General features: G+C 41.7%; 1 protein-coding gene across 2 annotated transcripts; it reads right to left on the bottom strand.

Moving 5' to 3' along the window:
* Positions 1–12,343: 12,343 nt before the first annotated feature.
* meox1 (mesenchyme homeobox 1) lies at positions 12,344–50,165 on the bottom strand. Of its 2 annotated transcripts, XM_061756674.1 has the most exons (4): positions 49,993–50,165; positions 20,207–20,927; positions 17,300–17,472; positions 12,344–12,967 (listed from the first exon to the last, which is right to left on the bottom strand). In XM_061756674.1, exons 2-4 carry the CDS (start codon positions 20,700–20,702, stop codon positions 12,845–12,847), a joined length of 792 nt encoding a protein of 263 aa, XP_061612658.1. In that variant the 5' UTR covers positions 20,703–20,927; positions 49,993–50,165; the 3' UTR covers positions 12,344–12,844. The 2 variants fall into 2 exon arrangements, with proteins under 2 accessions (XP_061612658.1, XP_061612657.1); XM_061756673.1 differs by lacking the exon at positions 49,993–50,165 and having other exon boundaries at positions 20,207–21,359.
* Positions 50,166–67,481: the final 17,316 nt, after the last annotated feature.

Genomic DNA, 67,481 nt, shown 5'->3' with positions numbered 1-67,481 from the left:
CCGAGTACCACCTCAAAAACAAAAAAAATAACTTAGTGCTCCAAGTACCCCCAGAATGGTCAACCTTCAAATACTGTAATGTTGTAGGTCAAAGCGTACAGAAACAATGAGGCCGAGATCTTTATTAATAGAAGCCGCTGTAATATTTTGTAGGGAAGAACGGGGGAATGTGATGCCCTCGATATCTCGCCAACAGAACAAATTTGTGGTCATGTGACCACATTCTTTTAGCCCGTCCCCTTTCAGCTTAGCCACGAAGAAAATGACCTCAGGCTGTGGTAAACATGTTCACAAAAATCTTTTTTTTAATTTGTTTTTGGCACCTAAAAGTAAGTTTTCTTGCTTTCAACTTAACTGTTGTATCAAAGCTAATTAATTCTGATAGAAAAACTTCCATCATACAATGTATAAAACCATGTGATTGATATAGCTGAAAATAAGACTGAATTGCTAAGCGAAGTCGTTTTTTTTTCTTCTTATAAAATGGTGGCTGTGAGGTAAAGTGAGACGTTCTAACGGAAACTCCTGAGAAGCAGGAAATAATTTAAAAAAAAAAAAGTCATAGGGAGAAAAGAACACAAAACAGCTAAAAAAAAGTGAAAACATAAAAAGAAAGCAACCGAAAAGAAAATAATAGCAGCTCCGAGAGTAATGTCCCTGTTGCACTTGATGATGTACCAAAGAGAGCTCCGAGGATAGGAAAAGTCAACCAGGAGACACAGATCTGTCCGCGGGTGACTTTTCCACGGTCAATTTTCCAACTAAACACAGGATTGGCCGTGATGTGGCAGATGCTCCTATAAGGTGCGGTCAAGAAGTTGCCTCAACCCAAAAGGCCACAGGAGAGATCAACTCTTCAATCTTTTCCTGTAAACTTTCGTGGTGGAATGATGAGTGGGCCTAGTTCGAATCTTGGTGGTTCTGATCTTGTTCTGAGTCTCAGGCTGTTCTAGTTGGTTCTCCCGGTCCTACGGTCTGTGTACTGACTGGCTCTAATGCTCCGGTGTTCTGACCTCCAGAATGTGGTCGAATTGAACTGGTTCTATCGCTCATTTGAATGGGAAGTAAAACATTTGGAATTTGGGTGCATAGATAGTGTTCAGAGTTACTTTCAAGTGTTTGAAAAAAAACAGCTGATTAGTTTTAAAGTGGAAAAAGTAAGTGGGTCGGTTTACCCCCTTGATTTCCTTGGTGTGTCCCGATATAGCCCAAACCTTTGTAAAGTGAGACACGACGGTCATTTTTTTTGTCCTGAATACATTGTGATCATTTCAATTGCGAGGAAACATTTGGAATTAATGGGAAATGTGTACATTTCACTGCTTCATCAACTTGCCTAGAAGTATGTAAAAAAAATGTATCACTTTACCCCAGTGCCCCTTACAGTTGAAAAATGTACTTTAACATAAGAAAAGAAAACAACTACAGATAAATAATGACAATGCATTCACCACAAATAATTTTTGGAGCCAACAACATCAAATCATTCTCTTTAATATGGCCATGGACAGGAAATATCCTGCTTTTTCCATTCTGTTCTCGTCAGAGGTCCAATTCAGTAACCAGCGTATTTTGACAATGTAAGGAGTAGAAAGTATAGATATCTATTTTCAAATGACGGGAGTACAAGTAAAAAGTATTCTGAAAAACAAACAAAGACAGATAGCGGGGGAAATGGACTTAACTTCCCACCGCTGCCAATTATTTAGAAACGTGGTCAGCATCCTAATGGAAGCTGGACAGAGTCCACGTGCCTCAAGTGCAGACATTAAAATATGGTTTAGTACATTATAAAAGCTTTGCCTCGCGGTTCCCATGACTAAAGTGTGTTTACTGTGCTCCAAAGCCCGGCAGCACATTTTCACCTCAAACAAACCTACTTGCAGCTTTTTGACAGCATGACCTCATGCGGCCTTGTCTAGGATCCTCCTCCTCTTTTTTGGGGTTTTTTTAACGACAACACCTGTACTCGGATAGCTGCCATCCCGGGGCCCTAACGTTTGTGTGGAAACCCAAATCCCTGGAATTTATTACGGGGGGGGGGGGGCCGTTAAACATGCGGCTGATGCTCGGCAACCGTGATTGGCCCCGAAGCGCGTTAAACTGCGTTTCATGCTAATGTAAAAGGTTAATTGGTAATTAACTCTGACTGGTGACATAATACGGGAACAATACGTCAGGGAAAATGACGTGTTGGTTCTTTACTGCGCTGTTGTTGACCAGCACTTGAGAACAGATGCATGAAACAGTCGAGCCGCATGCAGAGACCATGAAGCAGAAAGGAACACTAAGGATTCTCACAGTTAATATATCCAATTTTAATGAATGCAACTTATGACAATTTGCTCCTTGTGAATGCTGATAAAGCCCTTAAAAAAAAAAATGAAAATAAACCGAAACAAGTTAAAGCTGCGAGCAGTGACTATAAGGTCATCACACCAGTTCAATCATGTCATCAAATTTGGACTCAATGCTCTGCCCACATTTTATGGTGTAAGCCAAATCATTTCTCTATTTTACATCAGTCATCTGTCTGGGATCCCCAAATCAAATTTGGGGCTCATTTGGCGAGTTCCCTCAATGGAGTTCGGCAAAGAACGAGGCCTGGAAATTCCAGCACAGACTCCCTAGGACCACCATATATTATATATATATATATATATATTTATATGTATACGCAAGGCGGAAAACATGATTTTAGGGTGGTGTTGTGTTGCATTGATATTGATGTGCAATAATATATGATAGAAGGTATAATCCAAATTTCACAATGTGGTTTTGGTAACTCAAGCATGATGGCGTTTTTTGTTTTTGGATTTTTTTTTTTTTCGTGGGGGTGATGGCATGGAGTAACAGAGGACTCATCCATCACCCGCCAGCTCCCAGAGTGCACTGGGACCGCTGGGGGTTGCCATCATAAAGGTGTCACGGCTGGCGGAGAGAGGCTCGGACAGCCCAAAGAGCAACACGGCCTCTTGACTGGAAGCTGACTGTGTAAAAGAAAACATTCCTTCGGGCTCCTCCGGTGCTCCTGCGGCGTGGAAGATGTGCTGGGATGTGTGTCATAACAGGAGGCGCAAAAAAGTCTCTCGAAATTGAACAGGAAGTCAGCCATGTTGGTTTGAAGCAGCCATTTCGGGCGAATTCCAGGGATCGTACTTTGACAAACTCCTACTCGATATTTTTTGGCCAAATTTGAAGCACGTATACTAGACACATGATCAATGTTAAATTGGAAACATTTCGTCATTGCATGTGGGCAGAGCATGGCGAAGTTTGATGATTCGCTGTAAAATGTGCAAATAGCCCCTCTGCCTTGAAAAATTTGCCCCTGACGCCAATTTTACATTTCAACACGAAATTGGGTGGAGTTGTCTGTCAAAACAGGACGTATGAAAAAGTCTCCAAAACTCATCACCGAAAATGTTTAAAATGCATTTTTGTGTAGTTTGTTGCTTGTGTGTGTTTATTAAAACGTAAACTTTGGTTTAAACCTGTAGATTGCAGGTAGAGGGAGATGATTCGACTCAAAGTCGTCCCACATTTGGCACATTAACATTTTAAACAAACAAGACGGACAAGCCAAGTGATAAACTCAAAGTTGTGTCATAAATGAAGTGCTGTTTGCCACCCAGATGCTTCCGGAAACAGTTGATCTTCTGAGCTTGTGTGCTTGAGCTCCTCAAGGCATAAATGTTGAGTCCAAACAAAAAAGGTGGTTACCAGGAATATTCAGCCATTCAGGGGTCTGCTGCTTGGCTTCAATCATCGAGGGCGGCCCGAGCTCATTTGACCGACTTTCAGGGTCGGGTCGCGTGTGCTCAGATCAGTTGTCTAACGGCGGCAGGGTCTTGGGGATCGGTCTGTTTCCAAGACTTTCGGGGCTTGAGGACCAGTGAAGACACATGATCTAGAACAGTGATTCTCAACCCCTGTGCCGCTGCACATTAGTGTGCCATGAGGGATCACCTGGTGGGAAATGATCCAATTTCACTTAACTGGTCTGAGAATTATTGAAACATTATTCTAACAGGCAACATTTGTGTCAAAGTGTCAAAAAACAACTTTGCAACGACAACATTTCGCAGTTGGACACTGAGCAGCAGCGCGGTTCCTGCCGAACAAGGCCTTGGGTGTTTTCACAAGGTGATGGAGTGGTCCGCCACGTGATGCTTTGCAGAGTAGCACGGCCGGGCGCACTTCCGGGGGCTGCGGGTCAGGATCAGTAAAAGCCGGAGTGGGCGGGACGTGACATCCAAAAAGCAGGTTTTGCAGGAAGTCTCAGATAATTTAAGATTTCAGCTCCTCAGCTTTGACAGATTGCGCTGCGGAAAGCGTAGTATTTATTCCTCCTGCGGGACTCGCCAATCACCAGAGACGAGAGAGTGGGGTGGGGGACGTAGGGGGGCGGTGGGGACCTTCTGCATCATGTGCGAGAGGGTCCACTCGCCAGGCCTGATTCCTTTGCCCGCAGGTACTCAGAAACACGAGCCACAAAAGACGCTCGCTCGCATGCAGACACACGCAAACACATGCTCCTGATATGCTTCTTTCGTCTCAACGGCCATCTTGGGAGGATGTGCGGAGGACGCGCCATATACTTACTGCCCCCCAGGAACCCCCCCCCCCCCCCCTCCATGTCTGCAATTTGCTGGGTTCAGTCTAACATGTGTGAGCGGATGAAAGCGCACATATAAAAGACAGACAAATGGAAAGTAAAAACAGTTTTTGCCAACCACTTATCAAGTTATCTGATACACATTTCATTGCAGGGGTCTCACCCTGGGACCCAAATGGTCAGCAACCGTGCTAACCACTTTTATAGAAGTCAAATTTCTCAAAAATAGCCTTTGAAAGCACAAGGCATATTTTTAAATATAAATACACCAGAAATACACATGCAAAATGTATTTTGGAACATTATTGATGATACTGAGTAGTACTCATGCACTGATTCATGACCTTTAAGTGTTTTTGGGATATTTAAAACACATTTTTTTGCATTATTAATTACCGTATTTTCACGACCATAAGGCGCACTTCAAAGTTTTTAATTTTCTCCAAAATGGACGGGGCGCCTTATAATGCGGCGCGCCTTATGTGCGCACCGAGTTCCAAAATCTGTAAATGTTGTTGTGTGACTTCAATGAGCGCTCCGCTTGACTGACTGGGAGCATTTCCTGCTTACACGCAGCTTATATAGAGGAAGGCGGACGTGACTGAGGACGGCATGCGGACGTATTAGTTACGCGGAGGAACATGGGAATCGAGCAGCCGCGAGAGAATTGAAGATCAACGAATCCATGGTAGCGGAGGAAGCAGGAAAATGAGCTTCGCCAAGTCAAGTAGAACAAACTGCGGTCGAGCCAGCCTCCACTCGTAAAGTAGCAGTCAAGCCAGCCGCCCCTAATTTTGTTCGTACTAGGCATTACGGTAATATGTCGCCAACTCACGGCGAAAGCCACCTTCAAAATAAAAGCCTCCCAATAATTCGGACGTCAATGCTCTTCGGTTAAGGAACGCAACCAGCAAGCTTAATTTGAATCTTGAGATGGATTAAAAAATGTAGTTTATTTGATATCTAATGAAAAATAAATTGTAACTGGACTGCACTTATATAGCGCTTTATCTACACCATCAAAGCCTTACATTCACACACACACACATTTATAAACCAATGGGTGACTGCTGCTATGCGAGGTGCTGCCAAGCCCACTGGGAGCAAATAAGTCCAGTCCATTTACCATTTATTTTTCCCAAGATATCAAATAAACTAGATTTTTTTTTATGTATCTCAAGATTCAAATTAACTTTGCTGGTTGCATTCCTTAACCGAAGAGCACTGACGTCCGTATTATTGGGAAGCTTTTATTTTGAAGGTGGCTTTCGCCGCGAGTTGGCGACCTATTACCGTAAATGCATATTATGAACAAAATTAGGGGCGGCTGGCTTGACTGCTAATTTACGAGTGGAGGCTGGCTCGACCGCAGCGGAAACAAGGCGAAGTGGCCCGAGTTGGAAGACCAACTCGAGCAATGGATTAATGAGCAAAGAGCAGCCGGGAGAAGCGTCTCTACAGTCACCATTCGACTGAGTGCAATAACGCGGAGCTTGCCATTATTGCTGGAGGCTTGATGAACCGCTGGACATCGGTGTAAACAGGGCGTTCAAAGTGAAGTTGCGAGCGGCGTGGGAGCCATGGATGACAGATGGCGAACACAACTTTACTAAGACTAGGAGGCAGCGCCGGGCGAGTTACGCCACAATTTGTGAATGGATTGTGGATGCTTGGGTTAACGTGTCTGCTTGCACTGTTGTTTGAGCTTTCGTAAAAGCCGGCATCATTTCTGAGGAGCCGCTCGACAACGTGAATGACTCCGACAATGACGAGAGGGAACCTGGCGTGTTTGGCCCAGCTGTTCATTTCGGATACAGAACATGAGGACTTTGATGGATTTGTGAATGAGGATTGATCAAAAAATAACGTGAGTACATTGTTAAATACTTTAATAAAGTACAACCGAACTCAGTTTTGCTCCCGCTGCCTTTTTAAAAACATACGCTAGCATGCATGCTAGCGTATGTTTTAGCGTGCATGCATGCTACTGTATGTTTTAAGCTAGCGTATGTTTTACCATGCCTGTGCCCAATAATACGGTCCGCCTTATGTATGTGTTGAATACAGAAATAGACCCCGTAACTGAGACTGCGCCTTTTAATACGGTGCGCCTTATGGTCGTGAAAATACGGTAGCTAAGATCCAGCACAAATTTAGGGCACATTTTCTTTTAAATACATAAATATAAAATACTTTACCATCGGGCGAAAAAAAAAAAAAACAACAACAGAATGCTCCCTCATACATTGTCAAGCCTAGATATTTAGATATGAGCCCTGAATAATGGAAAATAATAAATATTATTAAATAACAAAGAAAGTGGATTATTGGTGATAAAAGTCCCTTTATGCAAAGGAAGGAAGGATGCAATATAAAACGCAGGCCTGACAGAAGGAAGGAAGGAAGGAAGGAAGGATGGTAGGAGGGAAGGTCAGGCAGAAAAGAAGAAAAAGCAGGTCTGAGGTGCAACGAAGGCAGAAAAGTAACATTAAGTGAAGCTAGGTATTATCTAAGGATGCTTCGAAACAGGTCTGAGGAAAGAGGGAAGGAGGAAGAAGGAATAGTCAGGAAGGAAAAGGCGGACGAAAAAAGTGGGCCTGAAGGAAAGGGAGGAGGGACGGTAGGAACAAAGGAAGGAAGGCAGAAAAGTAGGTTTTCTGTGAAGGAAGGATATTTTAAGGACGCAAGTGGAAGAGGCTCAGGATGGAAAATATGCCAGGAAAAAAACTTTAAATGTAATAAAATGATTTGTTTTTAAGTCTATACCCACTTTTGGCCCACTGGATTTATTTGGATATTTGGATCGGAATGTCCGTGTCTACTGCACAGGAACTTGGGACTGGTTTGAAACGGGAACGTCTTCGAGGCTTGACCACAAATAAAAGTTGAAGTCGCCTCCGTAGCCGCCAACAAAGCAAAACTGATGAAGGATTACATGTGAAATAATTCATCATTTGTTCCAGTATTTTTTAATCCTTTCAGCTTTCCAGCAGCCTTTGACAGATTGTCATGAAAGCGACTCGCTCGGCATGAATCATTCATCGCTGGAAACATTTTCAAATGGAAAGTGTGCAGCAGCGGCAGCTGCTCGGCTGACCACAACATGCGTTTGCCGCTACAAATGCAACATTTTCAGCGGTCTACTCACAAGCAATAAAGGCGATGTGAGAGGATGATTACACCGTTTAAACCGAGTCATTCTCAACTGGTGGGTTGCAGAACCATCAATGGGTGTGTAGCCAGCAGGTAGTAAAAACACCCGGGGGGTATTAGGTTTATGATGGTACAAGGGACCCCTGCTATTCGCGGGAAATAGGGACTGGGCGAAAATCCACAATGGGGAAGAGGGGGGAAAAAAAAAAAAAAAAAAAAAAAAAGGGGTTCATTCCTCTAAAAAAAAAAATGGGGAAAAAAAACAACAACAAATAACTGCAAATTGGTGAATTTGCGCGTGCCAAACTGCAAATATGCGGTGGTCCACTGTACCACTGTACCAGTTTCCGCAGTGATGCAAGAACATGTCACACAGCACAAGAAGTCATAATCACTGACTGTACTGACGTGTTTATTGTTATTCATTCAATTGTTTAATAATTAAAACCTTGATGTGTTTTTCATATGCATATTTAACTTAATCATGACTTTACGATTGCGCTAGCATAGGTTAGGGATAGTCTAACCATTCAAAAGTGTCAGAAACAAACAAACAAAAAAGTCCCAATAAACAGTGTTTAGTCCTTATTATTGACTCAAAGGACTTTACCATGGGTCAATTTGACTATGCAACGTCACCTTGCTAAAGGGTTACACAATTGAAGCCTCCTATAAACATTTATACCTCATTATTAACGCCATTACTCGCCATTTTATAGTTGATAATACTGATAAAGACACGGCACAAATGACTATACAATGGGTCAATTTGACCCATAACACGAATAGAGTTACACCGTTTAAAAACCCGTTGCGTTGTTGTTGTTTTTCCAGAAACAACAAATTTGTTATTTTACCCAGGACAGTTTTAACTATTCAAAAGTGCCAGATTAAAAAAAATGTCCCACTCAACATTTATACCTCATTATTGACTCCATTACTCACCATTTCAATCAATATCTACACTTGACTTAAAAAGAGGGTTAAACAAAGATGGATACAGCGAAGTGATCACACTGCCTAATTTTCTTCGAAATGAAGTCATTAGAAATCAGTAAAAAACGAAGCTACGAGATAATATTTGGTCTTTACCGCAGCTACATGGAAAGGGGAAACCAATGTTATGCCTACATCAATATGCAGCAATCACACAAACCACCAAACTCAAACTAATCCATTAATTTGACCGCGCTGCACCTTTAAGAGGAGCCTCCACAGCGCAAGAAAAACATTCCAGCCTCATTAGTTTACACTGCTGATATTAATACTGTGATTACAATTGGACATGGTTTATTTGGTCTACTATTAGCCTTAATACAATAATAGAGCCTGAAAGAGGTTCAGATGTGGGGGTGGGGGGCGGGCACAGGATCCACTTGGAGTCATTCCACCCCCAGCAGCTGCAGTGTGTATTGGGGGGGGCTCGCACAGGTCAGGCCTACAGTAACACTTGACCTCCACTGTGTGTGTGCGTGCATGCACGCCCCCCCCCCCACCCCCCAAACCCCCCACCAACCGCGGTCCCTGCAGACCGAGCCGAAGGCCAGTAACCTCCAAAGGCTTTGTTTGGTGGTTCGCGACGCGAGCATAGGCCCACCATTGTACGAGTGCGGCGCTCGAACGCTTGTTTTCTTTGGGAAGCAGGAAATTGGATGACTGGCTACCTGCTACAACAACATCCTGTACTTGAGAAGCCGTCTTCTCGCCCATACCCACCTATTATTTCCCTTTTCCATCATATGCAAGTGGTCAGCCAGAAAGATTCTTTTTCAAATGTCCCTCTGGTGCCGAGGCTCCCGCCACCCGCTCCCCCTCCCCTTCTTGTGCGTGGGCTTGTCTCGTTTCACTCAGGTTGAGATCAAATTGGCCTCATCCAGATGCTTCCGTACAAAAGAAGTTGCGGCGGCCAAATGCTTCAACTTTGGGAGCCGGACGACGCCCTCGCAGGTTAATGGCCCTTTGTGAGCCGCGTGGAATGACATTGATGCTATCGCACGCACACACGCACGCATGCATAAACGCACGTTTTTATGTGATTTCTCCATCCAAGTATTCTTTCTAAACATTTATGTCATAAGTACCTTTCGGGAAAGGAACTAGCAACACCGTCTAGGAGAGGTCAAGAGTCCCCAGCACACGATCTAGGCCTATATTTGACACATACACACACACACACATAATGTATATATACACAGTATACGTACTGTATACTAGGAGTGTGCAAAAGTAGGTATACAGTTGTAAGAGTGAAACAGATTTCTTGATCATTTGTGTTCTTCATTAATTCATTTTTTACACACCATTTCTTTTCAGATAACCATCACAGGTAATTGAACCGGTATATGGATTTTACATATTAAAAATGATCAAGTATACTTCAGAAAACCATGCACTGTTGATGACTATGAATTCAAAAGCCTAATTGGTAATCAAAAACGATTCCGAGGTTTTATTCCTGAAAAGCATTTTTGTAAGCCACTGTAACCTCATGAACACGAACACTGCGCTTAAATATAAGAAGTGTACTTCAATAATGATTCAGTTAAAATGTATTGCACATTATTTAAATATTAATTGTACTTAAATGTTCAAAAACAAATATTTCTTTCGAGGTTGTTAGAAGGTTAAATGCAAATGTATTGCACTGTACTTCAAAGTTAAATACAACTACTTGCGAAACATACAGTACTGGATTAAAAATGCTTTTAACAGGCTGTATACATAACTACAAGCGTCACTCTAATATATTTGATTGTATTGCGAATTTTAATTGTTGTACAATTTATTTGTAGTTGATTCCGTGAGTCTTTCGAGACCCACCAGAGAGCCCGTGTGCCGCTAGTGGAACTCATACCACACTTTGAGAATCACTCAACAACAGTACATGAATGTGTAAATGCCAGAAATTGTTGTAAATAGCAGATGGCACATCATGGTCATTTGTTATAACAACTGTGACTTAATAAAGCTATTTTTTTTCATAATTAAAATTGTATATCTACTTTTGGTCCCATCCTGCTTGTATGTGCGTGTGTATATATTATATATACACAAAACACACACAACATTGTGATGAGACTGGAAGTGTTGGTTAAAGTTGCGTTGCCCTAGGAATGGCTGCCCTGTGAAGATGCCTGCCAGACCTCAGCGCGCAATCAGTGAGGTGAAGAAAAATCGTAGGGTGTCGGCTAAAGACTTATGGAAATCTCTGACGCAACATGTTGACAAATCTGTGATAAATAAACAAGTATGTATTGGTGATTAGAGGACAGCACGGGGAAGACACTGCTGTCAAGGAGGGGTTGGGGGGGGAGGGAAACATTGCTACAGGTTTCCAATAGAGCACCAGGATGTTCCACATCGCTACTGACAAACTAATGTGTGGACAGATGAAGCCAAAGTTGAGTTGTTTGATAGGAACACCACCATCAAAACCTGAACGCATCGCTATCATTGACAGAAAAACAAATTCCCAAGTTCATCGAGACATTTTGCAGGGGATCGGAAGACCATCTGTCTGCCAATTAAAGCTCAACAGAAGATGAGTGATGCAGCAGGACAACAAGCCAAAGTCTTCAACAGAAGGAAATACTTCTTTAGTCATAGGTACCCACGCAGTCTAGAAGAGACGACCATTTACCTGACACACACACACACACACACACACACACACAATGCTGCCTACGGGGTGCACTGTCAAGCGTGAGTGTGTTGCAGTGTGAAAACATTTTCTGGGCTTAGGACACATTACATTCAGGATGTGAGCGCCTTGATGAGGAGTCATTCCGAGAGGATTGCGTGACATCAACTAATGATAATAACGCCATCACGGGAAGGGATTTCTGCAGCGGTCCATGTTAGATGTGCGCCCATGGTCCCTATTAGGCAGGATAAGATCCCGTGACCCCCCCCCCCACAGTTGCGCCACACCTGGGATAACACATGATAACACGATAACACATGACCGCAATATGTCCATGCGGTACAAATAGACTATTTAACCCAGATATAGGACTATCTTGGAGCTTTATGTGGGTTTTTTTTTCATAACTGATAATTCATTCTTACAACACCAGACTTTGGCAGAACAAATTTATTATGGAGTCTAAGACAATTTCATTTGGGCCAGACCTCCATGAAGATGTCCCCCTCCTCCATTTCCCTGAGGTCTGTCATAAATTATTTTTAGTTTTGTGGATATTGGAGTTCCAAAACAGAATATAGCCGAAGCAGTGATGTATCCAATTGCACCTAATTGGTATGAAAATTATTGATTTACTACAAATAATGTATCTCTGTTTATCTATCTATGCTGGCGCCAAATAGTGACAAGCAGAACAATTAAATGCCCTTCCACTATCATAATACACATGATTATTATTCCAGTATATATACATTTTGTGACATTTTTGTTTGGTGGGATGATTTTTCTAAAATTGCCTTTGGCTTCAATAAAGATTGGGATTAAGTATAATATAGTACAGTATAGTATACAATAGTAGCGTAAAGTGATGGATGTCAGCAGGGGTGCAGTTTTCTTTTGCATATGCAGCATTTGAAATAAATACTTTGGATATTTTGCCAGTTTTATAGCCGATGATTTATTCTATTTGCACAGAAAAAAAACAACATCTGTTTTTATCGCTAACATTCAAACAGTAATAAAAAAAAAAAGAGCTGGAGAGGGGAAAAATATGCACTATATATATATATATATATATATATATATATATAGTGAGTCTCTGCAGCTGGTTGTTGTCACATGACAAAAATGGTGATGACATGGTTTGGACATCCAGTCTTCCACATCCAGGAGGCCTCTCTCACAATACTCAAGATGGATGGATCACAAACAAAACAGAGATCATAATGGACATAAATCAACTATGTACATTGGAAAAGCACACACTCTGCTGTCTCCTTTTCCCTGGGAACACAATTTTTATTTATTTTATTTTGTTATTTTTTTAAAAAGTCTTTGGAATTGTTGGATTCCTTTGCAGAGAGGCGAGACTTGACCAGCGTTCCGGCTCCCGTTCCTGCTCTCCTCCCACCTTCCCTTTCTCCCGCCTCTCAGTCGGAGCTGGGCGAGGCGGCCGAGTCCATGTCGTCGTTCTCCAGGTCGTTAGGCGACGACGACTGTCCGCCTTTCACGCGCTTCCACTTCATCCGCCGGTTCTGGAACCAGACTTTCACCTGGAAGGAAGAAAGCCAAAAAGTTACGAGTGAGCTTCAGATACGCCGCCGCTCCAGTGAAGTGGAAAAAGAAAAAGGAGTAATTAAGGCATCATATATGCCCTCGCATGTGGGCAAGGAGAGCAACAGTCGCTGATGCACTTTCAGCCTTTATTGGATGAAAAAAAAACATTCAAACACACAAATACAAAATGAGAACACTTGCTAGGAGCTGCTGTAAACCACAACCCACGCCCAGAGGCTCACACGTCGACTTAACAGTCAACCCGTCTTCAGCTCCTGATGCCACTTCCGAGGCCACGCCCCTCAAAGTCACACATCCAACACAAAAACTTGTATCTTTTAATTTTATCTTGTTTTCTTATTCTATTTCGATTGTACAAGTCTTGAGACTTTAAAAAAAATATATATATATATTTTTTTTAGCTAATCTGGGACCAAGAGTCACGAATTTCAGGCCAGATCATGTAAATGTGTGTTGGGATGACAAACTCCTTCAATGCTTGAAATACTACAGTACATATAATTAATCTTTATAAAACCAGTTTAGATATTAACATTCTCTTTGATTGTTTTTATACAATATAGTGCTATTTTTCTGTGCATTTCAATTAATTCCAGTAAAGTGAGTTACGAGCTCACACGGAACAAATAAAAGTAATTCAAGGAACTGCTGTGCATCTTTAGTCAATACAGCTTAGTTAAATAATATTAATTCCTCCTAGAGTCTCCCAAAATGCAAGTTATGTTAAGTGTAAACAACATTGCCCATAGTGTGAATAGCTGTTTGCCTTTATGTGCGCTGCGATTGGCTGGCGACCGGTCAAGGGTGTAACTTCAGTGTTCCCTCGCTATATCGCGGTTCACCTCTTGCAGATTTGTTTTTTTATTTCCATATTCATATGCCGCATAATTCGGCATATCGTGGGAGGGAAAATAAAACTAACTTTTCTTTCATTTTTTTATTTTACGGTCTTTTCCCGACTGCTGTTCTGCAAAACAATCAAAGGCTAATTTAATAATTTATGATAAACGGTGGTCTAGTTCAAATATTTAAATAATAATTTTTCATTTTCATTCATTTTTAGTTGTAGTGCTAGTATACAACTATTTAAAAAGAGCAAAAAAAAATGTAAAAGTAGCTTTTGACCAAATTCGTTTACTTCACAGTGTCTTATGACAAAAAAAGTTTTGAAATATATAACAAAGCAGAAGAATACACAACCATCGCCTGCACCCAATCCGTATATCCACGTATCATCATCCCGTCAAGCGGCACAGGATGTCAGTTCACTTGTCTTCCTTACTCGTCGATCGGAAATATTTTGACTGTGACACCGAGAATAGCAGCAGGAAGTTCTGCATAATGGACAGCAAAAGAAATATGGAACGAGTGGATGATGACACTGGAGCGCTTCCTGCTTGGACTCGCACAGAAGTTAGCCAGTCAGTGTTGATGTTTAAATCCCTTTTAATTATGGCAGAAAGGGGTACACTAAAAAGATGAGTTTCTTATAATATTCTGCTCAGCTTATTGAAATCACAATTCTCGCTTTTGTCCAGGCACGTCCAGGTTCTGGAAAGCTAAAAATAGTCCCTGGAAAATGTGAAAATCATTCAGGATCAATCTGCACTTTTTTTCCTCTTTTTTTTTTTTTTTTTTTTTTTAAATGAAGTGGATTGAAAAAAAAAAAAAAAAGTCTAAGGGATGAATAAACATAAGCAAAACTTTACACAAATCCTGTTTTCATACCTGCTTAAAGAGTCATTGGACAGTCTGACATGTCAATCATTGGAGCAGCACAACTGATATCGGAAAGGTACATTTTTGACTCCGGACAAAAGTGCCAAAATCGAAACCTGACAACTCAAATGTTATCATTAAAAGTAGCAATTATCTCTCTCTTTTATACTTGACCCTTCCCTGATAAAGAAATACTGTTTTTATGGCCAACAGATTTCTCTTCTTCTTTTGATTATTATTTGGATAACTTTCTTTGAATTTAAACTAGGAATGGGAAAACCTTTGTGCTCAAGGGCCACATTTGATTTTAGAAATTGACCTGATGGGCCAGGTCATCTGCAGATGAGGTAAAAAAGAAATATTAAAAAAAAGTAAGTGCATGTAAAATATGTAAAATAGTTTATTTTAACTATAGAAAAGTTCCTTCTAATTTTTAAAATTGCATTATTTGATTAATTTATTATAATTAACCATTTTATAAACTTTATTTTTCTAAAAATATTTACAATAAAGCAATTAACCAATTATTTAATGAGAAAAGTTAATACAAAATTAATTAAATATGAATTAATCAATTTTCTGAAAAAAACTGCTAAATTAACGCAACAAATTTTACAAGACTTGATAATCCTAATGCTAAGTGAGTCACCTGAACTGAATTTAAAGTAAAAACAGATTGATTATTGTGAGCCCTGCAGCGAATAACGAAACTCCTGAAGTAAGTTGTGTCCCCTCAAAAGGTGTATCCTGTGCTTTAATTGCCAATAGCTCCCACAAGATGGCGGCAAAGGACTACTTTTGTCTTAATGAAGCTCTTCAACTCACTTCAGCGCCGAGATACTACTCGCAATAACTTTGGCCTGAGCACAACGACAACGAATAACAGAACTGGTCCCCCACAAAGAGGCAAATGTGCGAATGTCATATTGCGAAAATGCGGGAGTTCACTGTATTTGTGTTGTTTTGCCATTTTAAGTGTAATACATTCAGTTAAATATGTCAACTCAAAACAAGAAGACTACCTCCAGTAAGTGTCGTCTTTTTGAAAACACAGAATCTGATCAACCTGATTTGTATTTATTTATTTTTTTCCTTCCCGACTTTTGGTTTTGGGTTGTAGAAGTTGGACACGGACACTTCCTCATCCATCCTCATCTCATCCGTTCCAACATCCCGATCCCCCTTCTTCGCAGTCCACCGCGTCCTCCACGACGACTGATGGAAAGGACATCACGACAGCGCCGAAGATGGAATGCGGCCGCCGCCGTCGCCGCTGTCGTGTTCCAGCAGTCTGGGAATTCCATTTCGGGAAGCAGACGGCCGTTCCGTGCGGTCGCCGCATGTGGCACCGCCGGCTCATTAGCCGGGACACCGGACTTTTTAATATGTCCCGCCGCTGCCGCACGTGCTGGCCCGGTTGGATGGCGCCCCCCTCACTAAAGCCTCACGTCATGCAGAGAGAACCACAAGAGTCCGTGCAGAAAAACATCTGCTCATTGTAATTTCGACGAGCGGGCGACGTCAATGGAGTCTTATGTCGGAAGGAGCGGGCGTAGAGGTTTTATTGTCCACTTTCAATAAACTGAAATGCAGTTGGAGTCCACTGGGAATATTGGTCAAACGTTTGTATTTGTGCTTTATGCAATGATAAACAGTTTTCATAGATTTGTGCAGAAATGATCAATTTAACTCCGATTATACCTCAGACATGCATTTGTATTAGCACAGGGGTTCTCAAACTGGGGTCCCCGGATCCCAAGGGGTCCAAGAGCCGTAATCTGGAGGCTCGCAAAATCATTTGCAATGAATTACTTCCCATATCATTTTTTTTTTTTTTTTTTTTATTTCTTTGCTTGTTAAACTTTGAATTTAGTTTCATAACATTTTGACTCTCTTGGAAGAACACCACAATTATCGTAAAATGAACTTTATTCTCTTAACATGACAACTTTGTTTCTCTAAGAAATATAAACATATTGCAACATTACGATTGTTTTTCTCGAAAAAGAGGCATCTTTTCAAAATTCCTATGGCATGTAGGGGTACACATGGTAGTTAATTGGTGTTAGGATTATGAGGGACTCATTCGAAACATTTCTCAGATCTAAACCCCCGGTTTAGCTCATGAATTAAGTAAATACATTGCTTCTCTCAATCTAGCACATACATGAGGTTTACTTTCGGCCTCATAATTATATGCAAACTGTTTTCTAGTTAGAAAAAGTGACTAACAAATAGCTCAGGATGAGAATTGTTTGGTTGATGCACTTTTGAAAACACGTTCTGAACATATTTGAACACACAAAAATGTAAAGCATAAAATGCTTTCAAATTACTGAATGTAATAAAGTTTGTGTGTTAGCTACCGTATGTGCCTTTAAGAGGCGGGCTCTTGTCGAGTGTTGAGTGCCATCAGCGAGTCTGCATGAGAGTGTCTGCGAGTGAGCAGTGGCCGACAGCAGCTCCTGCATGTGTATGTTCCTTGTGTTTTACTCTTCACCTTGCGCTCAAGCGCAACTGTGGCTCTCCTTTCCTACATGCGAGCTGGGCATATTGCTCTTCCCGACATAACATCCGCGTTCCCGTACCTGTCTCTCTGTGAGGTCCAGGTTGACGGCGATCTCGTAGCGGCGCAGCCTGGTCAGGTAATTGTGGTGAGTGAACTCGGCCTCCAGCTCCCTTAACTGCTCCTTGGTGAAGGCCGTGCGCTCCTTCCGGGCTTTGCAGTTAGCGTCGGCCTTGCAGACCGACTCTGGCGTGTCTGGGCGAGGATCGGAGGAGAAATGCATTGTGTGGGGCTATTTTTCACAAGTAACTACACCCGGGGAAATGGTTAAAAAAAATAAAATAAAAAAAAATGAGCACATTTATTTTTATGACACTAACAAACTTTAACGGTCAGCTTGTGGGACCACCGTGAATCACACACACAGTGGGTCGGCATTTGGCTAATTTGTCCATTTGGCCACGCAGCCACACAGGGACCGACTTAGTGGAGGAATGCGGCGGAACATCGTTAAAGCTGCCAGCAAAAGAACAAAGATGCGGATGTGTCCTGGTCAGAACGCTTCTTATGTATGTCTGTACGTGGGAGTCCCCCAGGAGAAGACCCCCACATTAACTCATCTCTACGTGACAGCACATCCATCAGGAGATGCTTCAAACATCTCCATAGGGGTTTGCATTTTTCAACAATTTCACTTTAAGGGGAAAAAAACAAAACAAAACAAAAAACAAAAAAACGAAACAAAACAAAAAACAAAAAAACACCACCACGGCCAAACTGTCCTTCCTAATTTGGACCGAACAAAGATCTCATCATGGTGTTGTATAGCGTTCCTAGAAATATTGAAATAGTCATAACAATGTTAGATTATTATTCGTATCAGCACTTTAAAGCCAGTTGTGTAAACTTTTATCTTTTAATAGTGACACTTTATTCTAGAAAAATTAACACCCTATTTTCATGGAGAATTTTTTTTTTTGCTCTGAAACAATTCGACTTGTCTTTCATAATTCTATTTTAGTTGAAAAAGTACAACTAAGCATTTTTTTTTACCTTGAAAATGGGACATTGTCATGAGTTTAAATTATTATTTTTTTGCTCCAAACAATATAACATTCTCCAAAAACAAACCATCGCCCAAAAATATTCTCCAAAAATTAATTTTAAAAAAAATATTTTTAACGTTTTACGTCTCAAAAACTATGTATAAAAAAGAAACCTTAAAACTAAAGGTGTCTTTAAAAAAAACAAAACTTTTTTCTAAACAAGACATTTTGTTGGATTACGATCTCCTAAAAAGAATACAAAAAAATGTTTTTTTTCATTAAGAAAAACAAAATGTGTGGTGAAACTAAATGCAATAGGTCATTCCTGTGCCCGAAGAAATCTATTATGTAGTTGTTGTTCCCCCCCCCCCCCAAAATACTGAATTTTAAACGGGTACTGTAAACAATCAGAAACTCTAAGTGGTAGGATAATAACAACTAGTGCATATTAAAGGTAAACCCAAGTTGTAGTGGTTCAACATTAGGAGCAGCAATAATGCTTGACGTCATCTATTCAATTTGTGGATGGCTCTAATTTGACAAAGTTTAGCTTTGCCAGAACTTCCAGCCAGAAGGTGACCTTCTGGAAATCCAGATGTGCATGAACACACGTGTAGATGCAGATGTTGCACTTAAACAAAACACCCCCAAGAAAGTCACACTTAAGTTCAGGTGTCAGCGCTAATGGCGTTTAGGTCGGCTGGCAGCGTCCAGGCGGGAATGCGCGCCTGAACACCTGGCAGGACCTTGTGACACCACACCCCCAATAAATATCCCGCACAGCCAGATGCCGTAAAAAAAGCAAGCAAGCAAGCAGGCGGCTGCTTGTGTGGAGGGAGGCCACAAATTGTCTTCTAAGTGACAGAAGCCCAATTAACATCCCGTAATAGCCATAGGGAAGAGCAGACGCATGTAGAGCCAATGCACATAAGCTCACATATTAGTTATGCAGGCATAATTTTTCAACACCTGATGCACTTTAATGAACAAAAACTATATATTACCTGTGGCTATTGTGACATTCTGGCTTTATGTAGTTTAGCGTGGATACGCGGCCTAATTTTGCCTCCCGTTGGCACGTTATTGAGCAATGTAAAAGCTGAATAGTACGTTTATTACTATTTGCATTAGGAAGTTATACACAAAGATATTCAAGGTGATTTTAACATATTGTTATGAGAAACTAATATGATTGTTGTTGTGTTGAGCATGAAAATGATTTCACTTTCTGTGACTCTCTGGAATTGTTGCAATTACGGTTAAGAGAAAAAACATTTCTCGCATCGCCACCTTCAGACACACCAGTTGGAATCTAAATATTAAATATGGATATTACTGTGCCTTGTTACTGTTCAATGTACTCGTGTCACGTGTCTATTTGCACATTAGAAATTGTACAATTTATACATTTAAGGATGTTTGATGTCATTTTCAAATAAGAACCTAATGCCTGTATTGAGTATGAAAATATTTATGTTTATGTCTCTCGAATTCTTTCATTAAAGTTAAGAGAAAAACAGTTGATTGAGTTGGAAGCCCAAATAAAAAATATTGCTTCTCTCACAATTCCATAAACAGCAGCTGGAATATAAATATTAAATGTAAATATTTTGTTTGCGCCTTATTGTGCATCACTACTGCTCAATGGTTCACTTATTACTATTTGCACTTTAGAAATCATACAATTTATACACATGTAAGGATGTTTAAGATCATTTTAACATTTTATTATAGTATGAAAAGAATTACAGTGATTTTCTTGAATTGTTGCAATAAAGTTGAGAGAATAACAACTCCGTGATTAACTTGGAAGCTTAAGCCAAAAATAGAGCCACCTCTTGCACCTCCGCCTCTGTACGCACCTTAAGATAAATATTAAATATGAATATTATTGAGTTTCATTTGGAGCGCCAGCGAGAAGAGTTTCAGAAGCGTCCCCTCACCTGTGACATCCCTCTTCCGCTTGCCGCCGCTCTTCTTGTCGGAGTCAGGCGACGCCACGCTCTGAGGCGAGTATTCCCCCTCGGGGCACCCGGGCAAGGCGCCCGGCAGCCTCTCGGCCCTCGCACTGTCCAGCTCGGGTCTCGCACCTGCGCCCTCCCCCACGGCGGCGGGGGCGACCACGGGCGGGCAGGCCTCGGGGGCCCGACCCCGCGTCTCGCAGGGGTTGAAGTGCCAGTCGGGCCTCTGGTAGCCACCCTGGCTGTCCGGGTAGAGTCTGTCGTCGCGCGGGTATGCGGCGGCGTGCGGCACCAGGCAGGAGCCGGAGAAGTCCGTGTAGGCCAGGAACTCGGGCTTCTGGTGCAGCGAGAAAGGGGCCTGCTGGTAGGGCGACTGCAAGTTGGCGCCAGGGACACCCGAGTGAGGGTTCCTCATGCACCCCCAGATGGGGCTGCTGGGGTGGGCGCTCCTCATGCAGCTGCTGGCCGGCTGGTCCATGATCGCACTTGAAAAAAAGTCGATGAAGATCCTCTTGACGGCGTGAGGACAGAACGCCTCGGTGACCCCCGTCGTCGCTCGCGCTCCTGCGGGGTCCTCACACGCTCTCTGGGACTGGATGCCGGCTGGCCTGGTAGAGCTGGACGGTCAAACTGGTGGGCCGAGGCTCTCGGGCCGCCTCTTTTCACAAGTCTGGTGAGGCCTGCTTGACAGTGAGCCCTCCTCCTCGAGGTGGGAAAGAGCGGCAAGTTTATGGTAGGGGGAAACGAGACACCGCAGAGGCGGAGTCTCCGGGCCCCTGGCCACATGTTGGAGTAGCTCGCCTGCCGCATCCACTATTAATCACAGGGGAAATTTTATATGCACATCTAATGGCCTTTCCAGACGCGGCCATTTTAAAAGGGACATTGTCTGCCGGCGAGAAAGCAGCCACCCACATGGGAGCTGCACAGCGGACTCTTTTCCAGCTCCTTAGTGCTCACTGACACCCCCTTTAGTTGCTTTTTGACACCCGGATGTTGTCCTCTGTGTTTCGATCACGCCCAAATCCACCTTGCGGCGTTCCCTTTCCCTTTTCCCACGTTGTTGACATGCACAATATGGAATTTCAAGGCTGTGATTCAACAATAGAAGTGGGATGTTTTCTTCAGGAGAAAGGAAAGTCTTCTGGTAGATGCTTCCTGACTTTTTTCAACACAGCAAGCAGTTGTGGCCACAATTACCACATTTGCTTCACCAAACCAGTGTCATGATTACGTACTCGCTCTAGTATCACGAGGTCTTAAACACTCACTCAATCACACAAGGATGGAAAATCGAAAAAGACCAACTCAACGTTGTATTACCCTCAGAGATTTTGTGTGTCAAAAACAAATGAACTTTTGGGTGGGTCTACTAATGATTGACATGCCATTTAAATTTAATATTGCAAACTGGTTTTAGTCACTGAATTAAAATAAATATATCATCAAAAGACCCCTGACCAAATTTACCCTAAAATGGCCACTTGAAATCAAATTGGCCTATTTCCTATGTATTTCTAGGCATGGACTATTACAATGTTTCCCCCCCTGCTCTATTCATATTAGACATGCCTACAAAGATTCATATTGATAAGTGAAACTGGATTTGCAGGCTGAATTTTTTTTTAAAACTTGGAGGCCAGGAAATGATCAAATTTGCCCTAAAATTACCATTTCAAACCAAAATTGCAGACTTCCTATGCGTTTTCAGCCCATGGAAATTTGTTATGTCGTGTCACGTAAGCTTTCACAACAGAAGTTGCATTTCAGTGTACGACGCGACATCCAGCGGGCTGCCATTGACAAGCCCTAACAATAAAGTAACATGTTTTAGAATAATACCTAACTACACGTATAATTTCCGATGTATCTCTGGATGAGAAAGCAAAGCGTGGAGAGTCTCTGTTAGAGAAATGCAAGAATACAGTCAATGAATGGAACCAACAGCCCCTGAAATTTTCACACTTCTTTTTCCCCCTCTTTGTATTATTATAGTGACAGTGGCCAGGGCAAAACGCATCATCCTTGACAATCGTGCCATGTTGTTTGTGTTTCAATAAAAAAAGCAGAGTACAGTATGTGGCACCTCAAGACATTGTTTCCCGATTAGAACACCGAGGGTCACAGTTTTTCCGTTGCAGCAGATTGTTTTTTGTGTGTGAGGGTCAATCGCCTGATGTGCGGCGGGGAGTCGCCGACTGTATTTTTTTCTCGCAATTGTCCAGATCAGTCGCTTCTGGCCACGTCGCTCAGCGGCCACTCGAACTGCGTGCTCTTGTAAAGACTACTTTTTAGTTGTTTGTGAACTCTCGTCTCGCTGCGTTCCCACAAAAGGTGAAATCAATCCAAATTCGTAGGCAAATGGGAGGGTGCCCTTTGAAATCACCCGGCGAAATTTTTGAGCCATGAAGCATCGCCGCCTTTTTACTGGCCGCACGGTGGGGAGCCAGCTTACACTACTCTTGTGGTCACGCAGGCCGCCGGCCATCTGTGTGTCGCCATCAATTAGAGCGCCTCCCTCTGTGTGTGTTGGGTAAATACACACTTGCGCGCTGTGTGTATGTGTGTGTGCATGCGATGGGAGTCTGGATCTATTTGTGCTGATAAGTTCCACACTACTCCTGTCATGATCTGTCGTCAACAAATAACGATTAGAAGCGACGAAAATAAACCATAATCACACAAGGATGACCTGGAAACCAGCAAAACAAATGTTGAGATGTCATCTGTTAGATGTGTAACTGTTCCATAATACACAATGTTATGCTTAAAGCCCCGTTTAGCTGTAGAGAAAGAAAACACAGGATGAAACTGTATTCAGGGTTCACAGGCGCACTAAAACCTTGTTTGGTGTGTGTGTGTGTGTGTGCGTATGAGTGATGGCCCCCTATAAAGAAATAGGGGTGGGCAATGTGGCAAAATAAAATCCAGGATTTGGTTCACACAAATCTGATTTCAGATTTTCACATTTGTTTCCACTTCTCTCACAGAACAAGACAATGCCATTTGACCCTGTGATTGCCTTTGCCTTCTACAAGGCTCCTATTTTGGAAAACGCTGACAAATCTTCCACTCGTGTTGTCTGTTTCTTAATGGCAACTCAACTTGCTTCTCGCTTTTATGACTTATAGTCGCAAGAGGGGGTCATAAAAATAAATGAATAAAATTAAATATGGCAACCAAATTGTGGAAACACTGATTCAGCTTTTGCAAACAAGCTCCTATCTGTTCACAGCCATGTCGTTGGTGGAAGCAGTATATGCCAGCAAGGAAGCCCTTTGAATGACAGAAGTCGCAATAAAAAAAAAATAAAAAACACAAAATAGAATTTATCGGTAAAATCGAGTAATCGCCTAGCCATTCGTAGAAGTTATAAAACACATTCTTCACAAAGGTACTACGTGTGTGTGTGTATGTCAGAACAAAATAAAAAATAAAAAAATACATTGGTTAACTGCTAAAATGTACTTCTAAATCAACCTTGTTTAGCTGTTCGCTTTAAAGTAAAATTAAGAAACTATTTTCAGGTGATTACTTACTCTTTTTTACTCTATTATTATTATTGTGTGTATTGGGTGTTCTTGTGTGTGTGAGTGTGCATGCATGCGTGTGTTTAAGAGAAACACAGAAACACACATCAGTCATCCGTGCGACACATTGCAAATAAATGAGCTGGACGTGGGTCACATCTCCAACCACCCGCCAGGCCCGCAACCTGTTCCTGTCACTCTCGGCGAGCCTGTGAGAGTGTCTGCGTGTTCCATCACATTGTCAGGATTAAGAACCCCCATCCGTCTCGACCGTCTGACAGCGTGACCCTCGCTGACCCCGTGTTCACCTGGGAACTGACTCATCTGACTCTGCTACTGTGCCTGGAACGTCCAAAAGTAAAAAGAACTGGGTGGAGGGGGGATGGGGGTTAGTAACCAAATGCCTCAATAGTAGTAGTAATAATTAGAAAACTTGGCAATTTAGGATTTCTCATCTGTCTAGTATACATGTTTCCAATTTGGTATCAATCGGACAAAATATCTATTGGGTATTTGTCAAAGTCAAAGCCATCAAATCTGCCCAAAATGGACGACGACTTATTCATTTTTTGGCATGGGTCCTTGAGACTTGTTTTGTTTTCAATTCAGTTTAGCGTCAATGGGTTAAAACCGATGTGCCGGGCTAATTTTTTTCAGGCTAAATTAGAATTTGATGTTTTATGGCTAATTACTGCTATGCTCCACCCACACAGTATGACGAAAAATAAAAACGTTTGCAATTTAGCGTCACCCATCTGTTTTGCATGCCTGCTTCTGACTGGGGCCTTTTTAGGAGAATTTCCCAGTCGGAGTTCATCAAAGTACGAACCCAGGAATTCGAGGGGCGCGGGCTCATCCTTCAAAACCAATAGTCTTCTTGCCCCAAAAAGATAGCAACAGTAATAACAAAGCAGCATGCTTGGCCATGTGTTTGTTATTGGGAGCTTATTACTGTGTTAGGCTTTTTGTTGTGAGCTAGTACACATGCTAGCCATAAAAAACTGATACGCAATTAAGCTGCAGCTTAAAACATAATTGAGGCTTACCCGTGAGCGTAAACAAGCTGGAAGAGGTTTCTGATGCGGGCCAGCAACGTTGATCAACTACACAAACAGCATCAGCGGATGAATGGATGATGTGTTGTTTGTCGTTTGTTAGCCAGCAGCATCGTTAGCATTGCGGCCGCTGTAAATTGCTCTGACAAATGGGCTGAATTTGGTGTTTTTCTGGCCAAGACGCACTGCATGCTGCTGCCAGTTTCCTCAACATGCAAGCACAGTGGAGGCTCCAATTACTACAGGAAGAAACTTTTTTCTTTAACTCCACGAAACCAAATTCTAATGAATAAAAATAACATGCCGGTGCAGTATGATTGAAGGTCCTTGTTGCGCTAAAGTATGTTATCATCAAACTGGATGTGTGTCCTGTCAGCGAAAATCAACGTTCAGAAACAGCTGTGCTGTCAGCAAGGTTAACATTGTTGGCAAGATAGTAGCTTTTCCCGTGGTGGTCACTTGTATAAGCAAATCAATAATTTCTCAGAAACATTCAGTTGGGAACCTTTTTGGCAATGTGATGTTAGCCAGCAAGCTAAAGTTTGCCAGTATAAGCTAAATGTATCTCACCAACAAAAACAGAGTTTACGAATGGCACAATGGTTATTCCGTAAAAGAATAAAGAAATGTAAAAGTCCCGTATACCTTTAGTGACCATTGGCGGTGCTATAATAATTGAAAGGTGAGTACCGTCAACGGCAACAACTTCACGGAGCAATCAAATAAGCGTTGTTTAGAAGACGTCAACACTTATCTTACTTTTGGGGTGCAGCCATAGAGATTCCATCACGGTTGGATGCGGCGTTTGATTACCAAGCCACCAAATTACACTTGCTTGTTTTCCACACTTTGGGCTCTGCCGGCGTGATCCTAACCTCTGGTTGTCAATCTAATGCAAGCCAGGCTCGGCATTAACCCAGTGGTATTGTAAGAGCGGTGGGCTGCAGGCTAGCTCACTGCATGAAACAGACTTAAATGAGCCAATTTTACCATGGCAAGAAATAGGCTGTAAAAATATATCTATAATTCTTGATCATTGGGGTATTTTGACAAAAACGAAAGTTATTGGGACACCTGTTTTACATTGTGAAAATAAAATACGTGTCTTCTTTCAGAAATGTTTTGGAAACATTTTTAGTCTTTCTAGAAGACAGGAAATAGAGCATCGGTTGGCCTACAGCTGCTTGACACATCCGCGTGCGGTCAAAACGTGACTGACGGGATAAGAGGAGACCGAGATGAGGTCAACAGTTTTCACGTAGTCGAATACCTTAACTGTGACGAGCGCCGACATTTCGCTTTCTGTGACATCACCGAAGCCCTAAAAGACTCCAATAGTCTCGAGAAAAAAAATTACACGAGCACGACCTCACGTCTCGCTGTGAAACAACAACGTTTAGCCAAACTGAGACAACATAATTACAATAATGGTTCAAGTGTTGGCTACTGAGTCTACTGCAGATTCATACTCACTGAAAACACTACTACTTACTATAATTTTGCTTTATTAGCCCCAAGACTCCATGTGCGATTTAATTAGACTTATGCATAATCACCTCATTTTTTGTTTACATTATCCTACATATTATGCACTTTGTGTGTGTGTGCGTGCGTGTGTGGTGGGGAAGACAAAGCACTCACACGTGCAAACGATCACGCATACTTGCAATCATGTGCAGGCAAAGGTTCCTTCAGAGTGCACATAGTGAAGGTACATTAGCGTCATGTCAAGCCTCCAAGACTAAGAAACGATAGCAAGAGAATTAGCATGCGCCTTCATGCAAGCTGGCATCTACCATTCCTACTTTACATATTTCAAGTTTGACCATTCCCATTCACACGGCCCTCAAAAAACAACAAACATTTCTGTAATAAATATGCCAGGCCAGTAGGTGACAGTGTCCTCTTATACAAATTTTTTAAAAAATAATTCACATTTTACACAAAAAGAAAAAGCAAAGAGGTCAGGACATACTACATGAATGTTCCTCAGATATAGCATCAACATTACCGTGTAAGTTCCTTTGATGAAGTGCTAAAATAACCTTGTACTGTGTGTCGGTAAGGAAGTGCTAACATGACCTTGTTCATGGACGCTACTTGTACGAAATGCTAACATGGCATGCAAGAACCTTCCTTTGATAATATGGCAACACGGCCTTGTCTTTTTGTGTAGAACTGCTAACATGAACATTCTTTGGATGAAGTGCTAACATGACAGTGTACGAGAAGATTACTATTCTGAAGTGCTAACATAACCTTAAAGTCCTTGTGCCCTTACCACTTTGTACAAGAACCTTCCTTCTAAGAAGTGCCAACACGTCCATATTGCTTTTATATGAAAAGTGCTAGCATGACATTGTGCCTTTTAGGTATAGATTCCTTTGCAAAAACAAAAAGCGCTAACCTTGTACGTTGGTGAATAAGTGCAAACAGTACCTGTTACATGGATGAAGAAGTGCTCAAGTGACCTACAAGTGCTAACATGATCTTGTACGTTGATGAATAAATGCTAAAATCACCTAGAAGCGCTAACATGACCATGTACGTTGCTGAATAAGTGTTACCATGAACTTTGATATGGATGAAGAAGTGCTAACATCACCCAGAAGTGATAACATGACGTTGTACGTGAAAGGTCCTTTGCTAAAAAAGCGCTAACATTAACTTGTACCCGGTGAAGACACGCTAAAATGACCTTTGACATTCAAGAAGTGCTAAAATCACCTACAAGTGCTAAGATGACCTTGTACGTTGCTATGTGCTAACATCACCTAAAAATGCTAACATGACTAACAAGATGGTTTACAAAGACAAATTGCTAAATTGACCTTGTACATTGATGAACAAGTTCTATCACTTACAAGTGTGAACATGATGTATATTGACGAATAAGTGCCAACATCACCTTGAAGCACTAACATAACCAAGTACATTGGTGAAGAAGTTTTAACATGAACTTTTACATCAATAAAGTGCTAACATGACCTCGTATGTTGACAAGTGCTCACATTACCTAAAAGTGCTAAGATGACTTTGTACATTGGTGAAGAAATGTTAACATGACCCTTTACATTGACGAAAAAGTGCTAAAATGACCTTGTACATTGATGAATAAGTGCTAGCAGCAACTACAAGTGCTAACAGGACGCTGTAAGTCGATGAATAAGCGCTAACATCACCTAGAAGTACGAACATTGCGTCGCGCATTGGTGAAGAAATTTTACACAGACGAAAAAAGGGCTAATATGCCCTAGAAAAGCTAACATGACCTTGTACTTTTATGACTAATCTTCTAACATCACCTAGAAATGCTAAAATAACCTTGTAGGTGACTGTGCCTTTGACGAAGAAGTATTAATGGCATGGTACGTGAAAAGTCTTTCGATGAACTGCTGACACAATCACGTGCATGATGAAGTGTGCTAACATGGCCTAGAAGCGCTAACACGACTGGTGCATGAACTCAGACACGAGTTAGTCGTTTGTTTGAAGAAATTGTTGTAAAAAAAAAAAAAAAAAAAAAAAAAAAAGCAGAATACGTCGCCCCTCAGCAGACTGACCACGATCTTGTATCTGTGTGTTGTCCGTGTTGTTTTGAGTTACAACAATGAAAACATCTCATTGACACCACGCCACGAGAGCTCTTTCCCCCCCCTGCTGCTGCACGCTGAGATGTTCCTGGCAGCCGTTGAGGTTCTGCTTCCAAACACATAATGACTTAATAGCTGCTCCATGAAGACTGCTCTCTAGTGGTTTGCACTTGGAACAGCTTTGTGACTCTTTGGGACAAACGAGTTGATTTTAGCAACTGATTGGACCATTTTACTCTTTTCCAGCTAAAAATTCCTTGTGGGTGCTCGTACTACAGAGTGCGTTGAGACTTTACTTAACGGGAATCTCCCATAATGCACCTCTCCTCCTCTGTGTGTTCACAGTCATAATGTTAATTTAATCAAAATGGAATATATTTGGTTTAAACCCTTAATATAGGCAATTAAAAACATTTTTAGGGAGTACGAAAATTATTTGTGGATGTTTGCTACTTGCCGCAGGGCTCAGTCCCTATCCCCCGCAAATAGTGGGGTTTGCTTACCTGTGAATACTCTCATTCATCCAGGTCATTTGATTGTCAGGGCTTTGAATCGCTCGCAACTGAACTGTTCTAGTTGTCTTAGAAGACGTTTCGCCTGTCATTCCAGCAAGCTTCATCAATTTATGCAACAAGGCTTAGGTTAGGACAGACTAACCTGAGTTGGTGTGGAGAAACTCAAGTATTTACGCTCCAAATTGGAAGCACCACGGATGTTATCATTCTTTTGGAATGCAAAAAAAGGACAGTCGTTAGGATGCCTGTAGAGAGGCCACTGTCAGTCGTGGGGTTTACTGTAATGCTGAAAAAAAATTTAAAAAATAAAACCGGAAGCAACAATGAATTTCTGTCTAGGATACCTTCTTGTGATTGGGGATCATTTGGGCGAATTCCCTAGTCCGACTTTGTTAAAGTACAAGCCCTGGAATTCGCCCAAAATGGGTGCTTCAAATCAAAATGGACCACTTCCTATTCAGTTTTTGCCAGACTGTTCCTCCTGTTATGATAGACATGTCCACCCAATTCCGTGTCGATCGGTTAAACTAATGTCCGAGCCTATTTTTTTTCCAAACATTTCAGCTGGAACTACTGAGTGAGTTTTGGGACTGGGGGTCACTTAGGGTACCCTCACAATACATACATTTCAGGTGATTGACTTATCAGAAAAATTAAAAACGATTCCCAGTGGGTCCTAAAATTTATAGGGGTTGCTGAAGCCACCCCTTGATGGCACCCCTTGCCAAAGAGTCAGACAAATGAAAAATGTCAATAAATGGACATCACAAAGTTGAAAATAATTTACCGAAAGCTACAGAAAATGTTCATAGCAGGAGTGTCCAAACATTTTCCTCAGAGGGCCACATGCAGAAAAATCGAAGGATGCAAGGGCCACTTTGAAATTCTTCGCCTTGAATTTATTAAAAACAGTAAAACTAATATAACATACAATTATAAATTTAAATTATTTTTATACCGGTACTACATCATAGGTTTGTGTAAAGGGTAATAAAGCACATTTTTGGGTGGCCCGCAGCCCTCGAACCTATTAGAATAGGTCCGCCCCTGCATTGTGTTGATCTCCATATACAGAACCAAAACAAGCAATATGTAGTAGGCTGACATTTTTTTTTTTAGGATTATTAATTGGACCTTGATAAGGAACATAAAGTGGAGGAAACTATTTTCGTGTATAATACTGAAGTAGAAATGTTTTAGTTGTAAATTGATTATTTTTTTTTTGCGTCTTAACACAACATTAAACGAGTCGTTTTTAACTTACTGTCGCAATAATAAAAACTACCAATATGTTTGTTAAAAATTGTGATTTTTTTTCTTTTTTTGTAGCTTCTCAGTCAACCTATTCATGGTAATATGCCAAGGTTGAATCACTGCAATTGGACTGTAGTTGGTTGTTGAATTTTTTGTATTCATTACTTTACATAAATGTTTTTAAAAAATGACGGGCAATTATGCTATTAAGCTGGCAAAAAACCAAAGCTCTATACTAAAAATTTTTTTTAAAGTAGTTATAGTTGTAGTAGTCTTAAAATGGGGACGTGGGTGTCGCACTTTTTTGACACTCACTTTTCCCGCTCCCCCCACCTTAACAAAAAACTTGTGATTTGGGCTGTGTCAAATGTTACGTGGCGTCGTACATGCCGTGGGGCGAGGGCCACAATTGGCCCTGGGACTGTAGTTTGGACACCCCTGGTTTAAAGTGATTGTTACATGGTTTTGTATCTCTGCTGTAATATCAACAGTAATCTTGATAATATCCTAGTGTTAAAAAAGTGATTGTTGGGAGGTGTCTACACACTGGCGTGTGTGGACTTTGGCACCGTGACATGATCGCGGATCACCTTCCTTCCCGCTTCCAAACAGCAGCACAGGGTTGGACTTCCTGCTTGGGGAGCCAGCAGTCTTTGAAGAGGCCCGCACTGAGCCCGCCACCTCCCTGTAGGGTCGCCCGGCGTACCGCCCGAGCCCCCTCAAACAGGAGCGCATCAGTTTTGAAGGACTCCCGAGGCGCCTCGCCGTCACGTCGGCTGAGTTTTAACAGCTGTGCTGCTTACACGCGATGTACAAGACACCCTTAAGTGTTGCAAAGAGAGAGAAGTGTCTCTTTTTAATAATACGATAAATCCAAACCCCAATGGCATTATTTTCCATAAAAATCCATGTCAGAAGTAAGGAATTTACAGTTACGAGTAGTATCTCAAGCACAAAATACACTATATATGGAATGTACAGTAATATTCACAGCATATTCACAGTTAAGTATTCATGAATATACCTATTTGTTCCCCCCCCCCCCACCCCCCACCCCCCGTGCAACCTATCCCCAGCTATTCACTGAAAAACTCCTATTTTTTGCTCTTTCGGAAACGCCATAAGATCCCACAAGATGGCACCACTGTTTAAATAAAAAACGTAGTAGTAACACTAATTGGTACCAGGAAATATGTTGAAGTGATATATCGACAGAGGCAGGCAAGCTTTGTATGTCAGAGAGGAGCTAGGTTTAGCTTGGGTTGTTATGTACACTTAGGGTATTTTTTATTTTATTTTTTTAATCAAAACATGTCCACCCAATTTCCTATCATTCGGTAAAACTGGTGATGGGGGCTTTCTTGGGGGCGCTATTGAGCGAGTTTTGGGGGTCAGCTTTGGCACCCTGAAAATACGGTACATACATTTTCTCCAGGATACACTTCTCATGAAAATCCTAGCCAGATGTTAAAAAAAAACAAGGAATTTACAGCTAGTAACTGCTAGTCACTACAGCACAAAATACACTAGATTACATGAAGCGCATATACAAAAAAATAACATGCAAATTTGAATGGAATGAATGATGATTAATGAAACAAATTGCGCAATAGCGTAGCCAGATGCATGTAACAGGTGTACAGGCTGTCGAGTGCATGCCGAAACAACTGATGGAACTAAGTTTTTAGCCGATCGGAAGCCTGACAAAAGTCATTCGGGGGGAAAGGCACAATAAAAGAAAAGGGGGAAATCATACATGTGACTCCTCAAGATCTCATGTGAATAGAAAATTCCTTTAAAAAAAAATAAATAAATAAATAAAATTATTAAACAAATAAATAACTCAAGTGTTAATAGTGAGAAGTGAGTCAGGAAAGGCTTAATTAACCCTTGCCCTTTTCACACAAAGTTTCTACACAATTCGAAGCGTCACAATAGAGCCTGCATTTATGAGCACGTGCATTTAACACAGAACCCAGCCAACCTGGCTTCCCCCCTTCTGATAATTTGATGACAGCAACCATTGCTTTCAACACAAAAAGGGCAGGAGAAGTGAATGTTGAGTGTTTAACTTCATAGCCCGGTTCCGCCTTTCACCCAGGCGTCATGCTGCATCCTGTACGACCTCGGAGGCAAGCAAATTTGCGGGTCGACGACAACCCCACATTCGGTATTGGTATCTTTTACACGTGACAGCTAAACCAAAAAAAAACTGTGTGACCAGGGCTACAGTACACAGTTATGGACCTGAGAAGAAGAGAGCTACAGCAGCAAGAAATGGAAAATTATGCAAAAGGCGCACACACACACAAAAAAGTCTGCAACAGGACACCAGTTTACGGTATGCTTGATGCTAAAGCTACAATCAGCGGGCATGATGCAATCGGCCTTTGGCAGCAAGTACTTCAAAATGATTTTGATCAGACAAGACACGTCTGATGTGACATCAGTTGATCTCAACGGCCACCATGAGCGACGCTTGCCATCGTGTGCGCTCAAACATTTATATGCCTGTTGCTTTTACAGAAGAAGAGGAGGAGGAGGAGGAGGAGGTACAGGAAAGAATATTCCAGATGTCAACTGTAAAGTTTGTCCAAGTCCGTCCGGTTTGAGGCCACTGGAGCTTTGCGTGTACCTGATGCTGGTAAACGCATTAGCTGGCCAGGCAGCAAGGAATTCTGGGAAGTCTTTCAAATCCACGCCTTCCACGTCCCTTTTGGAAACAGCTCCTGCCGCTTCTTTAGGTACATCGCCTGGACAATAGCTACAATGCTAATTGTACTCATTTTGAGTGACATTGAACAATATCATTTACATAATAGCAAAATTAAAGTAATTTTTTTACCTTGATTCAACCTTTGCAAATTACCACAATCTGGATGACTATGAAAAAAAAAATACAAATAAATCACAATCATTAACTTGTGTCACCTTCCAATGAAATAAGATTTTTTTTCTTGACATACAGTAATGTAAAACTAAATGCTTCCTCTTGGGGGAAAAAAAATCATTCTGTCAAAACATGTATTGAAAGTAACAATCCTTGATAAATTAACATTTTAAATGTTCAATAATTTAACATTGTAAAATGAGCCGTTAAACTGTGCATGTGGGCTGGTTCATATTTGCCAAATAGCCTATTTACCTGTCATTTTTTTACTTACTGTTAAAAAAAATAAAAAATTACAAAAAATACAAACGTACTTGGCAGAAATATATATATTTTTTTTTCCCTTGTTTTACAAAAACGTTACAATATGACCTAGGCAACTATGCTATTAGGCTAACAATATGTCTATTGTCGACTGTCAGGTTACCAAATTTGGTAGCCTTTGAGGTCAATCGCCAGGCTTTCGGGTTCAGACTTCCCGATTTCATGATTTTGCTACTCAATTTTAAGTGTCTGAGCAATGAAAATCGATGAACGAATCAGAAGCAGTGTTGCCCTCATGGCAGAAAACCTCAAACACTACAATCAAACAGAAATTGAAAGGTTTTCACTTCCTTCCTCTCTGTCTTTTGCTCCATCAGCAGTAAAACCACAACTACCCCCAAACCCCACTTCTCCCTCAGGAGGACAACATGGCCGGCGTCACTTTCACTTTGACCTGAGCAGAAGCAGACACAGCTCGCCCAGGGGTTCGTGTGGCTGTGCCATGAGGCCTGCATGGAGACGAGAGAGGACACGTATGATGTAACCTGACACGCGGCACAAGGGTCATCAGGAGGGTACCAAAAAAAACAAAAAAAACAAACAAAAAAAATTTGAAAAAAAATATTAATTTGTGAGATGCTGCATTTGAGATAACCCTAAAGAATTACATTTATTTAGAGCTCTCGTGTGACTAGTGAAGAGCTGACACTGAACTGAAAGGCAGGCGACGTACGAGGTGAGAATTTATAAAGTTTAACGTATTATAAACTACAACAGTGTAGGGACTGAGCCCTGCCTATGATAGCGAAAATCTGTGAATAACTGATGCCCCTGCCTAAAATGGTTTATAAGTGCCCATTGCAGGGTTGGCACTGGGTCATGAAACCTCTTCACCAATGTGTCTAAACAGTGTAGATGTGTAGTTAGCCACATCACGTGTGTTTATATGGCTAAACCTTTAGTCACACTCTGCCAGTCCTTAGCCAACACTGTTGCCGGTAAATGACTGGAATTCAAGTTTACAGTAACTTACTGGCAACAGACGCTAAACAGCATAAGGCTTGCAAAACGACCGGATCAGACTTCCGTGTGCTTTTGATGTAAAAAGTTACTTATTATTTAAGTACCTGCCCACTTGGTGGCTGCTACACACCCACGCATCTTGGGAAAACTGGCCGAGTGACAACGAGGCTGCATCTCGTGCAAAGCCTTGCATCAACTTCCAAACTCAGACAAATTGAGGAATGTATGGCTTTAATTTATTTCGGCATCAAATCTTAAGCATTTCAGAACCAGAATTGTACTGTTTTGGGCCCATTTGGTGGAGGATGATTTTGTAAACATGCGCTTTCACACACTGCTTGAAGTACATTTCCAGGTTAGGAGCGAGCGACCCAGCTGGGCAGCCGTCACCAAGCCACGAAAATACAATACTGTACAGAACACAAAAGCATACATGTGTTGTGTCTTACAACAATGCTGAGGTCAGTGTGTGAGAAATGAATGCCGCAAGACAGTTATGTTGAAGTGACTGAATCAGACCTACTTTTCAAAAGATCCTCATCTCTTTTATGTCACCCACGTGACACGTGTCCTCCTCTGTGAGGTTGTGAGTAGTGGGCGAACAATCCAAAGCTTGGTGACTTCTGCTTTGCGATGATAGTAAGATCCCACATCAAATGATACAAACGCGAGGTCGCTATCAATGATTGGCCTGTCCACTGAGAGATTGACAACGGCCAATCAGATTGAAGCCGTTGTCCATCTTTACATTAAGAAAATGAGTGAGCCAATCAGAGCAACGCTTATTTACATGTCACATATTAATGAGAAATCTGGTCATCTCAATTGCCAACCGAAAGAGATCAACTACACTAGCTTGAAAAGGGACATTCTGGGCATTTTCAACCCAAATTATCTTGAAGACCCGATAAAAGGACAAAGATTTTTAGAAAAATAGAAAATGATAATTGCATTGTTTTATGTTAAGTATGGAAAATCTCATGTTTGTTTTGCCAGGAACAAAAATTGTTGTTTTTTTTTGTTCACACAAAATGGAAAATTTTACAACGCTAAAAGCTAGCATGCTAACAACCTGCATGGACCCACAGCACTATTCTGGAACATCGTCAACATCATGCTATGGTGCTAAAGTGTAATGAGATTTAATACAATGCTAATATGCTAATCGTTGGTACGATAACAAGTAGCAAGATAGCAACCTCAGTAGCCTACATAAAAACCAAGTGCAGTTTGGGAAAAATAGCATAAATGCTAACATAATATAGCAAGATTGCAAACTGAGTAGAGAAAGCGCAAAACCAGATTGGTAAGGATTTTTAAAATGTGCCCTGTGGTTCGGTGCCATTTTAAAAGGGGAATACCTCAAATGCTAACAGTTATTATGCAAACATTATAAAAACTGAGGAACATGTTTGTCAGTTACTCTATGTCAGAGCATTCCTTGGAAAGGGGGCAAGTCTTCATCAGCGCCCCATTAATTTCCAACATGAATTTTATCAGAGTTTATTGGTAATTGCCTCAACATGGTAACAGATTTTTTTTTTTTTTTTTTTTAAATGTACTCACACCTGATACTGTTGAGACTGATCTTTTGATACCTAATTTGGTAGTCAATGGTTTAGGGCTTCGTTAATTCGGAAAGAAAGACAAAACAACAACTGCAGGGTATGAACAACAGCAAGTTGGGCTTTCATTTGAATCGTAATTATTTTAAACTTAATAAACAATATTTTATGGTCACGTGGCCAAATAAAGAGTGAGGTGTTGAGGAAAAACACATTTTCCCTCTCTCTTAATTTATTTGGCTTTGGAAAGTGAGTTTTAAAGTAAGACGGTATGTCAAATTTGAAGGTTTTTGTACTTGACAACATATGGAGTGGAAAACAAGACCATAAAACCTGACTATTTTGAACCTTTTGCATTTACCTCTAGTTCTAAATTTCATAAAACTGTCATGAAGAAACTGCATTGTTCCTCAATAAAGAAAAACCTGCATTGAAGTCAATTTGGAAGTCAACATTACCACCTAGAGGATATTGATGGTGTTACAACCAAGTGTGGCCCTCGGTAAAACATATCATTATTTAAAAGTGACACTTTTATCAAGCCTCATTTAAATTAAATTCTTTAGCAGAGTTATTTTTCAAGCAATAGCATGACATCTATCCGTCTTCTTTACCACTTCTACTCATTGAGATCAACCGAATGACATTAACATTCTATTTTCTTTCCTTTGGAAAATGTATTCTAAATATACCGAATACATACTAATGCACAGTATAAATGGATATTACAGTATGTCTCATTTAAGAAAAGTCATAATAATATTAAAATAGTCGCATTTATTCAAGACTCAAATTGGAATTTTATGAGAATGCCATATTTTTTTCCAGAAAAAAATAAAAATAAAAACACTTTGGGAGGGGAGATAATTATGAATAGTACAACAACTGTTGTATTTCCCAAGTTGAAATTATTTCATTTTTTTAAGTAATGAAAAAAAAAAAAATACTACGTAGAGATGAATTAAATTAATTAAATAAAATAGATTGAAATGTTTGTATACAAATAATTGTGTGTCTGGTGTACCGGCCCGCCCATCAATTGTGAAATCAAACAACTAGGTAAATCTTGAGTTATCTGCTGATTTCCGCCCCACTGTTGTATAACAGTGGCGCTAATTAACATAATAACCACCAGCACACATTGGAGTTTCTCAAACAATTTCTTGGCAGCTAGGCTTGACGAATATAATGAACTTATGGATACAATGTCACAACCAGAAAGGTAAGCAGAGCCGAGGTGTTAGCGCAGATTAGCGTTAGCTGGCAGTATTACCAGCATTAGCTTCAGAAACTAACGTTAACACTAGTTGTAAAAGAAATAAAAGAAAATCTTTAACTCTTACTCAAGCCTTAACATTTGTCCAGTGTTGTCCCGACCCGACTGAACTAAAATGCGAAAACACGAGGAAGAAAAGTCTGTCTGTCAAAACAGCGAAACCCCCGCAGGTACTCGATTGCGCGTTGTTTGCCAGATAAAACATTTCTCCATTCTTCGTAAAAGAAACTTCAGACACAAAGAAAAACAAATAAAGCTTAAAAGTTCATTTCCAACATTTTTTTTCCCACACTGCAGTCTTCCAAACATGCGTTTATGGCCATTGGAACAATTACAATTCAGTGCGGACTAGCTGTGTCCCATTATTTTTGTCTATACAGCAGCGTTCTGAAGATAGTATTCATTTGTGCGGCAGGGGGCGCAGTGGTTCCTGTGTTGCATGTGTTGTCCACGTGTTGGCACATTGAAAGGTGCAATTAGCATAAAGAGTGCATGCTGTTTATTTTGTTTGTTTTTGTTTCATATTTATTGCTTGCTCTGTGTAACGCTGGAAAATGTAAAAATACCTTTCACGAAACACTTAACAATACTTAGTTCTGAGGTTCCGGGTCTGAATCTCTGCATGGAGTTTGCATGTTCTCCCCACATTCCAAAAACATGCACGTTAGGTTCATTTAACACTTGGAATTGTCCATAGGTGTGAATGCATGTTTGTCGTTATGTGCCCTCCAATTGCCTGACGACGACCAGTCAAGAGTGTACTGGCCTCTTGCCCCAAGTCAGCTGGAATAGGCCCCAGCTCACCCATGACGCTAAATTCTATACATGTACTCTATGAATGGATATGAGTATGGTTGTCTATATCTGCCCTGCGAATGGCTGGTGACCAGTCCAGGGTGTAGCCTGCCTCTCGCCCAAAGTCAGCTGGGGTAGGCTCCAGCTCACAGGCCCGTCTTTGACGCCATCTCCGTCTCCTGGCCGCAAACATCTGCCTCCAATTGATGGCAAGCCGAGTGTGACCAAATCGGACACACGACTTGTGTATCGTGTTTGTTTTACGTTGGAGAACGCGCGAGACCCCCCTCCTGTCCCACCGGCGCCAGGAAGGGCCCACATTATGAAACAGCGCAGCGCCATTTCCGCCGAAGTGGACTTCCTGGTGGTTCGCAAACTTTGCTTTTATTCCCCGACTCGGATTTTGATGCTCATTTGTATTTTCACAGCGCCACGAGTGGGAGCTTTGAGGCTAACCTTGCTCTAAACCAGAGCTGGGAAAAACTTTTGTGCATTTTATAAAAATGGACAAATAGGCCAGGTCATTCTTAGATGGGGGGGGGGGGGGGAGAACAATTAATATGTACAATATTATAATACAATAATTCATCCTCATTCTTATAATTTTATGCATTTATAATTGACAAATGAATACAATATTTCTTTCCATTTTTATTTTATTTACAATAAATAATGTTGCTTTAATGTACTGTAGCTTTTTTTCCTTCCTAAAATTAAATGTTTTTTTTCTTCATTCATCTTATTAAAATTTGGTTGATTTCTGTATTGTAAATAAAATTGGAAAAGAATGTACAATGTAAATGTAATGTTTATTTAATGAAATAATTGTTTAATTACAAATTTTCATATGAAATGGAATGTAAGAATGAATTCGTTTTTTATAAAAATAAAATATTTAGATATACATGAATTCACTTATTTAATCAATTGTTGATTATAGTTAAATAACAAAAAAGTATTATATTAATAAATATACTACTAATAAATAAAATAAAGTATTTTATGAAATAATTAAGAAATTAGTGAAATTTTAAACAATACAATAAAAAATAAACTACTATATTAAACATTTTGACATATACATACAATAAATGAGAATTAAACTACTTTATCAAAATCAACAATTTTACATATAGAATAGATTTAACAATTTTGTATTTCAATAAAATGGTTAACTAAAATTATGATTAAATACATTGATAAAAAACTATTTTATTTACATTTTAAAAAATTAGATATGAATTCAATATTTAAAAAATGATGAGTTAATTACAATACAATACCTGTCCGACCCATTTGTTTTAAAAATCTAATGTAGCCCTTGAGCCCACCTCAGCACTACACAGACAGTTCAAGCACATCATGTACATTTGATCGTCGGCATTCCAACGTCGCTGTGGCCCCTCCTGCCGTTTAGCTACGACCAACAAGGGAGTGATAACGCTCAGTGGACACTCACACTCACATAACACACACTAACAGAGATGCAGGCACAGTGCAAAGAGGATGTGCTGACAGTTGATCAATGACAGCTTGGCCTCCTAAATCACATCAGTTCGCAAACACCGGCTCCGCGAGCCAAAATGGGACTCAGGGGGATTTGGTCTACAAGACCTGCAGTTACAGCTGTGAGCCACACCAGGGAGCCTGACTGGATCAAGCCCCTTGCAAGCTTTCCCTGTGCGAATAGATAAGGGAAAAAAATATAAAATCAGAGCTAGTAATACAGAAGTGTAAAATGGAATATAGGAAAGACAGGAAAGGGGTGTAAAATTTAACACCTGACACTCACGTGTCCTGCATTGTTGTGTTGAAAGCAATTGTTACTCCCTGCCAACTAATTTATACGTCACACAGCTAGCTGCTAGCGTGGGTTCTGAGTGAAACGCATAGGCTAGGCTTATAAATGCCAGGGATTCTACTTACTAGGGGTTGAAGGTCTCCAGATTAGTTTTTTTAGTCAACGCTAAGGTGATGATATTGAGGCGACTTCGATTAATTGATGACGTCATTGATATATTTTTTTTCCCCCCAATGGTCAATACAGTGCGTAGCGCCAAACGCAAGCTAGCTCACTCAATCTCTCCATCATCCCCACTTGCACTGGCCCCACCCACTGACTCGCTCATCCAATCAAAATTCAGACACTCGCTCATACGTTCACATTTGGACCCCTTCATTGCTTCACAGTGTCGGAAAGTGAAAAACTGAAAACCAGTTCTCATAACAACTGCAGGGTTGTGACTCGCTATATAACAGTGGTTCTCAAATATTTTACACCTCCAAAAATTTCTTCTTCTCTCAAAGTTCCACAATCATGATGAACATTGAAATACAGTAGCATAGGCTTTATACCTAAACTGTATATGATATTACTTATTGTAAGCCACTGTGTAACATTATTCACAGTTTGAACATTGGCACTGTACTTAAATATAGGTTTAAAATGTTGCTATGTTACAGCCATATTCCAAACAGTTCTACACACGACATCCCATCCTACATGACGTTTTTTTTTGCAAGCATACAAAAAAAACAATGAAAAAAGAAAAAGTTTCTATTGTGAAATCAACCACCTTTAGTGGGGAAACTTAAATTTCAACATATACAAATTACAAGACTAATTAAGTCATTCCTTGTTAATGAACTAATTAAATTACGTTTTTTTCATGTATATATGAATTTGTTAATTTTATTATTTGACCAATATTGATATTTCACTTATAGTAACTAAATTATTAATGAGACAAATGAATGAAATCGACTTAAATGAAGAAAAACATTTTAATCAACCAATTTTAGGAGAAAAAATTACTGGAGTCTTGAAAAATGAAATGCTCAGTGGCCTGGATTAAAGCACGGTGCCAATATTTGACCCACGGGCCAACCTTTGCCCGCCCCTGGGCTAAAGTTTGTCTGTGGACCACTGGTGGCCCAAGAGCAACGCTTAGTGGTCCAATAGAACATCACGAATTAAAAACTAATATTTTACTTTGGATTAGGAGTACTGTGGAAACATTTCAAATTATCTGGAATCTTTTTTACAAAGTTATGTCCAAAAAATGTGCATTCACTAATGATACGCACAGTTCGATTATCCACACACTCTAATCAAATCAGCATAACAGGCATCGTTGTAGTTAATGAAGTGGTAAAAATGCCTTTTTTTTTTTTTTTTCCAGTGAGGTGGTCCTCTCAGATGATTTTAATTGACTAAGTGGTATTTAGCCAGCGCCAGATGACACTAAAACAAGCCGTAAATGTGAATAATACAGTATACTGATGATGAGCTGTTGAATAAATCGTCTTTATGTTCTTGATAACTGTACAAAAACATGGCCATTAGAGAGATTTAGTGTTGCTAAAAGAATTTGATGGCGTATTTGGCTTCAGTAACGGGCAAATTCGTAAATTGATGGATCACATTAGATACACCTCATATAAAAATCAAATGTAAATTAGACTTGGGGATTTTATCCCTTTTTTATTAAATTAGTTTATAATGCAAAAAAAAGACAACTTATCATTTCAGTAGCAAGTCACCCTTGCAGAAAACAGTAAAAAGGTACGAAATGTTGCTGCATGTTTGGAATGAAATTTTTTTTTTTTAATTGAAAAGAGGTCTCAACATAAAGGATATTAGTTATGTCAAGATAAATAAAGAATAAGCCTGTAAAGATGACTGCAAGGGCAGAGCGCAGAATGCTCAATGAGGTAAAAAATAACCTCTGCGTGTCAGCTGAAGATTTACAGAAATAACTGGCACATGCTAACATCTCTGTTGATAAATCTACCATACACAAAACTAGAATGGGGTTCATGGGAGAACACCAAGGAGAACGCTGTTGCGGTTTAAAAAAAACATTGCTGCATGTTTGAAGTTTGCTAAAGAGCACTTGGATGTTCCACAGAAGTACAGGCAAAATATTCTGGGGACAGATAATACCAAAGTTGATTGTTTGGGAGGAACACACAACGCCATGCGGGGAGAAAAAAATGGCACAGCATACCAACATCAAACCCTTATCCCAACTGTGAAGCATGGTGGAGGGAAGATCAAGATATGGGCATGTTTTTCAATTTCAGGGCCTGGACAGCTTGCTACCATTAATAGAAAAATTAATTCACAAATGTATAAAGATATTTTGTAAAAGAACTTGGTCATTCAAATCGGGCCTCCCCTGTGTGGAGTTTGCATGTTCTCTCCCGTTCTTGCGTGGGTTTTCTCCGAGTACTCCGTCTTCCTCCCACATTCCAAAAACATGTATGGTAGGTTAATTGAACACAAAAAATGTCCGTAAGTGTGAATGTGAGTGCGAATGATTGTTTGTTTATATGTGCCCTGTGATTGGCTGGGTGTACTCCGCCTCCCGCCCAAAGTTGGCTGAGATAGCCTCCAGCACGCCCACGACCCTATTGAGGATAAGCGGTGCGGAAAATGGATGGATGAGACTGGAGGCCATCTTGGGTGTTGCAAAAGGAAAATGACCCAAAGCACAGAAGCAAATCAACAACAGAATGGCTTCAGAAGAAGAAAATAGGTGTTCTGGAGTGGCCCAGCCAAAGTCCTGACGTCAACCCAATTGAGATGCTGTGGCAAGACCTCAAGACCGCATTTCACACCAGACATCCAAGGAATCTTGTTTCACTGCAACAGTTTTGTTTAGAGGAATGGTCCAAAATTCATCCTGATTGCTGTGGACGTCTGATTTGCAACTACAGGAAATGTTTGGTTGAGGTTATTGTTGCCAAAAAGGAGGGTCAACCAGTTATTACATCCAAGGGTCCACTTACTTTTTTCTCCCTGTCCTGTGAATGTTTACGTTATGCTCGATAAAAATATGAAAAAAATATCAGTTTGTGTGGTACTACTTTGAGCAGACTCTGTTTATTATTGCGGTTTAGATGCAGATCAGAGTACATTTTCTGAGCTTTATGTAGAAATTTAAGTAGAACCAAAGGGTTCAACATACTTTTTCCTCCCACTGTCAGCACAGAAATAAATAGAGAAAAGGCACATCTTTCAGATAAATACTGGTCTTTAGTTCCAATTTTGAAATTTAAGGTGCAGACATTTCCTCATTCATCAGTGCAACACCGGGCCAATAGTCCAGAAAGTAAAGTTCAGAGATTGATAGAAGACACAGAAAGTAAACTCGGGTGCCAATACATCTGCATGCTAGTGCAAGTAAATGGTATTTAAGATCTCTCGTGAAAAATGGAAAGATTTGACAGATATTTGGAATTAGACCACAATTGACACGAAACCTTGTTTTTAGCCATGACTGTAGCAAAGTTACTGTAAGTCAACAAGTCATTCCACCATGACAAAGTTATCCCAAACGCACTAATCGCGCTTGATTGCGTTAATATTGAGGTGGAAATTGCCCCTTTCCCCTTCCTATTGCCTCGGTTGTTTTCTTAAGCGCCCTCTTCCCTGCACTCGGCCTGCACACGTTTTCACAGGCAGTGCAGCATTAAGGCCCATTAGCGTGCGCACAGCGCAAAAGTGTGTGTGCTTGCATGCGTGTGTGTGTGTGCATGCGTGCCTGTCTAGTGCAGTGGTGGGCAAAGTATGGCCTGTGGGCCACATACGGCCCACTGAGTTATTTAACCCGGTCCACCGAGCATTTACAGTATCAATAGTACTGTAAGTATGTTGCATTAATGTGGCATTTTTTCCCCCTAAAATTGGTTGATTAAAATGTATACATTTTCTTTATTCATTTATCCCACTAAATTAATTGTTAATTGTAGTTAAACAGTAAAATATAATTTAAAAAATTGGATGAATTATTGTATTGTAAAAAGTAACAATTTTACATATTTTTTAGATTTAAAAAAATATTCTATTTCGGTTAAGCGAGTAGATATAAATAAGAATTAAAAAAATAACCAAATGAACACAAACATTTATTTTGAACTATAGTTAATGTTAAGATAAAAATTATAATTTTATTATTGAAATAAACAATTTTACATATGTATTCAACTTTGTACTTATTTTATTAAATAACTTTCATTTATTATAATTTAATTACAAATAACATTTTAGAAGAAGAATGACTTATTATTCTGTTTTTACACTATTTTACATGAAAATTTTAACTTCAAGTTTTCCCAGCCCAAGCCTCACGTCGCAGAGTGCCAAGCGGCCTGCTAATTCACACGCGTCTTTGCCGTTGTTTGGACGAGGCGGCCATGTTTGTTGATGTTGGAGCGAGCCAAGTTCAGGCCTGTAAAAGGAGAAGTTTGTTTGCTTTGCGGAGGCTTTGGGAAAGGATTGACGCCCATCCCCCTCATCCCCACCTCGTTCCTCCTGAAATAGCTCCGAGATGGGAGGCGGGAGATTAAGAAAAAAGAAAAAAAAAAAAAAGGAAAAGAAACATCAGCTGCGCAACATTTAGCTGATTGTGTTGGCATGGTGGATATTTGTTATGCACTGCGTGTCCTTAAAGTGTTTTTTTTCCCCCTAGAAAATAAAATAGCACTTTAACAACTTCATTAAATATCAATTCAGATGGTATCTAAGACAAAAAAAATATTATTTTTGTGTTTTTTTGTTTGTCCTTTTCCCAGCTATTTTCCGAAAGTGCACCTGTTTGCAGTATTTGTGGTCTTTCTGGAACACCTTAAGTTGCCACAGGACGGCGTCAACGTATCGTCTAAATAGGAAAGCAGTGCATTGGTGTCAAGGAAGTATGTTGAAATGATAAATCCCTTCTGATAGAACTTTTGTATGTCAGGGAAGGTCTAAGTTTAGCCTGGGTTGTTAGGAGAGTATTTGCCACGTGCAGTACATGTCTGGTGCTTTTTTTTTTTTTTTTTTTTTTTAAATAGAAACATTAAGCCATTTTTTTAAGGGTAATGTAAAATGAGTGAAATGATTGTGCTTTGGAATCATCTTTTGTGGTATATTTACCATTTAAAATAATGTAGGCAAATATAAATACTTTGGGGGGGTGTCAATTTTCCATTATTCACAAGTTATGAGCTGTCAAGTGGTCAATTTTGGGTTTTTTTTTGCTTTTTTTTCACGTTACGATCACAAAATTTGAGGTATGCGCGATCTCTGATTAATAAGGTCAATGATTAACATTAATTTACCAATATATTCATTCATTAATTTGTTCAAAATGGATAAATTCAGGTACTGTCGTGCCCTCGCCCGTGGGCAAGGAGAGCCACAGTCGCCAGCTGTTTGGACGCAACACGCAAATACAAAATGAAAACGCATGCAAGGAGCTGCTGTCAGCCACTACTCACACCCAGACGGTCACATGCTGATGAACGGACTCCAGCTCCTGACCTCGCTCCCTATGCCAGGTCCCTTAAAGGCATGCATCTGACACATAAATACCACAGTTTGTACAGTAGTTACACTTGATAAAAGCGTTATATCTCTTTGCATTCTCTTTTGTTATGTTTTTATTCAATACAGTGCTAGGTGTGTAAATTGAGCACGATGGAGCGTGGCGTGAGTTTTAAATGTGCTCGTTTGGGACATTATCTTTGAGATCTGCAGTGCGTGATTGGCCCGATCCCTGTAGCGCTCTTATCGGCCTCACACGCGCTGTAATGGGCCACTTCCAATCACGCCTGTGTTCCTCTGATAGCGCGACTCTTTCCTCTTAGTCACCCCAACGGCTGGCTTTGACTTTCCTCTCTCTCAGTTTACATCCCTCCCTCAGCCAATCACCTGCCAACATTGGCAATGATGTCATCGGCCCGGTGCTCCTAGTTGGTGGCGATTCCTGCTGACTGGATGTTGCGCTTGAGGAGCAACAAGTTTGACAGTTTAAACGCTAGCGTGACTGATGATGATGATGGCAGCTGGTTACATCATCATCGTCGTCAGTTTAGCTAATCACATGACACTTTCTAGCAAGCCACAGCATCACGTCATGTTTGTGGCCTTTCAACGCCTCCACGTCATCCTGCGCTAAAATAAACTCCATTCCTCAATTCGTCCGTTTTTCCATCTATTTATAAATCCTTTCAGACCCATTCATTTATTTATTAATATGGCCATTCATTAATGCATTGATTCCTTTGCTAACATGTTCATTCATTGATTATCCCATGCATTCATCCAACAAAAAGCTAACTTAAAAAAAAGCTAGCTAAAACAAAAATCCATTCATTCAGTCATTATTCCAGCAATTCATTCGTCCAGCCATCTTGTCATTCATCCATCCTTAATGCAGTCGTCCATTCATTTAATCATTCATTATTCATGCCTTCTTTCAATCTATCCAGTTAGTATTCCATCATTTGTTCACCCATCCATTCATTCATCCATCCCTTGTTTTATTAATCCATTCATTCTGTATTCCATTCATCTATTGATCCATCACTCTATCATCAATTTATTCATTCACACATCCATGGATTTGCTCTGTCATTATTCCATGCTTCCATCCATCAATGTATTAATTCATTCATTCAGTCGTCATTTCATTAATTTATCTGTCCAGCCATCTAGTCATTCAACTACCTATCCATTTCGTATTCATGAATTTATCCATCCATCAATTCATCCATTCACTCAGTCATCCATTATTTCTGCATTCATTCATCAACTTATGAATCCATTCAGTAAATCAGCCGGTCATTCATTCACCCATGTATCAATTTTGTATTCCATTCATTCATCCATCTATCGGTGCATCACTTCATCCATTGATCAATTTATTCATTCAGCCATCCATTCACATATTCATCGATCGTCCATCCATTCATCCATTTTATATCTATCCAGAATGTCATCTGTTCATTCATTCATTCCTGCATTAATTTGAGGATTTATGAATCGTTCATCCATCTATCCAGTCCTTCATTGGTTCAACAAGCCATCCTTTCAGTCATCCATTCCTTCATTTAGTAATCCATTCACTCAGCCCCATCAGCCAGTCATTCATCTATTCATTTGGTATTCCAATTATACAGTGATTCATTCATTCATACAGCCACTCAGCCATTTAGCCAACGATTCATTCATTCACCCCTTCTGTCATGCACTCATCCATACATTTTATATCCATCCATTCAGCCATCCATCGATCCATTCATTATTCATTAATCCATCCATGTAAATAGTGTATTTCATGTCCATCTATTCATCCATCACCCATCCATTCATCCTCTCATCTATTTTCCATGCATCCACCACCCACCCTTATCCCAGATGACAACCCGGACTCAGCGAGAGGCAGATGTCCGCATGCTCGACGTGAGGGGAAGCATCATGGGTTCCCAGGCGACGCCCCCAACAAACAAGTAGTGAGTTTGGCATGTGCGTGTTGTCGCGTGTCGCTGTGACTGACACACACACACACACAAAAGAGAGCATGTCCACCGATCATGCGTGGATGGATTTCCCAGACCAATGGCAGAAATTTTGCCCGGTTGGGATCTCCCGCCTCATTCCTGACGTAGCTTCTGACATGTGACCGTTATGGCTGCAAAGCAGTGGTCGGAATTAAATAAGTACAAATACTTCATTACTGTACTTCTGTAGATTTTTCAGGTTTCTCCCATATATTTGCAAAGGGTGAATTCACCTATTTGTTGATTGTTTTGGGAGAACCATCCTCCACTGAAAATTTCACCTCTTCACCATTTTTGTGCTCAGGCTAAACCCTTTCTCCAATATAAAAGTATTGCTTTGGTACCATCTTGGTGTCAAAGACCTATGTTGAAGTGAGATGAGGGGTGTGCCCGCAACGAGCGTGCCCACAAGTGACCGACAAATGGTTGACACCCCATAAGTCATGCCTTCTGACTCCGATTGTTTGCTTTTCCTCAGGCGCGGTGGTTTTCCTGTACATCAAATTAGAGATGGTGCAAGAGACAGCTGAGTTTTTTTTTTTTTCCAAAGATCATATTTAGTGTGGACTACAGTCAGGTCATAATGGCACTTTGAAGAAATATGACAAAGTGATTATTATTATTTTTTTTTTTTTTTTTCCCCCCACGCCTCCCTTTAAGTACAAATCATGAGTACATCGCTACTGCAGAGTCAGCTACTGACAGATCCCAGCGTCAAGTGACATTGTAAGGAGAACATTGGCCTTCTGGCACCTGCTGCAGGCTCTTTTCAAGGACGGACTTTAGTCAACTTAGCTCATATGGAAAACCGATTCCAGAACTTGCCTCATCTCTCACATGGTTTCAATCACATTGTGCTACAAGGTCGCGGGTTCTGAGGGGAAAACGGGAGGTTGCTGAGCCACGACTAGTCTCAACACTGAGCAAGAAAACCATCCCAGAGGCAAAAAAAAGAAGAAGTAATATCAGTCCATCCATGCATTTATCCATGTATCCACCTATCTATCCAGGTTTCATCTGTCCTGCTGTCCTCGTGACTTTAGGAAAGAAGTGGTGTACACCCTGGACTGGTCTCCAGTCAAATGCAGGCTAACCACCATAACACATGTATTCACACCCATGGACAATTTAGAGTTGTCAATTAAGCTAAAATGTGGGTTTTTGGAGTGCGGGAGGGAGCCAGAATAGAAAACCCACACAAGAACGGGGAGAGCATGCACGCTCCACAATGTTGTGCGCGGGAAAAAGAGGGGCAAGGCGGCGTGGGAGAAGTCGCTCGGCGTGTCGGACACACAAATTCAACAAAAGGAAATTTCCTTTCCCATCTCAACCAGCTGGAACGGGCGCCAATGGGGGCCTTCACATCACGTCTGTCAGCGTCGCTTTCGCTGCTCTAAGGCGGGCGCGCCGAAATGGCGAAATTTGTTTGCATTCTCGTTGGGGTCGGAAGGGTTATTTGGGTTTCAAGTTGGACTGCTGGTGGCTCTATTCGATGGGAACCATGTAAGGAACCTGACAGGACTAATAGAAAGAAGTACATGAGCCGATACAGTAATGTTAAACACTGCTAACTTTTTATACAATTTGTAGGTTCAAAGGTCTCCATTCTACAAATCTCTTGTCAAGGCGTACGTTCCCTGGACGTACTCAAGGTTTTGGGTTTTAATAAGAGAAATGTGAAATCAAATGCATATGATTGATAAAGCACACAACAGGATGTCTTTGAAAGGAGATTTGGGCGTTTTAAAAAGAGGTGATCTAATCACTCTGGGGAGAAGCGGAGCTGCAAAAATCAAATGAAACGAAGGTCACTCACGCACGTCGGACTTTTAAATTTCCCGAGAGACAAAGAACATTTTGGTTATAAAGCATTAGAAAATACCATACGTTGCTTGAAAAGCATATATTCACTTCATTAGATGCACAATTTGTGTCAATAATTCTGCATTAACACAGAAAGACAAAAAGGGAGATATTTAACAAAAGCATTTAGAAAGACCACAATCAAGATGAGAAGCCCCACAAAGAGTTGCAATAATACATTAATGCTGGCCTTGTGAAGACAAATACATGAAACATGGAAAAAGGGATTGTGTTGGAAGTGCTTTTCTGGGCAGTCAGTATCAACATACAGCGCATAAAAGCAACTACAACATCATCATCAATGACACTTAACGGAAGCAGCAAGAATGACGGCAGCAGCAGTGCAACGACGACAATGACGAGATCGGCAGCAGCAACAGTATCGGCAACTACGAGAGCAAAAGCAATTCAGCGGCAGCGACGACGACGACACCAACAAAAGGTGGCAACAGCAGCAATAGCGGCAACATTCATCAGCAAATCAATCACTCGATGAGAGCAGACAGCAACACCAAAAAGGGAGAAACAACAATGACAAACAGAAGCGACAGCACCACCAACAGCAACAATGACAGCAATAGTGGCAGCCGCAACACAAACAGCAGCAGCAATGACGGCAACAAGAATGACGACAATACAGCAACAAAAATACATAGGAAAGAAAAATAGGAAGAGTGAGAATACATTTCAGTTGTCTTTAATTATGTGAAGGTTAGGGTTGGAGTCAAGATGGCCGCCAAGAAGGAAAAGTTTGAATGGCCTTGTGTGTGTGTGTGTGTTTGAGAAGAAAGTCTCAGAGGAATTCTTGCACTTACTTTTCTGTTGAACGCTTCCCCAGCAGGCAGGTAACGAGTTGCTCCACAAGATAATCCATGCAAGGTCATTTGTTTCTTATTTTTTTTCCCCCCTGCTGGTTCCTTATTCACTCTGTGCACCAGATCCCAAATCAAGTTCACCTGTGTGTGTGTGTCATGTATGCTTCACTTCCTGTTCATCCGTGGTGCACTTCCTGCGTGTGTGTGTGTGTGTGTGCGTGTTCCCCCCCACACACAAACTGACATTGTAAAGGGTCACAAATCTGCTGATACATGTCTGTCATTAGTTTGGACTTCAAACCTTAATTTGAAACCTTAAGATGGATTTGGAACCCTACTTTAAAACCCTAATTTCAAAATATATCAAAATATGAACGGTTGAAACTGTTGCAGCAATTGTTACTGGCGTGATGTCCAGATGTCCACATTTGGGATTTTCTTCATCAATGTTGCCATGTATCTTTCACCGCCTTGTAGGCACATCATCATTGGCCGGCATCTGACACAGCAACACAGCTGATTGGTATTGTCAGTGTCTTCATGTGTTACACCAGCAATTAGCCTGAGCCCCGCGTTTTAGATGTGTGTAGTTTCTCTTGTTTTTTTCGGGCAAAATGTTTATAAAATAAAGACCTGCAATAAATATTTGTATTATCTTTGCTGACATTTTTTTGTGCTCTAACTGCTGCGTGGCTCACCTCCTTCCAACACTTTTTTTTTAAGCACATGTTGGACCGGAACCAGTCTGCTTGCAGTGTTCAGTCTCACGTAATTCCCTCTGGCTGCGAGCGTGCAAGAGCGCCGTGTCCATGTCGTCCACCTCCCAGAGAGGAATTAGGTCATACTTCTCCCCCCAATCATCATCCAATGATGTATTTTCATGTGCTCTGAGTTGCACACATTTCAACATTGTGTCACTTACAGGCTTAATGATGTAAAAAAAAGATCAAAATAAACTGTTAGAGAGCCTGATAGAGATCTGCTGCATTCTCCAACAAACACTAGAGTTTACTTACTGGCCACCAGACATAAACACACGGAGGTGGTGTGGGGGTCATTTAGATACAGCGCCATCATTAGGCCCGTTCGGGTTCGCTGCCGATGAGTCCCCGTGCGCCCGAGTGGGGGAACGTGAAGGGCAATTACGTGTGCTGCGCTCAACTGGCAGCAGAGCAGGAAATGAGGGAGGAAGTGGAGGTGAAGTCTGAGCTGCGCGAAAGCCGTCGGCTTCGGATCGGAGGCGCGCTTTCACGACGCCGGGTCACACAGGATCCACGTCCGCTGTGACACAGGCCCATCGGAAATTATTCACACTCTTCAGGACGTTACTACTGAACTTGCATGCAGCGTTTAATTTCCTATAAAAAAAAAAAAAAAAGACAAACTATTCATGTTACCCTTCCCTAGAAAAAGAAGACAAAATTATGGATACTTAATTTTCCTAAAAAAGAAGACAAAAGTATTGATACTTCACTTTCCTAAAAAGACATGTAGTGTAAATCCAGTGCTGCGCTTGGCGTAACTCTGCGAAGAATAGACGGGCTAGATCTGGTTTTGCTAATTTTGTCTTTACAGTCAAACAATTGTCTTTTGTGCACACAAAAAAACAAATGGCGTAAACAAATGATCTGTTGTAACCGGGGCGTTGCTTGTTGTCCTGTCCTCAGGGCTGCTTTGGCGTCTGGCAGAGTCAAGCCTCTACAATGACCCGGACGGTCTTCCAGTGAAGTGATGAAGACGCCCTGGTCCAGGATGAAACGTTGGCACAATTCATGCAACGATGTGGATCGGCAACCTCGCGATGAGAGCAAAAGTAAGGCTTTTGCTGTTGTGGGTTGCAGATGTCACCCCGCATAGCATTCCCAGAGACTCATTCCTTGTGACTCTCGCAGGGAATCCCAAGTCTACTTCGCGTATTGTCTTCACGGAGGACTGGAGCACTTGCACGACTGTTGAGCGGCGGTTACGCTCGCGTGTCTCAGGCCTCAGACTGGCCCCAGGCCAGAACGTCCAGATCGCTATCAGCCGTCCAGTCATTACAAGTGTTCTGTAAATAGCAAGCCGGGGAGAGGAAATATATCCCATCAAGTCACAACACACACACACACACACACTTGTCGGGATGTGTTATTTAAGCTGCTGCTCTCGATGAAGTTGTTTCACAGCATGACATTAATGAGCCTCATGTCGAATTGCAAAAACACTGAGGCAACGTCCATGTGAAAAATCATGTTATGTAGTGTCTATCCATGTGCAATCTGTGTTTATGCTCACAAAAAAATACATTTTGGAAAACTTTGACCAATGTCATAATTGTGTCCGCCCCTCCCATCAGGGCTGGAGCGGTATATACATGTATTCGTATTCAGATTTGTCAGCACGGAACATTGGGTGTACCGAGTTCACACAAGGGACATATTAGGTAAGGGACACGTGGAAACTCTGCGAACAAACACAGTGCAGCTCAAACTCTGGCTAGCGGATGGAGCATTTAGCATGTCACGGTTTTGACAGAATGTCAGAACAGGATAACAAATGCCATTTGTTTGTTTAGTACAATAAGTCACATTGTTACGATTACACTTCAATCCCTCAAAAGAAAACAAGCTATTTATGTTGCACTTTCCTAAAAAGAATACACACTATGTAGCACCCTGGCAAAAAAGAAGACAAAATACTGATGTGGCACTTTCCTTAAAAAAATAAAATAAACTATTGATGCTGCATTTTCCTAAAGTGAAGACACACTGTTAATATGGCACATTCCTAATAGGCCAACTATTGATGTTGCACATTCCTAGAAAGGAGACAAATTATTGATGTTGCATTTTTTCCAAAAGAAGACAAACAATTGTTCACGCTCCTCAAAAACAAATGATTAAGATTACACTTTCCTAAAATCAGGACAAACTGTTGATTGTGTAATTTCCTATAAAAAAAAATGACTTATTGCTGTTGCACTCTCCTAAAAAAGAAAAGAAAAATATTGATGTTGGGTGATGTGATGATTGTTTAAAGTAATACAAACTCGTTATTGTAGTTTCTTGAAAAGCAAAAATATGGATGTTGCTCACAAACCCAAATGTGCGCTGTTTGTTTGTTTGTTTGCTTTGGTACCGTTACATCCATAACGTTGACATAGTCTTAAGTGGTCTCCTATCTCCACGACTGTGTTGAATTAAACTTCTGGACCATCTCACATCCCTGCTGATGTGCAGACAAGACTATGGCGAGCGTATTTGCAAGCTCAGCAGCACAGCGGGAATGTTCGCGACCCTTTGACAGCACACACGACGACACGCTGAACGCGCTCCCAGCGGCTGCTTCCTGGCTGCGGCGCGCTCGTTAATCCCAGCGAGCCGAGCGACGACGTGGCTCCACACGCCAACGTCGCCGAGCTGCACCTGAGTTTACTCAGCGAATTAAAAGAGCTTTGCATGGATCTTCACGTGGTTTGCCTCACATCAGACAAAAAGGACGTTTTAGAGCATTTTGCTTTGATTAGAAAATATGGCACGAATGTGCTGCTTTGCTTGCTGGGAAAATAGATGGTCGACCACATGAAGACGTCTTTGTTAAGGTTAAGAGACCACATGTGCGCCACAAAGTGCAGAGAAACAGATGTTGCGCTCGAGTCCCTGCGAGCAACATGGCCGCTTTCTGCTGAGTGGGGCGGTCCCGGGGGGCCGACGTCTTGCGGATTCTGGAACCCAGAATGTAAAGCGGAATGTGAACAATGTGACATCCGTCAGCTTTCGTGCTCCTGATCAGTGCGCAATTTCAAGCAGCCAGAAACAATACATACTCACCAGTCTTCATGTTGATAAGTGAAACGGGCCTACATTTTCAAAACATTCGAAGAAATGCTGCAACTAACCAACATTTCCATAAATTGGCTGCTTCAACCCATAATGGAAGACTTCCTGTGTCTTTTTGGGCTTGGTTTCTTGAGACTTTGCTGTTGGGGTTACTCGTGATGGGCATGTCTCCCACATTTCATGTTGCCAAGTCAAACTGACTTCAAACAGACCCCGGAAATGACCGAACTGACCCTAAAATGGCTGCTTCAAAACAAAATGGCACACTTCCTTTGTCTTTTCACGCATGGCTACTTGAGACTTTTTGTGGGTCTACTCATCATACACATTCCTGCTAAATTTCAGGTTGCTATGTAAAACTGTATTTGGGGTCTGAATTCTCCAAAAATTCCAAGGACCCACAAAAACAACCAAAAGTACCCTAAAACGGCCACTTCCAACACCAATGGAAGACGTCCTACGTCTTTTAGGGCTTGGATTTCTGACTTTTTTTTGTCAGTCTACTCGTGATACTGATGCCTACCAAATTTTTGATGGCTGAATTTCCCCCCAAAATGAAAGTCCCCTGGAAACAACCACAATATCAATTCAAAATGCCAAAGTGACAAACTTAAGTTTTTTAAGGAATGGCTTCTTAATAATGACAACTAGATGACACAATATAAGGAGGATATGCATGTATGTTCTCTCTTTCAGGTGTGTGTCCTGCACACCGGGGGTCTGTGCATGTGTGTGCGCGCAGCCTCACTGTGGGAAAGCAGCCCAGTGTTATTGTGTGCGCAGTAGGCTGGCCATGACACACTCCCACTCAAATAATGGGAACATTAAATATTTGGCCAAAATTATAATCATCCATTTCCTTGACTAATCACAGGAACATCGAAAGTAAGCAAACGTGCTGCCAAACGATGGCATTTAGCGATTGCGAAGGTCGGCGCGCCCTCCCTGCGGCGGGCTGCACGTTTAGCATTTAGCACACGTAAGCGTCAAAAGTCAGCATCTCCAGCGGAAAGAGTATCATGCAAATCCGCACCCTCGCCAGTGAGGATCAACAAAGACAGCAATATAAGACTACAAACACGTGGACAGACGCTTGCGTGTTAAATGGAGTCGCTCCAGGTCCGTTCACAAGCTTTCCTGTTTACACCAAAGCGAGATTGGCCTCGGACCGCCGGGCGAGAGATGGGGCGGGAAGGGCGGGATGAGTCGTGAGGGGAGAAACTTGGTGACGCCTCTTGGATTCCTGACATTTCTTCCCAAAAAGGTGTTTTGTAACAGAATAACAGAAAACCTGCCAAATGTTACGCCATTATAATGAGACTACTATAAAAACCCTCTAAAGTTGTAGTGGTAAACATGAGACTACTATAAAAACCCAAAAGGTTGCACAGGTGTAAATAAAGCTACCATAAAACTACTAAACGTTGCGCCCGTTAAAAAAAAAAAAAAACAACTACAGTAGAAAATACTACATGTAGTGCCAGTTAAAAGAAAACTACTGCAAATCCCCAAAAAGTTGCACAAGCAAAAATAAAAGTACCGTAAAAAAACTGAAAACTTGTACAGGTTAAAAAAAAAAAAGAATAACAAGGCTACCATAAATTAAATTGCATAAGTTATTTAGTAGTACTACTGTAAATCCCCCAAAAGCTTTACAGGTTAAAAAAAAAACTATCATTAATTACCTTAAATTTTGCAGGTTAAAATAAAACTACCATCTCAAAAAAACTGAAAAGTTGAAAAATAAGACCACTGTCTAAAGAAAAAAAAGGAAAACAGAAAAATTGCACAGGTAAACATAGGGCTACCATAAATTCCCGAAAGCTGCACAGGTAGATATATAACTACCGTAAATCCTCAAAGTTGCACAGGTAAAAATAAGATTACCGTAAATCCCCTTAGGTTGTGCAGGTCAAAATATAAATAAAAAATAAACTGAAAAACTGAAAAGTTACACATAAGGACGCATAAATCTCCCACAATTTGCACAGGTAAAAATACTAGAGTGAAACCACAAAATGTAGTGCTTGTTGATGTAAGACTACTGCACAAACTCTAAAAGTTGTGTAAGTTAAAATGAGACAACCGTAAACAAAAGGCAAACAAAAAGTATCCCGAAAGTTGTGACGTTTGTTGTTTTTCTTTATTGTTGTTGTTAAATTACAACTTGCCTCTGGGTCCAGATCGGGACCGCAGTCCTCCTATTGAGGACCTCCGTTCCCGGGATTTCCGTGAAACGAGTCGACCCGCGTTCCGCTCAGGTCCCGCCTCGGCCCACCAACACAATAATCGTATTCATGTTTAATTGCAGCTGACTGGCAGCGCTTCGCCTCCTTTGCCTCTTTATTAGCAACAATATCCTGCACCATGACGCGCTCGACCCCCTGCCCCCCCTCCTCCTCAATGGCAGTCAGGTAGAGCAAAAGGGTGGGGCCTTCCTTCCTTCCTTTCCGCTTTGTGACATGTTTAGTCCAAAAATGATGGCTTCTCTTTGTTGCGAGCGAAGCCGCGCAGTCTTCTCTTTCACGCACACACAAAGGAACTCTATATTGTCTCCATGGAGACAGTTTGCAGGACACTTTAGGTGCACATGCCCCTAGCTGTCTTTGTCCTTCTCCAAATAAGGTCGACACACACTTATTAGGGATTGCTTTTTTTTGTTTTTTTTTGTTTTTGACTCTCATTCCACTAATTTGCAGAGGCGAACACATGTTGCGTGATTGGAGCGTTTTGGTCTGCGTCTGTACGTCAGCTTCATTGGGACTCATTGCTATTACAAAATCGAGCGGTCCGCGGAACGCCGGGGAAAGCTAATTAAATAAATTTGTTTAAAAAAAGAACAAAGCAATAAATTAATCGTGCATCTGCACTCTATCGACAGCCACGCTATCGCTGAAGCCGCACATCCAAAAGTATTGTGAAACATTCCTTCTATCTGCTTGATTATCCCCATGTTCCCCCAATCATGTCCCAACAGATTTAATTGCTGCTGCGCTTACTTTTCTCCTCATTTCTCCCCAAGTTCCCCAACCCGGTCCCACCACGTGTTACGGTCGCTGTTGTGTATTTACCGCTTGAAGATTGTTGATTGAAGTTCTTCCACACCAAACACGTGCAGCCACGCCTTTACACCAGGGAACCGAAAAGAAACTTGTCCAAACTGTTCCCGCAAACATTCAAATAGTCTAAAATGTTATGAACAAATAAGATTTAGGCCCTCGTCCAACCGCTACTTGAGTCATTAATTGACACTCATTACTTTTCTCCATCTTGTTCGCTTTGAAAGCTCCCCTTAAGTAGAGATCACATGGGATAGCCTCTTGATTGTAAGCCAAAAGGCCACAATGAACACAAACATGACATCTCCCATTAAGTTAATCAAGAGCAATGTTGCGGTTTCAAAGTCGAAAAAAAATAAATCCCTTCTCTTTGTTCTTTGAGATTCACGATTCCTCCCCCTCTGTCAGACGAGGGGAAACATAAAGCTGCGGCTCTCAGTGTCCTCTCACATTTAACACACAAATGTTTGTGCGCTGACTCCACATGGCAATGAAGCGTCCAGGCGGCGGCTGGCGGCTGGATCAAAAGCGACGGCGAGGGTCGAGTCAGTTTGTTGACGACTCACAAACAAAAGCCGACAGGAAGTACGCACACTCCGGCCTACCACTGGAGGAAAATGATGCAAGTCTGGCCTTCTTTCAAGACTTCCCTACAACCAGTTTATTCCTAAAACATCTCGCCTACCTGGCAGGTAGTGCGCTGAAGTCAACAGAAGTTGAACTTAAAATTTGTTTTCAGTTGAAAAGCAGCAAAGACAAGAGAGAAACGTTGCAGCCAAACAGTTGGTTCTCATGTTCTCATTTCCTCTGCGACGTCCCGCGAAAAGCAACACAAGCGGGATTTGATTAGTTTCTCAATGCCTTAAGCTCTTAGTTGAAAAGTCTTTAAATTTGCCTCGATGAAGCATAACCCTGACAGAGGCCCGTAGTTGGGGCATTGACAGATCATTGCCAAGGCTTGTGAATGCACTACTATAACAATAACAGCAGCACCACTAACAACAACACCTGTTGGGAACTGCTTACAGTACCTGGAGACAAACAAGGAGAAGAAAGGGGAAAAAAAGCCATAAAAGACAACAATAACACCGACTGGAAGCCGATTTGGGAACGTGGAGATAGGCGAGGAGGAAATGGAGCCCAAAAAGCAATGACAAAAACAACAACATTACCAATGATGCCTGTTGGAATCTGGTTGGCAAAACTTGGGGATTGACAAGAAGAGCAAAAAGCAATGACAAAATACAGCAACTACAAAAACAATGGTTGTTCGAATCTGGTGAAGGAGTGTTGGGATAGATGAAAGGAAAAAAAGGCAGAGCCCAGAGCAACGGCGTGTTTCGAGCGGTTGAACAACTGAAGACATTTTGAAGTCGAGTAATGTGATGAAAAGTCAAAGTCGATTAATCGTTATTAATGTTTTTTCAGCACAGTGTAGCGGTCCCCGACTTTTTGTGCACCATGGACCAGTTTCACGTACAGACATATTTTGCCGGACAAGCAGATATCCATTCATTCATCTTCCTATCTTCGGGCGAGAGGCGGGGTACACCCTGAACTGGTCGCCAGCCAATCGCAGGGCACATAGAAACAAACAACCAGTCGCACTCACATTCACACCTACGGGCAATTTAGTCTTCAATTAATGCATGTTTTTGGGATGTGGCAGGAAACCGGAGTGCCCGGAAAAAACCCACGCAGGCGGGGCCGGGATTTGAACCCCGGTCCTCAGAACTGTGAGGCTGATGTGCAAACCAGTCGTCCACCGTGCCGCCGACCAGCAGATAAACAAATAAAAATAAAGTCATAAAATGAATAAATCATTTTTTAACAAAGTGTGCTGAAAGATGGGATACTGGAGCCGGGCTCCCAAAAATGAAGCATTTCTGTTTCACTGTTTCTATTTCACTTGTGCTTTTGTTGTATTTGGGGATATATTTGCATATCAGTCTCATTTTTAGTCAAATATTTCCAGACTTGAAGTCAGGCTACATGTAAGTGTTTACAACACAATGTTGTGATGTGTTAAAAGTTCTCATTCTCACACACTTGTTGCCCGCGCACGATTGGATGTAACGATAAAGACGGAGCTTCGAGTCACCCTGCTGCCTTCGTTCCTCACCGCCTGTCCCCTTATCCCCCCAGTTTGCATATTTTAAGGCCAAGGGCGACTGGAATAGCCCAAGCTAGTGAGTCTAACCGCTTATTTCTTTACTCTCGGCCCCGCACAGATGTGTTAAGTCCTTGTTGGCCAGATATTTCGATACCACACAGAGCGTTATAGTCCGTCGACGGCAGCAGGCCTAGTAAAGTCGACTGGTCGACTATAATTGGTTCAACCCCTACTTGGCAACTGGTTGGGCAACCTGTGAGATAGGCAAGGAGAAAAGAGACAACATTAACAATCACAACTGTTGAAAGGGCATGAAAGGGCGTGGAAGTGGCAAAATGTAAGTCAACAGGTTCACACCTCTTTTCGGTTGTTATTTGACCCGCAGCCTTTCAGCGGCACGTTTTAGCGCCGCACAATGGATGTGAGTGCAAATGCTCGTTTGTTTCTATGTGCCCTGCGATTGGCTGGCAACCAGTTCAGGGTGTATCCCGCCTCCTGCCCGATGACAGCTGGGATAGGCTCCAGCACTCCCGCGACCCTTGTGAGGAGAAGCGGCTCAGAGAATGGATGGATGGACAATGACAGTCCACGCTCACCTTACACTGAGACTGAGTCATTGTGTTGGGCCCACGCAAAGCTGGACTGGGGCAACACGTCAGGCCGGGCTTCATCCTTGTACGTGGCCGGGCCACTTCCGCTCGCCGGGGATCGTTTTTCACCTCATTGACGCTTTGTCTTGTCACTGGAGGCTTTCACGCAGGAAGTGGAGCAGTTTGTCCCCCTTTATGTATGTGTGTGTGTGTGTGTGTGTGTGTGTGCGCGCGCCCCTGCGCGTGGGTAGGAAGACAGACAATGAGACAAGGTCATCAGCTTTCACATTTTGAATTTTGCTCAGAGAAAAGCTGTACGGACCCCCGTTTTTTTTACCTCCCGATGGGTCCGTCTGACTTCTTTCTTTCTTTTTTAATTGGGCGTAACGTTTGGGCGTTACTCATTGCGAAGGTACCCCATGAAAACTGCTTGGCAAAAAAGTTAGGGTACTTTGCTGTGACTATTTGATAGTTATTTATAGTGTTATTACTGTAGGTATTTTTAAAACACTGCCTTTGGAAGACATTTACCAACAACCACCTAGCACATGGTTTTCGAATAGTTTTGCTGCTAAAAAGCATTGTTTTCCATTGGAAAGACACTATGGGCCAAATTCTCCCATTGGTGCGCAAGTATTTATTTATTTAGTTCTTTGCATGCCTGGCTTGCACATTTTCAGGGTACGCTGATTGTCCCGTCATGACTTCTGACACACCCACAGTGCGGAACCTGCTCATGTACGTACGACGAATGAAGAGGTGTGACTCTTGAAGTCTGAGGGTGGCTGCAATTCCAGGAGAAGGGAGTTTTTCCTGAGATGTGAATGCCATAAATATCCATTTGGAAAATATGTCACACTTTGTGACATTGCCTTCCATAGGGGCTAGGGTTGTTAATCATCGCCAGGATGTCCACTTATTAAGCTTCTGTTCGAGCATCAAATATCTTTAATTACGTTCGTCCGATCCAGCACGGGATGATTGACAGGTTTGTAGTCGAGTCGCATGTTCAGGTCTGATCTGTCTGTTCCCACCGCACCTTGAGCCCTGCAAGTGTCACTCATGCTGACCGAGCCGCTCGAAGGAACGTGTGATTGATTGACGACCCAAAAGACTTAATGAGCATTTCCATTGTGTTTGCACTCCTCAGCTAATCCAGTCACGTCACAATATTCCCACTTACAGATCAAGTGAAAATGCAGATGGGTACAAAGTAGCATTGAAGTCCACAAACTTTCTCCTTAAAACTCCAAAATACAGTGCAAAGGATTGGGACCATATTAGGGAAGAACAAGCAACCTGGCACGGGGGCGTCATGAAGGGGTCCCGTCAGAGCCAGACTATTGGCCTTGGCACTCACGCTGTCTGAGAACCGGCCGGCCTCACTAACCTCTGGCAGCGAGGCACTTACAAGACGGGCCGGCCCCGGGCAGACGTGCCACTGGGAGCAGAAATTAAAATTAGGTGGGGGTTTGCGGGGTACTTGAGGACCCTTAATGAAATAATCACATTCCGGGAGCCCGGATGGCATGCTAGTTTTGTCCTTTTGAGGCTCCCAGTGAGACTTGGGGCAAAATATTTATTCTAAGCGTGGGCACGAAACAGCAGTGTTGCATCATTAATAATGTCAACGCTGACTTGAGCGATGTGGTTTGTTTGCTGGATAAACTCAATTTTTCTCCTTTTATACCAAGTAGTTTAGTCTTTTTTTTCTTTTTAAAGACACTTCTTTACGTGAGTCAGCTACGGAACATGGGAGACGACATGAAAGTGTTTATTTTCTCAAAATCCCAGCTTGTGAAATATGCACAGTATGCGTGTGGAATCTAGGCCCGAGCGATGCGGCCGAACGCAAGTGAACTGGAAAATCGTGAGCAAATTACAGTTGGCGACTCACGCCCGCACACCTGGCAACTGACCCTTGCACACATGCCAACTCGCTGCAATGGGAAAACTGCACTGGTGTTCTTATGGGGAAGCTCCAACTATACCGCACTGTATTATTTTTTTATTGAACCACAAACAACATGGCATGAGTGTCAGGGAAGAAGCAGATTGCCCTGGGTGCTGTAGTTATACTATATTATGGTGGTCGGTGCATTTCGGACCTGGGTCTTAAGTGGAGACTTAAGTGACCTAATCCACCCCTTAATGCCAACACTACACGAGGCAATTTTACAAAACAATATACAAAAATACAATATAAGAATGTGTGTCATTACAGAGAGAGCGAGAGATACATTTTGCATATTTGTGATGAGTACTATTAGAGTATTAGCAAAGCAAGTAAGATGGTTGGTCCTTCATTTTCCTCCAAACCTCTACATTACAATGTCATTAGGAGCAGTTCACAATCGAAATGTATCTAATAACATGACAAAGGCATAAAAACTTTAAATAAACGCCTAAAAATCTGATTGGACAAACAAACAAAAAAACATCTTGACATCCAAGAAAAGGACTTTGAAATGCGGAAATAAATGAATAGCATTTTATTGAAGTGTTTAGGCCAGCAGAGAGGGCCTGACTGCTCACTACTGGTAACGATACAAAAAGAGGAAACAGTCAAGGATGTATTATAGTAAAACATATACTATTGCAAAACTATACAATCCCACTGGGCAGCTGGATCTCGCTTCGTACCCAGAAAAAGATGGAACTGGACAATCGCGAATAAATTAAAGTTGGGGACTGACCCTCGCACACCGAGTGATGATCCCGAACTCGCTGCAAAAAAAAGACAAATATATATGCGACCACTGCCATTCTTATCAGGAAACGTTTTGAAGAGCCACTTTTAATAGCGAACCACAAACAACATGACGCGGTTGTCTAGGAAAAAGTGGATTACTGTAGCTAGCCAGAGGAAACGGGCCAACCTTCTCAACCTGCAACTGCTTGGTGGAAACCATTTAAAGACGCTCCAAACATACATCAACTCTGGCTCGCTAGTGGATGCTATGCTAAAATGATAAAGGGGGCTACTTCAAAGCCCCTTCACATAGCTCCAAATCTTTGAAAAAGCCCGTCCGAGCGTCTCCATGGGAACACGCCCTCCAATAAAAGAGCCTCCTCTCACGGCGGCGCCTGCCGGGAATGTCTGATTGCAAACACTTTGCGAGGATTGGGAGGCTTCCACAGTGTTCCGTCGAGGATTTTTGCGAGACTCGAGACCACTTGGGTGGCATTCGGCTGAGCGTCGGACCCCCCTAATGCTCCACAACAATGGCAACCTAATTTTCACCGACGCCATTTTAAAGCCCCTCCAGACGAACGTTGGCAAACAATGAGCATCCAATGTCACTCCCAGTTAATTGTGAGGACTCCAAATATTCCCTTGCTTGGGAAAACTCTCGGCTCGTCCCGCGAATGTGCGTCGGCATGGCAGTAATAACATTAAACTGGCTAGAGACACTGATTTGAAACCATATCCATAGCTTGAACTCCTCATTTAAAACCATATCCCTGTCTTAAAACTGTCAGTTGAAACCCTATTCATGTCTTGAAATCCTAATTTGGAACCATATTCCTGGCTTTCAACCCTAATGGAAACCCTAATTTGAAAAACTATCCCTGACTTCAATCCCTAATTTGAAACCATTTTCCCGACTTTAAGCCGTCATTTGAAACCCTCATTTTGAACCGTACCCAATGGCTTGAAATCCTAATTTAAAAGTCTATTCTGAAACCACGTTCCTGTCTTGGTAGCCTAATTTAAAACCATCCTTTGAAACGCTATCCTTGTCGTGAAACCCTAATTGCAAAACTTACCCTGGTGTGAAACCCTCATTGGAGACCTTATCCCTGTCTGTGCCCTGGAATGTGAGTCGCCACAGAATGTGAGTCACCGCGGTGCAGCATGGCAACCAGGGACTTTGGGGAAGTAGAATTTCCATTTGTCCATCTATCATTTATGTGTCAGCAAGTGCCACCACACACACACACACACACACACACACACACACACACACACACACACAGAGCTGCAGGGAGATGAATTGATAATATTAATCATTGTCAGGACATGCGTATTTTGAATATAACATCTGTTGTACATGTTCAATGACGTGAAGGTTCCATCATGTCACACATTGACAGTGTGCGTGTGTGCGCGCGCGCGCGTGTGTGTGTACTGATTACAGACATGTTGTTTTATTCCAGAGGATTCCGCTGATTAGAGATGCTTCTCTTTTTTTTGATGATGCGCTGATTAGAAGTTATTGAGGACACGCCCCTGAGCACAGATCGGCTCGCGTTGAAGTTTCCTTCCTTTGTGTTGTTGCAGTGCAGAAACCTTCAGTGACTCAAAAGTCTTCTTCTCTGTTCTGTACACCTGATGTCAGCCTGAAGCAGGTTACTGATGTGGCACAAGTAGCTGCACTACCACTTAATGTACCGTAGGGGGAGATAAAAAAAAAAAAAAAAGACAGTTGTCAAAACCACTTTAACCAAAGGTTCCAGGCTCAAGGAAATTCACTTTGAACCCCTAAACATGGCTTGATACCCTAACTTGAAATAACCATGGCTTCAAACGCTAATTTGAAGCCCTAACCCTAGCTTGAAATCTTTATGTGAAACCCTAACACTGTTTTGAAACCCTAACCTGAAACGTAAAATCCCGACCCTGGCTGAAACCTCAGTAAACATTGCAAACATTGACCCTTGTTTGAAAACGTAACCCATCTGATTCGGCCTTTAGGAAGATAAGGTTCACTTTTAATAGCCGCATTGTCATTTAACGAGAGCTTATCGTATATAATATTGTGCTTTTAGTCGACAAGTGTCGTGCATGCATTTAATTCTGTATATTATGATAAATGCTCAGCATAGAAAGAGCAGAATCTGATTTCCTGCATACGGTAAATAAGATTTAACGTGTAGGATATTCCATGGAAAAGCCTGAGCCAGAGGGTGAGCATACTTCATTCCCAGTGCGCGTGCGTGTGTGCGCGCGTGTGCGTGTGCGTGTGTTGTCCCCGTTCACAGTTCACCTGCTCTCCACGCACACGCACAGATGAGAGTGTTTAGTCCGGCATAGTTAGGACCTATAAATCTCCCGATGTTTCCAATCAGGCGCTCGGCTGGAACAAAGTGAAGACGAGACCCGCCCTGGCCCACGGTCCGCGCGTGTGTTCGCGCGTGTGCGTAAACTGCAAGAATCCCAGCTCTTTAGCCAAAATGAAGAACACCAGTCCACTCCAATCCCTCCCATGGGCCCGGACAATTTTCCTCCCTAATTATGATTGTGATGATAAATGTGATCTTTAAAAACCTTGGAGCTGCATTGCGTCCGGAAAACTTCGAGACAATATTGTGTTCCATTGTGAGCTTATCGCATAAGACGCCGCTTTGACGTCGCCATTTCAACACGCTCCCAAACGAAGAGGAGGAGGAGGAGGAGGAGGAGGAGGAGGAGGAGGACGACGACGCCGGGTCCATGTGATCCCAAATCCCAGCTGTTGTTTTAGCCACTGAGGAGCTTTGAGGCCAGCGTGATGTAACACTTCATTTGCCAGCAAGGCGTCGACGTCTAAAGAAGAAACAACAGGCCGACAACAGGAAACGACAACATTTGACCGACTGCTCTGTTATGTGCTGGTCGACTGTGATAAATTGTTATATTTTATTTAGTTTGTCCTGGGTTAGGGTTTCAAATAAGGGTTTCAAGCCAGGAATATGGTTTCAAATAAGGGATTCAAGTCAAGGATTGGGTTTGAAATTTGGGTTTCAAGTTAGGGATAAGGTTCCATATTAAGGTTTCAAGACAAGAGTAGGGTTTCAAAATGAGGGTTTCAAATTATGGTTTCAAATCAGGCTTTCAAGAGAAGGACACAGTTTTAATTGAGGCTTTCAAATTAGGTTTTGGGTTTGAAATAAGGGTTTCAAATTGGGGATTTCAATTCAGGGATACGGTTTCAAATGAGGGTTTTTCATAAGTTGGTTTCAGTTTCAAACAAGTGTGGGAAGACAGCGATAGGGTTTCAAATTAGGGTTTCAAGCCATGGTTAAGATGTCATGGTTAGGGTTTCAAAACAGGGTTGTGGTTTCAAATCAGGGCTTCAAACAAGGGTTAGGGTTTCAAATTAAGGTTTTAAAAGAAGGAGTCTTTTAAGACAGGGATAGGGTTTCAAATGAGGGTTTGGCAATGACATTCATATTTAAAAAGTAAATCAGAAATGAATGAACCGCATGTTGAATGATTCGTCGCTCGTCATCTGTGCGGCTGATGTGGGCTACATTAGCATAAAACGTTAGCTGGATGTCCCGTAAATGTTTTTCCAAGGTCATAATTCTCCACTCAAAGTGGAGGATAAACAAATGTAATTGTTTGAGATGAATGTCAGTGATCATGTAGCGTGTGCGGGCGGGCGGGCGGCCGGCCGGGAGGCTTGTCGCCGTCAAAAGTCCGCACGGACAAAGTCAGAGAACAAATAAAGCACGAGAGCTGACAAACGAGCGTAAACACGTCCAGCCAGGAACTGAACTTCCAATCATTTTCATTTTCAAGCATAGGTAAGTGTTTCTAATCAGGGTTTGAAGACAGGGTTAGGGTTTCACACGAGGGTTATGGTTTCAAAGTAGCGTTTGGAGACATGGTTGGGAATTCAAATTAGGGGTTCAGGCTAGTGTAAGTGTTTCAAATCAAGCTTTCAAGGGTTAAGGTTTCAAACTTGGGTTTGAAAACACGATAGCGTTTCAAGTTTGGGTTTCTAAAACGGCGTAGGGCTTCAAAGTACGCCAGGGTAACGGCTTCAAGCTATAGTTTCATGATTATTAGGAATTAGTTTGGTTATTATTTTACACTGACCTTGGTAATTTGACATGAAGCTGACAGCATGTTGAACTGGAGGGGGTCTGGGGGGGGGATTTGGACATCACTGAAGGGGTCTCGGGGTGGCGATGTTGCCCATCCGGCAGCCAGCACAGGACGTCTCGCAAAAGGAGCTGCGACTGCACAACAAAAACGCATAAAAGTCATCGGCAGACAAGCGGGCTGAAATACTCCACGTGCGGTGGTCTTTGTTCCTCCCTGGGGGGGGGGGGGGGCGGGCTTGATTCTCATCCTTTATGAGCCGGCGCCATTTAATCAACTGCACGCTGGACGCACTTCACAGGACGCCACGCCAAAATAAGCACCCCAAATACGTCCAATAAGCGACATGCAGACGCATCAATTCCGAGCGACTATTTCAAATGAAATATGGAAGTTATAATAAAAATGATTGATCACATCCATTTAACTCTTTGATGTGCTTATGTTGTTCATTCCTCTCATATAGTTAAGGCCAGGATGCAACTACGGTTCCTTGTCAGATCGTCGCAATAACCCTTCCAAAAAATGAAATACTTCTTGTGTTGTTGTGTCGTGGTCCACACAGCTGACTCTGATGCAGTTGCCGCGGGTTACAATTTGCACTCACTGCACCCCCTTCGCAATCACCATGTGATGGTTGGTGTATTATCTGGGATCATGGCAGGATTTTAAATTAAGGGTTCAGGTCGGAGTTAGGGTTGCAAAGTAGCGTTTCAAGCCAGGATTTGGGTTTCAAAGTAGGGTTTCAAGACAGAGTTGGTATTACAATTTGGAGTTTCAAGACAGTATTAGGGTTTCAAGCCAAGTTTATAGTTTTGTGGTAGGATTTAAGGGCAGGGTTGGGATTTAGGGAGTTAGGGGTTCCAGCCGCAGTTAGGGAAGTCAATTAGGGTTTGAAGGCATGGTTAGGGTTTCATTTCATTCCAGCCATGAAAGCCTAACAGACATATTGTACAGATCTACTGGCGCCAGTCCAGGATATAGTCATCTGGGATAGGTGACCCTGATCGCCATATGGAAAAGGGATGGTTTGTTGCCATGGCAACACCCGCACATTGGAAGGAGATCCAAGAATACGAGCGGGCCGCTCCAAAG

Source organism: Phyllopteryx taeniolatus, chromosome 19 (assembly GCF_024500385.1).
Source record: "Phyllopteryx taeniolatus isolate TA_2022b chromosome 19, UOR_Ptae_1.2, whole genome shotgun sequence".
In the NCBI taxonomy this organism is placed as follows: domain Eukaryota; kingdom Metazoa; phylum Chordata; class Actinopteri; order Syngnathiformes; family Syngnathidae; genus Phyllopteryx; species Phyllopteryx taeniolatus.
This window is presented reverse-complemented; position numbering and strand designations above follow the sequence as displayed.

What these genes read in the sequence shown, in the direction of transcription:
- meox1 (XM_061756674.1), bottom strand. Translation starts at nt 20,702, where the DNA reads ATGGACCAGCCGGCCAGCAGCTGCATGAGGAGCGCCCACCCCAGCAGC. An exon ending in GCGGAAGAGGGATGTCACAG is followed by an intron (nt 17,473 to 20,206) that starts GTGAGGGGACGC and finishes ATCCTCGCCCAG; the next exon opens with ACACGCCAGAGTCGGTCTGC. An exon ending in TGGACCTCACAGAGAGACAG is followed by an intron (nt 12,968 to 17,299) that starts GTACGGGAACGC and finishes TCTTCCTTCCAG; the next exon opens with GTGAAAGTCTGGTTCCAGAA.